Source organism: Cyphomyrmex costatus, unplaced genomic scaffold, assembly GCF_001594065.2.
Source record: "Cyphomyrmex costatus isolate MS0001 unplaced genomic scaffold, Ccosl1.0 scaffold43, whole genome shotgun sequence".
Lineage (NCBI taxonomy): Eukaryota > Metazoa > Arthropoda > Insecta > Hymenoptera > Formicidae > Cyphomyrmex > Cyphomyrmex costatus.
Genome location: NW_017278534.1, coordinates 154,344 through 226,432, shown reverse-complemented (window position 1 = coordinate 226,432; position 72,089 = coordinate 154,344). Strand labels below are relative to the sequence as shown.

The following is a 72,089-nucleotide window of genomic DNA, read 5'->3' as shown; positions in this document are numbered from 1 at the left end:
AACGACAATGTGAGGTCTACAATCCGCTGGGCATACGATAGAACAAAACATGGATCCAGATGTCGAGATATCGGACTCCTCGCGAGAAGCCGGGCCCAGCGGTGTACAAAATCGCGGCACCAGCCATAATTGTCCAGGTCCGCGTTGCGTTTGTCAGAGATACGAGAACGGCGAATTAGCCGCAGTTATAATGAATCAAGGTAGAAGTAATCAGGAGAGGGAGGATGGTTATCAAAACGTGGGTCATATCTCGCGTGCTTTTCAGAATCGTCCCAACAGCACACTACAAATACATCCAAATCTGAATCCAAATTATCAAAATCCGATTGATTTGATACGCAATTACAATCGTCGTTTACAACAACCACAGCAACAACAACAGCAGGAGCCAGAAGAAAACATTTACGAACGTTTGGATAATGATGATGATGAAGACGATGATGAAAGTGCGGAGATCCCTCAGAACGAATCTCTAGTTCAAAACGATCAGGGTAACATGGATAATCATATGTATGAAAGAATAGACGAGCGGATATCGTGTAGAGCGCATTGTCATTATTATAAGTATCATTTACCTACTCATAATTTTTTGAGCGACATGGAAAACAGCAGAAATGTGAATCCATACGATCAACCAAGACACATTTATATAGATTATTCTCGATTGAATAGTAACATTTACCAAAGTTCTCTAAATAGATTAGGTCGCAATTGTTTCTCCACAGAGAATATTGCATACGCATCTACGAAACGTTCTCATCCAATCGTACATAATTGTACCTGTCCATACTGTAGAAACATGGACGCAAGATACATATGCCATCATTGTTACTATCTGTACAACAGATTACGATATCAAGATACCGCTAATTCCAGGCATTATGTGTATCAAGTCTCAAGAAATTGCAGATGTCCCTTTTGTCGTGGCGAATACTCTTATACAAAGTTTTCCGCTCTTCGTGCTGCTGAACTATTGAAAATAGAATGTCATTGTAGAAATCCGACCAATTGCATCTGCCGTAGTAAAGCTTCGTCCGATTTTAATTCCACAATCTTCGGACGATATATGGATTGGATTAATCGGACCGGACAGTCTGTTAACAATCCTTTATATGCCATGGTTCATGTCGGTAGGATGGATCGTGCTTCCGTCTCAGGTCACGGAAATACATCTAATAGTAGAAATCCACCGAATGATCCCGGCCCGTCGACGTCCGGCAATGCAACATCTAGTGCAAGATTCAACGAATCGAGTTCATCTTCAGTTTTACGATCGGTATTTGCTCCCGGTGCTTCCACATCAAGTGCTCCTATCTGTTCCATAAGTCGCTATGTGGAACACCAGCATACCTGCGATGACTCTTGTATCCGTAGTCAAAGCGGAAGTCTGACTGGAATATGTCAGTTTCTTGGCAGATGTGAGAGAACGGAATGCAATCATGGGCGGCTTTCTGTACATTGGTGGTTTGTGAATAAATGGCTTCCTCTATGGAATTCTCACAATTTGGATAGAAACGTGGATGGTGCGCCAAGCGTGGATGAAGTATCACGGGAACAACGAGAGAGCGACAGCGATGATTCTTAAATTATTAAGAATTTATTTATCGTAAGAGTGCCTATTTTACGTATTTCAAATTTTTAATATACATTAATTAATTTTTATTATATGTTTATACGATTATAGTTTATTGACTCACTCGTAAGATGAGTAGCGAAACTAATTCAAAAGGTGAATTAGTTACGCTATTCATCTCAGTAATGACTTTAAGTATATGTCCCATGACAATAAATTCATATATCGCGATTTTAAAATATTTGAAGGATATTAGAAAAATTGTTTTTAAAGATTGATAGGATAAACCCTCTAATCAGAGATCTTAGTCATATTTCGCCAATTTTCGACGAAAGAGGCCTTGATGCAAATTGCTAGAAAATAAAAGATTAAAAATGGTACTCTGATGTCCAATTTTTGATTTAGTGAGCTCTATAATATATAGGAGCGAATTATTGACGAATGGTAATGTTTTAATCTCCAAATAAGGACACTTTAATGGAAAGTTAATATTGTTTGTTTTTTACTATAGTAAAAACTAGCGATGCTATAAATGCGCGAGACTTCGAGAAAGTGTGCAAAGTTTCTTTTAGAGAAAGGACGTGTCAGGATCTAAAAAATGGCGATGGACAACGTCTCTTGATTCAGTTAGATAACTTTGATACACAACTCGAAGGATTAAATCAGATTGAATTATTAGGGATTCGTTGTTTTAATATCATAAGTAGAAAAGTGTCAGAAAAATTAATATTTCTTACCTTCCTTTTTTCAATCGGACTGCAATTTCTGTAGTACAGTATAGGGAAGTCCAATATATTATAGAGCTTACTACTCTGATTAGAGAGTCTCCACACCAGAACAAAGTAGAATCCTAAAATACAGAAAGTGCATTCTGTTTATGCATAATATACATAATGCATCATTTATCCTTGTTTAACATTCGGTGAACAACATGATCAAGTGATGTATCATATGCATTATGTGTGGAACGGTCCAATGCATCCAGAGTCTGACCATTGTTAGACCTCTTTTGATTGGCATGCTTAACATTGGCATCACCAATCAAAATGTAACATACATTTATATCAAATACACATATTTTACATCTGTTTTTGTATGCATAGCTAGACTCTGTTTCTAGAGACTTTATGATAGGATAGAGATTTTCTAATGAGAATCTGGATGCAAGAAAAAACATATACTCACTCTTTCTTTCTCTTTCTTTTCCTGTTCTATTTTTCTCTTTTTCTTTTTCTAGTAATTTCATTAAACTGTGATCAATTAAAAATGATTTTGTGTCTAGGAAGGATCATGTATTTTGAAATAAGGTAAAAATTATAAAAGTGAACGAATTTACTAGAATATATATAATTTCATTGGTCAATATCTGATAAATTTGCTCATCTTTGTAATTTTTATCTTATTTCAAGATACGTAATCGACGCCTAGTTTCTTAAATTAAAAGATTTCTATGATAGTAGAGACTATGGAGACATTTCCGAAAACGAATTTTTATTCTACCAAATTACGACTACATATAAATATTTAAAAAATCGCAATACTTTTGCAATATATGTATTTTCCGAAATAATTTTTTTTTTAAAGATCAAAATAGAAATTTGTTTTAATATCTCACTCGATCTGTACTATAGCGTAGCTGAGGTAATCTTATTTAATATATCATAAATAATATTTTATTTTTGAGGATTAAATTTGTAAAATCTGTCTCTTTAGCAGCTTCATAAAATGTAACTAAAAAAAGTCTCGTAAAAAAGTCGTAAAAAAAATGGTAAAATATTGTTTCTATGAGACAAAATATAATTAAATAATTATATTTGCACCACAAGGGTAAATAATCTCATTTGTTTTAAGAGTAAAATTGCAAAATCCAGCTTTTTAACAACTTTTATATTTTCATATGATATAAGCAAAAATAATCTTATAAAAGATAAGAAATCTCTTCTACTGGACAAAATACATATGATAAAGTACAGATACATTCTGTGTAAAAAGTATCCGGAATTTATCATTTGAAAGACGTGCGTAAAAAATATCGCCACAATTTTTTTTCTGTAAGTTGGTACCACTGTACTGAGTTACCACGCGGAATTTAAGCGGAATTTAAAAAATGTTTTAGTATTTTAAACATTTTTTAAATGTTGCTTTAATAATCTTACACAGCACAGAAACATAAATTAATATTAAAGTCGTTCACCCAGAATTAGTAATCCGCTTTAGTGTAATGAACATAAACAGAGTAATATTTCTCACAGGTTAAAAATCATATAAGATAAAATTAAAGACATAGTATTACAAGTTTTTTTATTTGTAAAAATTTCCAATTACATTTCTATCATAACGACATACGTAAAATATGATTGCATAATTTTCTTCATGCATATGTTTATGCGGCTATGCATGTTGTGTGAATGTGCCCTAAGTAAAATGGCATTGAGAATGAAGGAAAAAGTGCTATTATATTACTGGTGTATACATGTATTTCAAATATATGTTTACATCTAAAGATAGGATTTATATCACAGTCAGTGTTATTACTTAATAAAAATATACACTTACTGTAGTCTGTTGTAGTCAATGTATACATTGACTAGTAAATATATAAGTACATTTACTAGACACTTGCAATGTGATATATACACATATCATAAACGTACAGTGTCGTATGAAAATTATTTGCATGAATGACCATGTAATGTACGTTATGTATATGTCTAACACTCATATATATGTATTACACATATATATTATACAGGCTGTTCAAAAAAGTGGAGACCGTGGATTTATAAGCTGCACATAAAGATGGTTATAATCAAGTCGTGGAATGCTAGTTGTAATCATATAATATATTGTACGCCAACATATTGTGCGTTGACTTATAACTATCACGTTCTATGACTCACAATCAATTACGGACATCTCTGTGTTAAGAAACAACCATTAATGACCTTGATCTTGATATGTAACATCGTGGACACGAACAAAAATGATTTTTAGCAAATATAAATACAAGACATTATATAATATTAAATTATATAATGTTATTAATTTTGACAGTATAGAATATTATAGCCCCTCCATCGCCCATTTCCGTGAAACGTAACTAAACATTTTCTTTCGTTTTTCCGTTTAGTCTATAACATAGCAAATTCCGTCTATGTAATTCTTTGAAATAATGTAACATTCAAAGAATTTTATTTTCTATGAAAAGACAAGAGTGTATTGCTTGGCTATGATAGAAACAAAGTGATGTCTCATTAATTCAACGTTTTTGGAATATTTCTCTTTACAAGGATTCCTATTAAAGGCTACATCCGGTTGCGAGGTTTGAACTTTTTTAAACCTTATATCTAGGTACTACTTATGGAAAACGAGCTCTAATATATTGTCTTTCTTTTAATGCTATTTTATCGTATATGCAGCCAGGTATGCTGTCATGTACATACGGTTTATTTCTATTATAAAAGATACAGCGTCAGTGATCAGTACAATTTCCTCCAATTATTTGGGTACTTTTGCGACAACTGGCTATTATTAATTCTGGAAATTCTATGTAGTGTACGCTTTGTATTTTGAAACAAAATGTTTTTACCACAACGCATAAGAAAATATCCAGCAAATTATCATTTAATTTATTATATTTAGACAAGACATTTTCTTTCATAAAAGAAAGAAGCATCTAACGACTGTTTAGAATTCTTGCGACTTGCCATTTCATCTACTATCGGAATAGGGTTAGAGTTACATGATTAACAATAATACAGTCATCTAGTTTTACCACAGTAGCAGAAATAGTAGTTTTTTCGATTGAAATATTACATTTCAATTATTTTTCGTTTTTTGTTTTCTTCTTCATCGACTGATTCTATCATTATACATATGTGGAGAGTACGCTGGATGCAGGAGGAATTCCTTCCTCCCATTCAAGTCGTAAAAGTGTTTACTTCACACTTTTCGCAACACGCGATCGAGCGTTATCATGCAACAAAAGCTGCGTTCGGTAATGCAAATCTGAGGCGTCGGAGTGCTCTTATATTATAGCATATGTCACGTGTACTGTAGAAAAAGAGCACTCCGACGCCTCAGATTTGCATTACCGAACGCAGCTGAAATGACTTTGCGTCGATTGTTGCTACAGATGATCTTTTTTGCACCAATTCATCACTCAATCGGCATAATAACTATTGGTAACGATCAACTGTAACGGTTTCATTTGGGCACAAGAGTTCGTAATACAGCACACCCTCTTGGTCCCACCAAAAATAATATATTCAATTGACCTTTTATTTGATAAAAGAACCGATGATTTCGGTTCATTACATTTGGATTTTTTTATTAAAAATAGTCGAGGCAACGTATGAATACCTTCCTCTGTTGTTAATTTTTCAGCAGAAAGAGGTTGCATATTTGATCTCCACTAGACCCTTCTCGAGAAGCCCATCAGGAGAAGCACCCAACCATGGATTGTTAGAATCAATAAACAATCCTCATGGCTTTATATATTTCTTTAATATTTCAGATAATTTTTATTTTACCATTTTTTCTCCGCGCGCACGACCATATTTTATGGCTGCGGTATTAATGAATGGAGGATATAAGATACTTTTTATATGGTTCTTGCACATGACATTGTTGGTCTCATGCGATATATTATTCCAAAATTTGATGCTGTTAACATTTTTCTTAGTGACAACCATAATTCGCTATCATTCTGCTGTCTTGTTTTATGTTCATTTCTTTTTTCCAATCATTGGCATTTTGCTTTCTTTCTTCAAATATTTCAGAGGATACATCTGATTTTTGGAATTGAGGTCCGTTTTCATGTTTCTTTTAAATTTTCTTGATTTTCCATCTACTTTGCGAGATTCTCTGGTTCGAGCTGATTTTATTATTTATCATTACTTTTTCAAGTTCTTGATAACACAAGGAATATTGTCATATATGTTTCTATGTAATTCTGTGAGAGTTTGTTGCATGTTGAACAGTTGCCGCGCAATTCTAGCATATTGTAAGAATCTCTCGCGTCATAAAACTCGCGCTTTCCATCAACTTCTGTGCAGACTATCAAGTGAAACGATTTTGCTAAATTGTCATTGAACAATCAACTTTCGACATAAGCATTTAGGTATGTAATTGCTTTTTGTATTTTTGGGTAAAGACCATACAATTTCAGATACGGAACATAATTTTAGTTATTTGTATTAACGATGTTCTTGCATATACGACCACATTTCTTGTATCGTTTCCTTAAAAATATGGCTAGGAACATTTATTATGTCTTCATGTAATTTCATATAGTATATAAAGTAAAAGCCTAACAAATAAATTCTAAACTTTCGCAACGCTTTTATAATCGCAAGTACTTCAAGCTCATAACTACTATATTTCGACTCCGCTAATGTCGTTTTTCCGCTCGCTTAGTACACGGGATGGAACCCATACCATTCTTATCATTACGCTGCAACAAAATAGCTTCATATCCGTGCATTGAGGCATCAGTGTGCAGTTCCGTTTCCGATGAAGCTTTATATAGTTGTAGCAATGGTTTAGTACTCAATATAAATTTCAGTTGATTAAACGCTAATCTTTCTTTCTCCTCAAACGCAAATTTTACGTTTAACTTCAGCAAGTTAGTTAAAGGTCGTGCAATCAAAGAATAGTTTGGAATAAATTTCCGAAAATAACCCGTCAGTCCTAAAAAACTTTGGATTTTCTTGACATTATCCGGCTCGGGAAATTTCATAACGGCTTCTGTTTTTTTCTCTGACAGTCGCACGTTTCCGTTTTCGATTATGCATCCGAGAAACTCAATTTTACTTTGCAAAAATGCACATTTCTCCTAATTAATTTTCAAACCGTACTCTTCTGCTACATTTAATACTCTCGCGAGATTCTTTACGTCACTTTCAAAATCTGCTGATGGTATAATCAAATCGTCCATATACGCTAGAATTATTTTTTCATTTATTAAATCGTTAAATATCGTGTTAACATATCTTTGGAAAATTGCAGGCGAATTGTATAACCCAAACGGAACGTAGCGAAATTCATACTGGCCATTCGGAACTATGAACGCGGTATAATGTTCTGCTACTCTCACCCATAGGCACATGGAAGAAACCATTCTTTAAATCTAGTGTAGTAAAAATAACGGCTCCCTGTAACGCATCTATCTGATCCTCAATGAGCGGCAATGGGTATCTATCTTTTATAATTTTCCTATTTAATTTTCTATAGTCTACGCAGAGTCTTGTTTTTCCATTTTTCTTTTGGACGAGAACTACTGGACTTGGAAACTCGGAAAGGGATGGTTGTATAATCCCCTTGCGCAACCATTCGTTAATTTGAATATCCACTTTCGCTTTATCTTTGAGCCCTTTGATAGACCGGTTCGTTATCGTTAAGGACTAAATTCATTTTAATGTCTATTTCTTGGCTTTTTATCGGATTATAATTATTAATCATTTTTTCGACGGTATCTCTAAGTTCGCGATGGGAAACATGAAATAAATCTATCTCGTTAGCTTCGTGTACGCAGTTTATGGCAAAAACTTCCGGCACGCTCTCTGCTTTATTTGCCTTTTGAGGCTGACGAATTGAAATGTTTTCATGACCTTCTATCAACACGCTCACGGAGTCTAAGAAATCAGTACCGATTATAATGCTGATAATTATCTAAAATAAAGAACTACCAAGGGTATCTGGCCATCTAGAATCAACAGGATTGAAAAGTAAGATTATTTTTTAAATTACACGTCAAAATTTTTTTAAACTTGACTTTTAGAATTTAATTCGTGATATTACTGCAATATTTTAGTAGAGTTGCGTTTCAAATCTGAAAAAATTTCGGCGCGCATTCATAGATTTACATATGTGGTATATATATGAATTCACACGCAATTATATAGAAACATCCGTAATCCAACTTAGACTGCTACTGCTTCACGTCAATGTATCCGACACTACGTGAAACGTTATATTATAATGATTACCATCGATCTCTACATCGCTACGATCGAATTCTCCTAGCGTTTTATTTTCGTCGGAGCCTACCCCGCAAAACTTTATTTCATTATACTTTAATTTAGGCGTTCCTAATTTTATGTATTGATCCGCGCGCATTAAAGAAAGATCGCTACCTGTGTCGATTAAAGCGATCGATGTCTGACCATCTACCTTAATTTTTTTATAACATTTATGAGTTGGAAAGTGACTCACATCGCAGCTGTCCTTTTTTTCAGAAGATTTTTTCGGTTACTGACTGGCGTAGTGTCCGTACTCACGACATTCAAAGCACTTGACGCCTTTACTCTTCGTCCGGGCAGCTCGCGAAAAGATGATCCGATGCGCCGCAACTGTGACACCTTCGACTTCCCGCGGTGACTTCGGTTTCCTTCTTCGCCTCGGTTTTCTTACCCTTAGCTGACGCCTTCTCCTTATCATTCCCTGCGTTTCCATGTGGCGACCCTTTCGTCTCTGGACCACTTCTCAAAGTTATCTTCTCGAATGCCTCCAGCAAAGCTGATTTATCCGCGAATCTTTGTATACGCGCCTGGTCACGCAGCACTGGATCTGGCACGCCGTCGATTATGTAATCGATTAATTCGTCTTCACTAACGGGTACCAGATTCGCTAGTATTATCTTCTCGTGTAGATATTCGTACTCTGGCCTTGAATTCCCTTCTCGATGCCACTTTGTTTAGCTTACGGAAAAACATGCCTCGTAACTCTGTAAATAATTCTTCCACGGGCATCACAATATTTTCGGGCCGCGAGTGAAACCATGCTAATGCCTTGCCCTTGAGTCTCATTCCTATCAAGATTCTACATGTATCCTCTTGTAGCTGGTACGTTTTTTGTAACATACGAACTTGCTTCTCCCATCGATCGAACGTGTTTGTGCTTCCATCGAAGTCGCTTAAAAGATCGGCAATCGCTGTTATGTTTGTCCTTGGCGTACTCGCCGACCCATTTGTCGATTCGATCGCTTGACTCGAATTCAACTGGGATATGTTTAATTGCTGCATTTGACGCAACAATTCTATCTCGCGTCGAGCTAACTGAAGCTCGCGTTCCGCCAACTCCTTTTCTTTGCGTATCCAGCTTATTTCCCTCAACGTGACTTCTGGTTCGTTCTCTATTGCGCCATAGCTTCTCGACGCACTCTCACTCTCCGCAAACGCATCTGCCACCGCTCCGTCCTCTCCTCGGCTTACGCATTCACCCGAAGGATCAATCTCTATAAGGGTGCAGTCACATGGAGTCAGAAATAACGGAAATAGAACAATCCTATCTCTTTTCTATCAATGTTCCGTTCTCATTCCGTTCCGCTATTTCTTTCTCCATCGGGACGCACCCTAAGTCTGGCGACCAACTCTGCTGTCGAGCCACTAGTTTGCCGATCGAACTCGCGCAGCAGCTCCTTCAACTGAGCTACCGTTAAGTACACGGAACTCATTTTTTCTTGCGAAGTCACAAGAACACTTCACCTTTATATTCTTCGCCACCACTCTCTCTCTCGTACTCGACTTCCCTCGCTGCTCAATCCCGGACGAGCCCCCAAATTTGTAGGATACGGGTCAGGGGTAATTCAGTCAACACAGAGATTTTATGAGAGTATATAGTATTATATATTAAATGAATAAGAACAGTATACTACAGTATGAGCTGTAATCACAGAGTGCTATCACGCACGAACCTCTCGCTACAATCTCGATAATTACTCGCTCGCTTCTCGATAGTTACTGCTCTCTCTAAATCAGCGCTTGCCGGCTCTACCCGAAAAATGTTACACGTGATCGAGTAATGTTTCGGGGCTGTGCGTCGAGCGATTGGTCCTTTTAATAACGCCACTAATATATGTATACTGCTGCGCCCGTGCACGAGCGACACAAAGGAGCGCGAATTTCTCTAGTCTCCACATATATAATAACGGTTTTTGTGCCGTAATGGCAAGCAACCCCAATGTCCGCCACCGAAATTACTGTGCAGTATTTGCAATCATTTATTCACAACAAATCTGTAGGAAAAAAAATGCACATTGGTATAATGATAATGAGCTACAAACGAACTTTGCTGCAGACATGTTGTATAAATACATACATATATAATAACATACTGAACATAATAAGTATTATGTTCAGTATGTTGTATAATTGTATATCACAAATATATTATGTTCAATTATTTTTAGTATGTAATTCAAATATTTTCACATGTTTTGTCGTGAATTTTGAGAAACAAATTTTCAAAATCTGAAAGGAAAATTGAAAAATAAATGTCTAATAAATATATATAAAATTATAGTATTGTGATCCCATTTCTCAAAAGCGTAGCGCTTCTCGGGGTAAACCGAGAAACACCAACTTGAATCGGCAAAATCGAGATTTACACCGAAAGCACACAAAAATCTATGTCAATAATACATGAAACGACCAAGGTTGGTAATAAACAAGCATTAATTTCCCGTACAACTCGGGCAAGTTTTTGTCATAATATTGGCCCTACCGCAACGATAACAATATACGCGGAAAATTCAGCCGCCACTGCCCCAGGAGTACGCAGATTCTTTTTAAGCGGTCGGTAAATTGGGAAATAGAGATCTTTCAGGGACCGGTGGAGCGCGATAGCACGTCGCGGCGTCATGGCTCACTTCAACGCGCAAAGCCATTCGTTCTAAGGAGACAAAATCATAAAATTCGTCGCGTCGAATAACGATCTGCAATCGCGGCAACATATTGCGATGATCAAGTCGTGAAATAATATTGTATACTATACTCGAATAATACTCTCGAATAACGTAGAGACACAGAGTGATTCCCACAACACGAAAATCACGTCGACAAGTGCGACCGAAATAATGCGACATCAGTAAAAAAAAAAAGCGTACTCAGCGTAGAACGACTCACACAATGTCACGAATATTCTCGAAAATAATTCTCATACATACCACACACTGAGATTTCTGGGTCCTTCCTTAAACTTTACTCACAACTTTGAATCCTCGATCAGAATTCTCTCTCAATCATAATCTTTAATCTCAATAGAAATCGCAAACTGAATAATATACTCTGCTGCGACGAAGTTGTGCCGACACTCACAAGTACGGTCACAATATATATAATTTTATACATAGTATATGTCTTCTTATGGCATTTATATTCACTTAAAAATACTATTAATTAATATTAACGAAAGTAAGTAAAGAGAAAATACATGTTTTTCGGTCATTTTATTTTTGTTTAATAGGATTATCCTGATTAAAAGTCGAAGTATATTATTATATAGATTTCATAATTCTTATATTTGACAGTTAATTTTTACAGTATGTACTGGATTATTCTGTAGCAAATTTATATCTTTATTCAAGATTTTTTCCTCTAGAGCTACCAAGAGACTGATGGATGTGTTCGTAATAATGTTCAAATATCACTAAACTAAAACATATATTGTAAACTAAAACATATGTACGTAATTTACAATTGTGCAATACTTAAAACTCTTCTTTTTGGTTTTTGGTCTATCATGTCATGCTTTTTTAAATCGTGATCCGGAGACACGGTAGTATTTCGGCGCTAAGACGCAGTGACACTACCGTGCTCCTTTACGCGAGACCGCGATTTGAGGAGGATTGAGGTTGTTGGAACTCAATTTGTTTACATGTTCACCATCGAGGAAGTAAGTGTCTAGGTGTTTGCTATTAAGAAAAGGGGTGTCTAAGTGTTTGCCATTGATGAAGTCGGTGTCTAGGTGTACGCTGTCGAGAAAATGGGTGTCTAGGTTTTTGTTATGAAGGAAATGGGTGTCTAGGTGTACGCTGTCGACAAAATATGTGTCTAGGTGTTTATTATCAAAGAAATGGGTGTCTAGGTGTTCGCTATCGAGGAAATAGGTGTCTAGGTGTTCGTCGTCGAGGAAATGGGTGTCTAGGTTAAAAATATATAAATAATAGTTAATATAAGGCTCCATAAGTATAAAACAATTCAAATAATAAGGGGCAAAGATAATATAATATTTACACGCGGAAATGTACTTTGTTTGGTAAGAGAAGATTTAGTGCGCACATCGAGCGTGAAAAACAGATGAGCCCGGAAGCGATTGAGACGAATCAATAGAGAGACGAAACGTCCAGCAGAGATGAAATGTCCGCTGTAAAAAACATCGTTACGGTAAATCACGATCGATAACCGTTGACGAACAGTGCTTTGTTCTTAATTAATTAACTTTATTAAAATTACAAGGTTAAAGAATTGCGATACATCCTACAGGAGAGTCGCAATAAGACTATAGTTTAATATGTATTTATTTTGATATTATTGTTCACAAGCAGTCGTTATTAATCAATCACCTAGAAATATTGGCTAAAATGTTGTATTAATCTTTATGAAATTTTATCTTATATGAATCAAGAAAAAGTGCAGAATTAAAGAAATTGTTTTAAAAAATGTTATTTTTACGAGACATTTTCTACTTCTTTAGGAAAAGAAATTGTTTAGTTACATTTAAAAAAAAATGTTTTTAGTTCATCGAGGATAGTAGCTAACTAAAAAGCTTTAGAAAAAGTGAATCGGTCAAATACTTGTTTTCATAGACGTTTTACAAACTTGAAAGACGTTTCGAGAAAAAAACGTGTATAAAGTTTTTGATACGAAAAAATTATAGTTATTGCAAACTTACAGTAATTAGATGCTAATCTGTCATGCCAGCCACATATACTAAGCCTTCTGATTTCTTCAGAAAACAGACCGTAGAAATACCAACTATCCTACTGCGCGACCGTATACCTGCGTTCCTGTTTTGTCAGCTGTACTTATTGAAACACTTCGAATTTCAGTTTGTTACTTCAGGAACTATATTTTTATAAGTTTTGCTATCGATTTATGAAAAAAAAATGGAAAATTTTGAGTTTATAAATAAAGTTTTCTCCTTAATGCTTGAGTGACAGCCGAACTTGATCGAGATTGATAAAATTGCTTTTTTACCATCCGCTTATGCCCTCTATCGGCGCTCATCCGCCGGCTGCTGCTATATAGCTTCTATTGCTCCTACTCATTCAGAATGAGTTGGAGTATGCGACGAAAGTAAATATTAAACAGAGAGACCTCTGCCTTGAGTATTATGATCGCGTTGAAACATATATACACTGTCATCAGTACTAAAAATCTCCAATATAATGTTTAGTACACATTTTTTAATAGATACTGACAGTATATATCGGAGAACGACTGTAGAACATTTTCCTTTTTATCCAATGCCATTTTAGATTAGGATATCTGTCAAAACATTATAGGTCTGTGGCTAAATTAATGTTTTTGAACTTGTGAGATATATATATGTGGTATATGTTTGATATTTGTTGAAAGCGAAAGAGTTCCGTTTAGTTCAGTTTAGTGCAGTCTAGTGCAGGAATAGAAAACAGACTAAATGTATCAATATACAAATGAATACACTGTACATACATATGTAGCCGCTCTATCTATTTTTACTATTTCTAATAAATTATAATGAAATATTTAGATGTTTCTGATATGTGTGTATTTATATATAATATAGTACATGTGTATATTATAATGTACATATATATACATATATATATATAAACACAACAGAAATAGAAGAATCGTGCTAAAACATGCATATATTATGTCTATAAGCAATATTGTATGTATTATACAATGTGTGTATGTGTATACACATGAATCCAATTCTAATAATACATATAAAAAGATATATTTGTGAATATGAATTTTAATTACATTTTATGTGTGATTGATGTGTGCACACACAGGTACATACACAATGTCATACATAAAATATGTCAATATTGCACATGTATTGCAGGTGTGTTGGTGATACACGCAATGCTATAACTATACTCTAAGACCCTGGTAATTAAAAATGCGTTTACAACGATGTTAGCGAGATAACATGCTATAGTTTACGTTATGTATACTACAGTATTTCAAAAATAAAAGCGCGTTTTTATCAATAAAAACGCGATCTGAATATGGACCTAAATATATTGTGTATATATATCATATATGTATAATTACGTATGAAATCATTCGTATATACATTACAATAAACGCTTCTGGCGTTTATTTTGCCATTATAGTCAGAATAGACGATTTTCATAATTGTTTTAATCAGTGTCGCCTGATTAGACATCTCTGATATTTATTCTACGTACCAGTGGGAGGGTCCCGTTAGCGCACGGTGCGATAGTGCACGTTCCGATAGCTTACGTGAAATTTAACTTAATTCCCGATAGCGTACGTCGCTGTCCGTTATTGAGAAAAAGCGCACGTTTTCCCGATAGCACACGTCCCAATAGCGCACAGCCAGATAGCACACGTCCCAATAGCGTACAGCCCGATAGCACACGTCCCGATAGCGCACGTCGCTGTCCGCTATTGAGAAAAAGCGCACATTTCCCCGATAACACGTCCCGATATCGCACAGCCCGATAGCACACGTCCCGATAGCGTACAGCCCGATAGCATACGTCCCGATAGCGCACGTCGCTGTCCGCTATTGAGAAAAAGCGCACGTTTTCCCGATAGCGCACGTCGCTGTCCGCTATTGAGAAAAAGTGCACATTTTCCCGGGTTGTGCGCTATCGGGACGTGTGCTATCGAGCTATGCGCTATCGGGACGTATGCTATCGGGCGTGTGCTATCAGGCTGTGCGCTATCGGGACGTGTGCTATCGGGCTGTGCGCTATCGGGAAAACGTGCGCTTTTTCTCAATAGCGGACAGCGACGTGCGCTATCGGGACATATGCTATCGGGCTGTACGCTATCGGGACGTGTGCTATCGGGCTGTGCGCTATCGGGACGTGTGCTATCGGGGAAATGTGCGCTTTTTCTCAATAGCGGACAGCGACGTACGCTATCGGGACGTGTGCTATCGAGCTGTACGCTATCGGGACGTGTGCTATCGGGCTGTACGCTATCGGGACGTGTGCTATCGGGCTGTACGCTATTGGGACGTGTGCTATCGGGGAAATGTGCGCTTTTTCTCAATAGCGGACAGCGACGTACGCTATCGGGCTGTATGCTATTGGGACGTGTGCTATCGGGCTGTACGCTATTGGGACGTGTGCTATCGGGCTGTACGCTATCGGGACGTGTGCTATTGGGGAAATGTGCGCTTTTTCTCAATAGCGGACAGTGACGTACGCTATCGGGACGTGTGCTATCGGGAAAACATGCGCTTTTTCTCAATAGCGGACAGCGACGTGCGCTATTGGGACGTATGCTATCGGGCTGTACGCTATCGGTACGTGTGCTATCGGGCTGTGCGCTATCGGGACGTGTGCTATCGGGGAAATGTGCGCTTTTTCTCAATAGCGGACAGCGACGTGCGCTATCGGGACGTGTGCTATCGGGCTGTACGCTATTGGGACGTGTGCTATCTGGCTGTGCGCTATTGGGACGTGTGCTATCGGGAAAACGTGCGCTTTTTCTCAATAATGGACAGCGACGTGCGCTATCGAGCTGTGCGCTATCGGACCGTGTGCTATCGGGCTGTGCGCTATCGGGACGTGTGCTATCGGACTGTGCGCTATCGGGACGTGTGCCTTCAGGAAAACGTGCGCTTTTTCTCAATAGCGGACAGCGACGTGCGTTATTGGGACGTGTGCTATCGGGAAAACGTGCGCTTTTTCTCAATAGCGGACAGCGACGTGCGCTATCGGGACGTGTGCTATTGGCCTGTGCGCTATCGGGGTGTGTGCTATCGAGACGTGTGCTATCGGGAAAACACGCGCTTTTTCTCGATAGCGAAAAGCAACGTGCGCTATCAGGACGTGTGCTATCGGGGAAACGTGCGCTTTTTCTCAATAGTGGACATCGACGTGCGCTATCGGGACGTGTGCTATCGGGCTGTGCGCTATCGGGACGTGCGCTATCGAGACGTGTACTATCGGGAAAACACGAGCCTTTTCTCGATAGCGAAAAATGATGTACGCTGTCGGGACGTGTGCTATCAGGTAAATAGGTGTTTTATGACGTGCGCTATCGAGATGTGTGCTATCGGGTAAATAGGTGTTTTATGACAACGCTATCGGGATGAAGCGCGTTTTACCTCGTGCGCTATCGGGAAAACACGCGCTTCTTCTCGATAGCAAACAGCGATGTGCGCTATCGGGACGTGTGCTATCGGATAAATAGGCGTTTTATGACGTGCGCTATCGGGATGAAGCGCGTTTTAATTCGTGCGCTATCGGGACGTGAGCTATCGGGAATTAAGTTAAATTTCACGTGTGCTATCGGGACGTGTGTTATCGCATCGTGCGCTAACGGAACCCTCTCGTACCAGTACCGTTAAAATAGACGCTTCTGATGTTTATTTTGCCATTATAGTCAGAATAGACGATTTTCATAATTTTTTAAATCTGTATCGTCTGATTAGACGTCTCTTATATTTATTGTATATACTAGTACCGTCAAAATAGACGCTTCTGACATTTATTTTGCCTTTATAGTTAGAATAGACGATTTTGATAATCGTTTTATTCAATATCACCTGATTAGACGTCTTTGATATTTATTCTATGTGCCAGTACCGTCAAAATAGACGCTTCTGCCATTTATAACAAACTACTTTTACACATGCATATAGTACTACAAATTAGTACCGTCAAAATAAACGCTTCTGGCGTTTATTTTGCCATTACAGTCAGAATCGACGCTTTTGGTAATTGTTTTTTGATCAGTATCATCTGATTAGATGTCTCTGATATTTATTCTATGTACCGATATCGTCAAAATAGACGTTTCGGACGTTTATTTTGCCATTACGATAAAAATAGACGCTTTTGATAATTGTTCAATTAGTATCATCCGATTGGACGTCTCTGATATTTATTCTCTTAGTTCCGTCAAAATAGACGCTTCTGGAATTTACAATAAACCGCTACATACATGCATATGGCAAATCAAACAAGTACCATCACAATAAACGCTTCTGGCGTTTATTTTGTCATTACAGTTAGAATGGACGCTTTTGATAATTGTTTTAATCAATATCATCTGATTAAAAGTCTCTAATATTTATTCTATATACCAATAGCGTCGAAATAAACACTTCTGTCATTTATGGTAAACTACTACATACATGTATATGGCAACACAAACAAGTACCATCACGATTCGACAACTAACCGACAACGATAATCAACAAGTAATCTAAATTTATATGCATGTCATACTAAGGTCTAATTTTTCATTATTTAGTTATGATTCAACTTAATCTCTGATAATAATGTAAAAACAATTATGATAGGTTTAGAGGTTAGACCGAAGAGAATAAATCTAAATTGAAATAAGAGAACCATATTTTTGGTCAAAGTGGATCTTAATGCTTAAATAACTGAAAGATTATTTGTATTTTTATAAGATGCTCATTAGCATCATATTATATTGTTATATTGCTTTATTTTTTAACTATGATTAATCACTAAAAACTAATGGTTTTATAATAAGTAACTTTCAAAGTTCCCATTAAAAAATCATCAGTTTAGTTATTAATCTTAGGTAAAAATTTACAAGATAATGAAAACTCAGGTCCATGTATAATATGTAATGTAAATATCTCGAATAAATATAATGATAGAAGATAGAAATATATAAACATCTTACTTCTGTATTCGAAAAAATTGATGACACTGCATCATGTCGTTGAGAAGAAAATCCATTTTTTCAAAGCATTCACTTTTAAAATGCTTTTGGCAAATATTTGCAGTCTTCGGTATATCAGTAATTATACTTGTTTATTTAATGTTAATATTGCCATCATTCATTATTTACGCTTTTTAGGGTTGGTTAGAAAGCTATAAATTACAGGGTTATCACAGTCAGAGAAATCAGGGAAATGTCAGGGAATTTGGAAAATGCGTCAGAGACGTCAGGAAAAGTCAGGGATTTAGCACACTTGTCAGGGAAATTCTAACACTTTTAGCTGTTGAATTATTCTGGGTCAAAAATCTCAAAATTCCGTTAATAAATCAGGGAAATGTCAGAGATTTTATGATTGCAAATTTGTGGCAACCCTGAATTAATACAAATGTAAAATACTTGAATTGTTTTTTTAAGCAAGTAGCATTTCTTTTTTATCTTGTTTAAACAACGAATTTGTAAAATTAAAAATTATTTATTCTATTAACGTCGTATTTTTATATCTTGAATTCTTCCCACAAAGACAAACCGTTAGTTAAAAGAAAAAGAATTATTGCCAATTTTCTAACAAAAGTCACAAGTATCATTCCTTACATCTCACAAATGCGATTACTTTCCAATTTGCTTGACGGTATTGTTAATAAAATTATTTATTTACGACAGCGCAGCGCGCGCGTGTTGCCGTGGATCTTCATGGTTTTCGTTTTCCTTTTTTTATACGTATATCTGAAATATTAGTCTATATATGCTACTGATTTCTAAGGTGTGATAATTTCCGATAAGCATCCGAAAGTTCTTACGTTCTTATTAAGTTTCGTTTGATGTTTATGACGGTCTTGCGTGCCGTGGTAAATCGAACAGTATTCGCTAGGCACGTGCGCGCGATGTATGTGTGTCGAGAATCTTTCTTTGAAGCGTTGTTGGATTGTAGCAATATCTTGATAGAAACGCTCGCCGTGTACGTCACTAAAATCGCCCATGTTGTCGGGAAAGAAATTCAAATTGTATAAATAGCAAATTTTCATATGTACTAATTCCTATTTTACGAAATGCAGCAATCGTTTCGGCAATAACTTCTTTATAATTTTTCGTTTTGTTCTTGCTTAAAAAAATTGATAATAATCGCGCCTATAACTTTTCGTGATTTATAAGCGTTGTAAGCCTAATTCGGATCATGGCTTTACATGCCTAACTTTAAAGAAAATGCGTTATGATCGTTTTTATACGAATATGTCGAAATTATTGAGTAATTTTCAATAAAAATACATATTTTCACTATTTTGATTTACTTCAATCGCTTTAATGTCAATATTTTCTCATTTAGAATAATTTTACATGAAAATATACGATTTTCAGACAATCGTAAAATTTTATTTCGTACTGTGGCCTATATAACCTCTTCAAATATAAATAAAACTTTAAATGTACGTGAAAAACACAAATAATTTAATATTGTGAAACAATACGTACGCTTGTATTACATTTTGTCTCTATTTTTGCCGACAATTTGAATTTTTGGAGCGAAAACAAAATTATCTTTGTTGCACACCGCAATAATAAAAATCGCACATGATTGAGATAATTATAAATAAAACAAAAGAAAATTGCTACGTTGGACATATTATATAGTCACGAAAAATAATTGTGATATGTCTATTTATGCCTTCGATTATATCCGAATTTATCCTAATATAAAATATCGGTAATTGCCTTATTAATCTTTATTAGCAGCAAATTGTTTGTCACAGCGTAGAATCAAGGTAATTTAAGCATTTTAGGTTCTGCAATCTCTTCTCGTGGAAAGAAATATCAATCATGTATTTATATAACGAACACATAAAGGGATGAGTAAATTTTTAATATCATAATAAATGAAAATAACTCGATACTACTATATAATTATAATTACACAGATTAATGATATTATTGAACTGAATGTCACGATAAGGTCGCAAGGTACAATTATATAGTAGTTTATATTTACTGAGTTCAAACAATAAATACTTCCATTCTCTGTCTTAGGATAGAATCCATAGACGTTGCTCAAGATTCGAGATGTTATTAATAAGCTAGTGTTTAAAATGTTTAACAGGCGTCTCCACATATTTAACTTGATAGCACTCATCGTCTTCGGTCGTATGCTGTGTTTCCAATAGCGATGCTACGATGTGCGGAAATCGTCAAAGGTTAATATAGGGTGCCTTCCAACAAGCGACACCGATGACACGGTGTGACACAATGTATCAGTATATTTATGTTGTTTGCCAATGTTAAACAAGGATGAGATGATCACTGTGTTGCACTGTGTCGGTTATTGGAAGGCACACATAAGTGTCTCTATAATTAAGCGGTCGACCGCGCGAACTATTTGAGCCTCACCACTTTTCCTTCCCCAAGCAGGCATCAACTGTCACCGAGTGACGCCGCGCTCGGTGGCAGTTGGTGCTTGCTTGGTAGGAGAAAAGTGATAGGGTTGATTTTCTGTGGCACTGGGAACCAAATGTGCGTCACTATGCTCAGGAGGCAGTCGGGGCAGTCCTGTCCCGTTCCTCGATCCTGCTCGATCCTATCAAGACCGCACCTCAGAACTGCTCTTCTGACTCGGGTGCTCTCGAGACCTTCGTGTGGTGAACGGGCATCTCCCGTTTACAGCTGGGCGCTCCCAGTGCACTAGCTCCACGACTGGTGCTCCTATCCATAGCCGGGTGCCCCCGATATACTAACCAACATCTGATCGTACCCGCTGCCTCCATGTCGGGTGCTCCCGACCCCGTCGCTGCCGCAACCGGATGGTCTGTCCCCGGTTCGACTCGCCTGTGCGACCGCGTTCCATATCTCTTGCTTGTTTGCGACCGCGCTTGTATATATTGTACGTCACCTGCGTGCGACCCGTGAACCCGCTTGTACATCTTGTGCACCGCTTGCTGCGACCGCGCTCGTATATTGAATGTCGTCTGCGTGCGATCCATGTACCTGCTTGTATTAAGGGATTGCATTAAAAGCCGCTGGTTTTTTTTTATTTGAACATTAATTTCAATAACAAAATATATAAATACCTCAAATCAAAATAGTGTAAAAGTACACATCGGAAAAACAACTTATCGCGTTTCATTTTAATTCAGTTATAGAAAACATGTGTAAATAAGAATGTAAATGGCGTCTGTTGACTGAATTTTAGTGGGAAATGTTCATACTTCAAAATAACATAAGTAACAGATGTCTTTAACCACAACATACGCAGCTAGAGTCATCTAAATGTGAACATCGGCTTTTAATGCAACCTCCTAATACAATCTTGCGCACCGCTTACTTGCGACCAAGCGTATCTGTTTGTACATATTGTGCACCGTTTGCTTCCAACCGCATGCCGACTTGTATATAGTTTGTAACAATTGCACCAGAACATAAATAGATCCTATATGTATTTGTTGTAATAAATCATATTTTTAAATGATTTGGTGTTACACGCTTTCTTGAATTTTGACTCCGGCGAGCGATTTCCAGCAAGAAAGGCGTATCATCACAAATATAACGTTTTAATATCAGATGATCATTACCCTTGGCGTGCTATAATTATGCAGCTTATATTATTTTGTATGTGATGGTAACAATATTAACAAAAAATGTTTTGCCAAATATATTGCGAAATATGTTATAACCATCGAAGTATATACATATAACTTTATTAATGTTTTTGAATAAAAATGGATATTACGTAATATATTATTTTATTAGTAATGATAATTTAAAAAAAAACATTTTTTAAATAGAACCGTCAGTTTTTTGTTATGAAAATAAAAATCAATAATAAAAAATAACTGCAGGTTTGTTTATTAATAAACAGTAAAAGTAATAAATATAATGTTATATTATTAATATATTTTAATTTTAACACTGCCATCGTTATTAACATGTTCTTTTAAAGGTATGTCTTGTCCAATATACAATAATGGATTACGATATCATTGTAATATTAATTACTATTTCTTTGGTATTTATTATTTTTTGGTACGTATTTGTTAGTCAAAATAAAACATTTTCTAATTTTTTGTACCATAAAGCTACTTAGCTTAATTCATATTAAAAATATCCGTTTATTAATTTCGATGCCAGCCATTTTTATGTGAAAAGACGTGGAATGTTTGCGAAAAACGTTAAATTCATTCTGTCAAAAAGACATTTTTCTGTAAAAAAGAAAAAATAAAGCTGAACTGGTTTTTGCACCGAGCCCCTTTAGTACCTCGAAGAAAAGTTTATATTTTTTTTATGATATATTATAATTTTTTTTCACAAGATTATAATTTTTTATCTTAAGACTTTTTTAAGATGTTTATGAGTATTAAATTGCTAATCAAATTGTTAATTATTTGTGATATTATGGTAGTTCTATCGGGATTATATATATATATATATACACACTTTTCTCAAAACAAAAAAATCAATTAGGCGCTTAGTTTGTATGATTGTATGGTACGTAAATTCACATCGAATTATTTAAATACTTAAGATCTAGCTTGATTGTTTGAAAGGCTTTTATTTCCTACTTATGTATTCACATTTACGATTCTAAATTCGTTATTATTGTAAAATATTTTCTCCTAAGAAAATTACAGCCACCTAGTGGGTATATATTGTAATTGGACATAGTCCTAAAGGCTGTATGACTACAAAAACTTTTAATAACTTTATTACAAACGATTTTTATCAATATTGTTAATGATGGCATTGAATTTCTAGTAATTTTATTACTTTATGCTCACAAATCTTATATAAACTTACAGTTACATGTTTTCTGTGTGACCAATCGCATCTTGTATATTACCTGTATTTAAATGCAATCATGTGATGTAGGAATATCTAGATCACTCAAAAATTGTTGGCAGGCACAAATTGCAGAACATGCTCAAATTTCAAACGCGTCAAAATAATTAAGGCAAATTTTGTAGCAATCTTTAATACTACATTTATTCAGGACATATATAATAATAAAGGCCATTGCTGTTTAATATGATACAGTCTTATAACATCAATTTAGCTAACGTTTTGTGAAGACCATTTACATCGGCAAGTGTATTATGATTTATGATATATATGGTAGATATCGAATTCCTTAATTTCAAACAATATTTTTACTATATTTCTCTCAAAGATAAAATTTTAAAAGAAATCATTATATCACTAAGGAAGAAAGGTTATATCCAAGGCGTATACGACGATGATCAATTAAAAATGACAAAGTAAGAACTGTATGCATATGATGAATGCATAGAGTCGGGACAGTCTGAAATTGAAATTGTCATAAAAGAAAAGAGTATAACGTTATTGTGAAATTTACAACAGGGATGCAAAATCCGACGTGTTTCTTTTTTATCGTATGGAAGTATTAATGGATAAAATACTGTCATTCATTGATGCAATTCACAGGGGAAGAGCACAAAGTTGTGCTCGCATACGCAATGATAATGATTTTGTTGCGACTGTTACGCATACATATTTACAGGTATGAATCATGAAATTGTCGCGTAAATTATACTCCGCGTTCCGTAAATATTGCGAAACCGTTATTATACAAATGTATGCATTACGTATACAGACCATTTTTTCTCTTTTCTCTAATCATGATTTTGTTCTAATTGGATTTGTTACTGCACAACCTTAAAAAAAAATAAAAGATGTCATATAATATATTATCTTTGTAATTAATGTGTATGTGTCCCTTTAATCCTTTACGTCCTAAATTATTCTTCATGAATGAGCGAGTATTGAGTGTTCCGTCCCTAATTTAATCTAATCAGTAGATTAAATACAATGATATGTATGTATATATTTGTTACGTGAAAGCAGTTTTAGATTGAAAACATTGTCTACAATTTTTTTACGGTAAAGTTACGAAGATCTTCTCCATTGGATCGTTTTATTAGATTTTAATCAATATTGAAATCTGTTTCGGATGATGAACCGATTACGTATATTTATCATCATTATACATATAGAAACAGAAAAGAGGTGGCGTGTACGTTGCACTCGATATCCCGCAGAGGCTTCCCTCAAGGGTAAGGAAAGGTGTTGTTTACCAACGTTTGCATATGATTCAGTGCTGCAGTTGCACAACAATGAACTTTAATGGATAAGCATACACGGGTCTGTGCACGCCAGGTATTTGATTCCCTTTCAAGTCCTTTCTTTTTTACCCTTACTAACATAAGCACGTGCCGTTTGAATCAATTTATGGCTTCTTATTTGTTCTCGTTCTTGCACGTGTCTTACGTACAAGTCTTTATAAAGCTGTACCAAATTATGATTACAATAAATAAAAATAATTAGTTGAGCATTAAAATTATTTCTAGTTATTGTTAAATTTCAAATTTGTATAATCTTTATTTTTTATTCAAAACACACGTACGCATGTTAATACTGATAATAGCGGTATCCGAATAATATAGAAGCGCAAATCTTTTAACGATGTCAAGATTACTATTACGTAATTGCATACATATTCTAGAGAGGCAAATAGAGATAAAAATGTTAATTACGCAATTTTAAATTAAATCTATCCTCTAAGAATAGTGTGAAATGACTACGTATCCAGTGCGATATGTCGGGTTCCACATCTTAAGTGGGGAAAAATGAAAAGTGCGCCTGGGTAAGAATAATTATTTTTCTATTTAAGATTTCCATTTGCATGTAATACACTGAGTGACGCATGCGGTGACGCCTTACTAAGAAAGATTAAATCGTGGACTTACCCCGGAAGAGCGAATGATTTGTATCGTATTTATATTTGAATCTTACGTTCACGTTTAATTGAGACGCATCACTCTGTTTGCTTGAGAGCTCTTAGAACAGGACATGGAAAACTATCGCGATCAACTGAATCAGATATTATATATCCTGTTTTGACTTTAATGAATATCATGTAAGATATTCAAAGAATATTGTAAATATATTATAATTTATACGCAAAATTTTTAACTTACGGATTAACTCTCACTTGCCCGTCTATTATTGTAATTATTTTAATTGTTTAATGTGTGAATATATTTCACATATACGTAAGAAGATAATTCCTTTCATTCCTTTTACAGCTCCCAAGCAACAATTCGACATTTTTGAACTTCCGAAATAAAAAATCTAAAAGTTCCATATATATGTCGCTGCATGACGTCTAAAATATATCATAGGACATTATTAGATAGAACATCCCCATATTAAAATTATTTACACAAACATTTTAGAAATGTTCCAGGTATGTATACGTTATCAATATATCCAATTTTAAACAGCACGTAATATTGCCTATAGGGATACAGCAAAGTTTCATTACTCGTATTTAAAAAAAACTTACATTGAATAAGGGTAAAAGACGCAATATGATGAGATTTTTTAATTAAAAAGTTTTTACACTTTTTGTTGATAAAATAATGATGAGATAATGCTTTGAAAAGGTGTGTCTTCATAATTGGGCTCCAAAATAAAAAAATTAACAAAAGTTTTTTGATGAAAAGTTTCTTGAATCTTGCTGACAATAACTGTTTGGTAGTGATGAAGGATATATGCTAGCAGTACCTATACTTCAAATCGATACATACCGTCCAGCAATCCACAACATGTAACTTAATTCAAAGCTGGGTATGTATTTAAAATAATTTTATTTAAAAAACAGTGTTTGTAAAACAATTATTGTATTTTGTATTATGCATTATGTATTTTTTTGTATTATCATTTTAACGGAACATATTCAAATATTCTGTATTTTGTATTTTATGGGAATAAATAAAAGTATTTTGTATTTTGTATTTCAAATAATACTAAGATTGATACTCAATAATATTATTTAAATTACGAAGTATAAAAAGCTCACTTTTTTTTTATTTTAAATACGTAATACTTTTGTGTACTCCGCTGAAATACAAAATATAAAATATAGGCACTTGTATTGCAAAAACTGTGTTTTAAATAAAAGTATTTCACATACATACCCAGCCTCATATATACATAGATGCTGTAGAAATATCAATATTTAAGATGGAAAATATCGATGTTGTTAATTGATACTGTATCGCTACTGCTCGATGTGGTTCTCTTTCTAAAAAAATTATATACTTGTATAACGAAAAAAGAATATTTTTAAAATTAATTCTTTGTACTATTGATGATTGGACGTACTAACGTCTACTTGACGGTCTTATTATGCGTATATATAAAAGATGTCTACTGAATATGTCTGTGAGGACATACTTGGTACGTTCATGTATGACAAACGCGACGTCATTTGAACGTTTATACGTATTTTTGCATGGATTGTACTTTCTGAAATGGTTTCTCTTGTATAGCGTTCTATCTCGCTGCTTTTATTCCTCACGAAGCAATCTAACTGTGTACTGCACTGAAACCTTTTCGGAATTTTTTAAATCATTTTTCCTGAATCTTTACATTCCTCTTTCATCAGTCCTTTCGCTGCAAATGTCATATATAGGGCGTGTATGTTGGGCTAACGTTAAGAGTTCTGTAGTGAAAGGAAACGAGATTTTAAGTGAATAATTAAGTAACTTTTATTGTTGCAATAGAAATTTTTTTGCATGCTTTTATTATAATGTTAAATTTTATTTCTTTATTTAGTATTTCCATGTACTTTCTTTATACATTTATATATAATTATAATATATTTATGTACTTTCTTAATACATTTTCTATATATATTATATAGAAATACATAAAACAAAACTTATTAGACTTAACACATATCGACTTTCCAATGATACTGATATTAATGAAAGGACGATTGCAAATAGCGATTTATAAGTACAATCGCGTAGTTATTAAAAAATTGGTCGATTCTTTTCATTCTTTTAATCAATGTTATGTATTAGTTCCTCAATAACCGAAAGACGTTGTGGAGCGTTCGATCATCTTTAAGATTTTTTATCGGGAATAACCCAGGTATACAATTTTAATTATATGCAGTAATTAAATCATAAATGATATTATAAGACGTCATCATAATGTTATAAGATATCATTACATATCACTTAAAAATAAATTTATATTATAGGTTATAGGTTATTAAATAAGATTATGTAATGTGATCTTTATAATATATAATTATGACTTCTGTGTCATATTCAGAATTTTTAATCTACATAAGATTAATATGTTATATAATGCATAAGATATGTATCTATATAAGAATTAAGAGCGCGCGGAAACGCGCTATGCAAGAATTCAATCGTAGTTGATGAAAAGTGAGGAAAAATCTTTAGTGAGCACTAAAAAAAAAAAAAACTTCTTAACACGAATGATAATAAGAATTGAAGGTAAAATTGAAGGTACGAAGGGCACATTTCAGGGGACAATCCCGAGAAGAAATATATACGCCTAACGTAAAAGATAATCGCCTACCATACTCGGCGCGTTTCTATTCATGCGATCGAGAGACACTTCTCGCTTTATTCTCGTTTCTTCTCTCGTGTGTGTATAGCTGATTTAAAAGACTTCTCCTTCTTCAGTTGCCGTTCGCCAACGCGATGGTATCATACCATCGTCGCGCCGCTCTGCGCCGCGATCGTTCCCCGTCTTCGCGTGCGCGCATGTGTGTCTTTCGTACCGTCGATTTTTCGTGATCACGGTGCTCCAGATCGCGGTTCTTTGTACGCGTGAGGTGAAAGTGAGAACGGGTCAGATGGATCCTTAATATATGCTGAATCGGTTTTGTCTACGCGCTTGTACTACGAGCAAGTATGACGGATTGAATCGACATGTACGATTAATGTTTGTTATACGTTCGCGCGTAAAGTGAATTTTACAAAGTTAATATCAGGTAAGATTAACATTTCGTTTACAGATGCGCGAGAATTACAGTTTATTCTATGTTTACTTTGTGTCTTCGCGTTCGTTTACGTACTCACTTACACATAGATTAAATAATTGTAACTACGGTGCTGTATATATGCAGAAAATGTCTTTCGTAATCGGCCGTGATTCTTGGGCGCAGCATAAAAAAACCATACTTGCGTATGGATGAAAAATGTCGTACTTATACTGAAGCACGTGGCACACTAAACCCGACTTTTTCAGATTAATTGATGGTTCGATATTTTACGAGATATATTGTGAAGACGGACAAGTCTCGATGACACGAGTTATTTATAGTTTACAAACCAATTACAGCTAATACTTTCTTTCCGCACTTTTTTCTCTTTTTCTCTTTTTCTCTTTTTATTCTGTTATGCATTTAAGTTGTTCAATATGAGAGAAATATTTATTATCGTAATCCTCCGTAATTTAATTTATATTAAGGAAGGAAAGAGATTGTTACAGAATTATTATAGAGATTATTTTCATTTTATGCAAGTCTTGAACATTTATTTCGCAAAAAATAGAGAGTGTTTCGCGACGAAATCGTAATACAGATAGGATGGTCCTGCTTTTACATTTAGTGAAAATTGTTTTGCATATTCGACTGGAAAGACAGTAATTCAGTAGGCGAAAGTGACGAACGACCCAAACTCGTTTGACTTTCCAATAAATTTCGTCGGTCCAGCATCGCATTACAATCGCTTTTTTTTTCCTTAGCTTTCAACGTTTTCTGCATTGTAATAGACATTCATTTACTCTCCTTTTAATATAAGGCAGTATAAGTCTGTTTACGTTGCTTGCACTTTTTGCACTCATATATAATATTCAGTTTCTCTCTTCCACACCCAAATATACATTTAAGTGCACTCGTTTAAGTGCAAAATTTTTTAAGGATTATTTAGCAACATGAACAAACTTAGTCTTATATATCGAGATAAAAAAGAGCAAAAATATAAATTACGTAGAAACTGAACTTAGTAGGTATATGATTGTAATTCTTACTTTTTTGTTTTATTCGTAAATCACATTATACGTTTTAATCGTCGGACAATTTTCGATCATTCAGATGATACGCACTAAATGATAACAATTCATCGCAGATTATTCAGCGACAGATTAGATGCGCTTTTTAGCTCACTTACTTTATATGCATTACGATTTCCATTTTGCGATAAATTTCGATAAGTTTCGATTTATGCAATCGCCTTTTATGTCTCAACGTTTGTGTATCTCACCACTTGATCCGGGACGTGGAGCACTTTCTAAGGACGCATGACTCAACGAATGATATAGTTCGTTATTCTCCCTTCGTACAGGCAGATATCGTACTCGAGAACGTGATCGTGATTCAAGTTAACGATTACCACGGATTTCTCCTTGAAACAATAAACGATGTAGACAATCAGTTGTGAAATAATTATATACTATAATTTTATTCACATTTTTTTAACAGTAATACCGACATTAGGATTAAGATTTTATTAGATTGACGCAATAATGAACTTGGTATAATGATACAATTTCATCGATGAAAGTAATCCTTTATTCGCGTGAATCTTCCTTTTACTGATTTGATACAATATTATACGACTTCTTCAATTTTCAGTTTAACTTCAATTGCACGTGTTCACGAGAAATGTAAAGGAACTAGTAGTCTTGATCAATCGACATCCAGATCCTTTCTTCGATTTATCATGCAACAGCATCTGAATTAATGACTGAAAAAGAGATAGGTCGGTCCCGCCCATATAAAGTGATTTAAACATAGTGAATGTACAACCGGCGCAACCAGGAAGCGGAAATGTTCAACATGATCGCGACGATGAGAGTGTCCTTATTCCGCTCAATTTTAATCCCCTCGTGATACACCAGTTCTTGGATCTTAGCGCTACCTTACAAAGTCATCAGTATTTCGATTATGATCTCTACAGTGAGGAAACGTGCCTGGTCCTATTCTAAATCGAGTTAACTGTCGCCTAAGGTGGCACCACGAGGTCATTCAAAAGAAGTTTAATCGCAAGCGAAAAACAAATTTGGATTTCAAAGTGTATTTGGGAGAATCCCTCCGAATGCAAAAAAAAAAATGGCGTTGGTGAATTTTAGTTTGCCCTATCAATCGGTTACGATGGCACCGTTTCTTTACGCGGGCTCAACCGGAGGCTACACGACCGCCAACAGTCTTCGTTTGAACACCGTGTTACCATCGGGATCTATGATCGGTTATGATGAACGGCAAAACTTTCGTAACGAGCCGATTCGTACTTCACCGATCAAGTACCATCAACGTAGTCAATCTGCGCAGCAGAGGAATCATGAGATTTATACGGAACACACGTCCTTTTCGACACAAAATACCCATTACTCTGAGTATAATCAAGACTTTAGAAGAACGCAACCGAGGCAGCAACAACAGCAACAGGTGAGACCGCCGCTTGCCTCATCATTTCAGTATCAGCAATCGCCTGAACACATCAAAACTCGGATAGAAGAGCAACAAAATTATCCAGAAAGACCTATCAGGTAAATGGAACATTTTTTTCCTTTTCTTTTTTTGTTCTTCTATTGTACCTCTCTTGATACAACTTTAACCAATAATAATATATCGTTTACGGTATCTTTTATTTAAATTGATGCCCAATTAAATATTCCTGAAATATTCATAAAATATTTTTAAATAATACTTCAAGAGTATTCCGGAATATCCCGAAATATTTTCAGAATATAAGTGCAATATTAAAATAATCATTAAATATTTCATTTTTATACATACATTGTTACATTTATACATACATTTAAATATACGAAGAAGGTTTCGTATATATTTTGCAAAATTATAATTTTCTCAGAAATTTTAAATCCGGGGAAGTCCTTGAATAAATTTTTTAATAAAATTATGTAATTATATTGTTAGAAACACGTTTCTCCTTTATTTTTTTATTAAAACCAAATTTTGGCTTTACTCGAACTTATTTTAAGCGAAATACGCTCTTCATCTTCTTTTCTATGTAATTTTTATTTACGAATTTATACATCTCCATCACGATCCTCTTTTAGTTAGTGGAGATTTTATTCGATTCGATTCAACCTTTCAACTTCTTGATTCGCACATCTCTACGAAAGAGTAAAACAGTGATATTATGTTTATGTATGAATTTCTCTTTTTCTCTCTTTTACGATGCAATGCGTGATGCGCTCAATGAAAATGAGGCTTTATTATTAATCAATAGTTCCAAAATGCAATATCTTGAAATTAATAAATATGTTTCAAGGACCCTTCAAAAAACTAATTTTCTTGAACCAAATAATTTTTTTTTTTTTTTCAAATAAATTTCTTTCTTAAATACACATACAGTAACTCTTTGTAAATGATTAAACGACACTGCTATTGATATCCTGTTTAATTCATCCAAAGTTACACAAGTGTCAATAGTGGAAGCTCCAGCGGTCCAGGTACTAAGACTTCGGTCCACGCCGTATTGGATTACGACGACGACTTCGATGATTACTATGATGACGAAGATCATGACATACCGATAAATACGCATGTCACGCCTATCCAGGGTCCAATCTTCCTGAAGAACAATTCCGTGCCTGTGGTACCTCTATATTCATATCCCCAACTGAACAACGGGACGTTTTTGCAAATACCGGTGAGTAACATTCAGCGAGAAATTAATTGCGATAGAGATAAATTAAAGGACTTGATATCAAATATACAGCAATAATTGCGTATTTTTTCTTTGTGGTATCTATTATCTTGCGATGTCATGTTTGAAATTAATAAATATATTGATTCGTATAGATATTATGGACTGCGCTTTCGGTAGTTTTGGGTGCTGAACTGAGAGGAGACTTGGTACGAGGCGCACCATGTATCAAGAAACATCATCAATTGTTCTGTCCGACCGCTGGAAACACATATCCAATGTGCGTACTAATAATTCTATTGTTATTTTATAATATACTTTTAGAGACAATGTTATATCTGACTACAGTTAAACAAAACTTATTAATTAATGTGGAGATAGTAAAAAAACTTAAGGGTAAATTGCAATTAATTAACATGTATTGTAATTTAATTAAATCGATTCTTGCAGAGAACGAATAGAACGTTTTATTGATGAAAATAAAGCGTTAATGAAAAGAATGTATGGCGATTTTGAAATGAATCCAGAATATAGATCGAATGAACGCGGACATCGTACTAAGACACAAAGAAAAAGTAGAGAAGCGCGGAAACACGATATTTTGGATGGGGGACCGAGAGATGACTCGCACATAGAGAGCCAGTTTAGCGATGAGTATTTTAGTAAGAGTAGAAATACTAGACAACCTTTCAGAAAAAATCGCAGCACAGAAAGTGGCAGGTTAGAGTCAAATACATCTTTTATTATTATCATTTTATTAAAACAAAAAGTATGAAATTGGTCTTTCAAAATAATAACAATAATAATTATTATTAAATGACGAGCAATTGAGAGCAAAAATCTGTTAATATCCCTGATCAAATCTGCTACCAATCTGTCGACATTCTATTAACATTTTGCTATCTGTTAATATGTACTTTGAAGGGATTTATGCTTTTTATTGTTTGTAATTTATTCTGTTTGTCTTTCTGAACAATCCAGTATTATAAATACTATATTAATTCAGTGATATATAATACATTTTATATAAAACTCATAACATTCCGTTTAAGAATGTTTTCACTTTGTTTAAGAATACTTTCCTTTTTCTTTTTTTTTAATATTATGGAATATGATTATAAATATAATAATTAATATTGCGGTAACGGTTGCAGAATTGACGCGTGCGAATCGAAAGTTGAAATAGTAACTCCTTATTGGGCAAGCAACAGTGCTGGAAAGATTCGCGCAATTGTGAATACTCAACATTTTGAGCAAGCGATACATCAGGAAGTGTGCTCGTAAGTAAAACGACTGTTTCCTGAGTTATCTTATTTCGATTGTTTTACGTGATTTTTCACTATACCGAAGTACATATACGGTTTCTTACAAAATAAATTCTAGGTAAATTATATTTTTTTTCTTTGAAGAAAAACACAAACAAATCGATGCAACAGAGACTGCGGATGCGAGCAAAAGTACAAATGGCACAGATTACTAGCATATGATCCAGACAACGACTGTAAGGGTATATTCATGGACTGGTTCCTATTCCCCTCTTGCTGCGTATGTAGATGCGATCCTGTCAACAATAGCAAGTTCTCATCATCTGGTGGTCGAAGTTGATCTAGAAATTAACATAGAGATTGACAAGCTACGAAATGTGCCATGTAAAATGTAAACTCTGATAACTAATTCAACGCATTTAAACAATAAGGACCGATGACATCCAGTAACTATAGTTATATATTATATATAAATAAAAAGTATGTAATAGGTAGGCACGATCATTTGCATATCGGCTAATTTGAGCGATCTACCTAAACAAATCTTGATTAAAAATTAGAGACATTTTTATAATATTAAAAAATGCATCATCCGACATTTTTTTTAATGAATTAATTAAATTACAAAACGAATTAATCGTAAGAAATATTAACTCGTTAATGTATCTTTCATTCTTTTTCTTAATTGTTTAACTTTTTGAGGGACGAGTTTTTTTTAAGGCCAGCAAAAATTATTCTATTTTTTTATGTTTTAAATATATTTATGTAAATTTAAAATATATGCTAAAACAAATTATATAAAATAAATAAAGTAGCAAAATAATAACGGATAAAAATAATGATAGTGAATTATAAAACGTTTGAGAAATATATCGTACTATAAATGTATGTGAGCATACCGTAAATAGTCAAACATTAGATAAAAATTACAATGTGCCATTATCCCTCAAGAGGTTAATTACGTGTCCTCTTCCACGTGTCTCACGATTCTTTATTTTTCTTTTTTATGTTATAATTAGTGTTGTAAGGGAGAGAAAAACTAAGAATATACCGAATATCTAGGAAGTATCTGATATCCAGAGTTTTATCAAGCTCATTTTAATTATTCAACCGCATAACTGGATATCGGGTACCCAGCAATATTTTCGGTTAAAATTTTATATTGAAAGTTCGCGTCATTGATGCAGAATGGTATTCTTTTTAGCTGAACTTCTTGGATAGTTCATCTCCTCTCTTTTTCTTTTTAAGTTAGGGAGATAAAAATTATTATTGTAATTTTAATCTTCGAGTAGGTATGTGTAATATTTGAACACTCCAGGCATAGTTTTTCTTAAATATTTCTTACTTTGAGATTGGCAACACAAAACTCATCGATTTAGTACCTTTCTATTATTATTTATTACTTGATTAAAGTGATAGTAGTTCATCGATATTGAAGTAGTAAACAATAATAAAGCGTCAAATATGCTAGGGGTACGTAAATGTTCCACCTATTTACTTGTGTTTTCTTTTATATTTATATTTTATCTTCGTTTGAGTTTTTATATAAAAACGTTATTTCTGAAAAGAAAAATAAAAAATATTTCCCAGAAATATATGTAAAAATTCTTATTTATATTATATTATTTTTACATGTCTCTATCTCATTAGGATGTAAACTATCTCATTAGTTAATGTAAACTTAATTATAAAAAATAAATAATCTTATTTTTCACATACAATTATACCAGAAGGTTTGCGGGTTATCGCCGTGTCTTTCTTCGTTATTGATGCCAACGTTCACTTCATCAGGGCAAGGGGTGCGCTGATACAGCGCTGTATGAAGTGAACGGCATGGTTGACGAAACGTTGGCATCAATAATGAAGAAAGACACGGCGATAACCCGCAAACCTTCTGGTATAATTGAAGAAAATAAAATAAATAAAGTGAAAGCCTTAAAAGCGTAATTTGATTTTTCTTTTATTTTTGATTTTTTGTTGTTGGTTTTCGATTCTAGGATGATTCGAGGATCAGAAAGAATCGCGATGTACATACTATGTCGAGCTATATATAGCGCTGAGGTGTATCATTTCTTGCTTATATGACATCATAATTCCAATATGGCCGCTGCGATTAGGAGCCTTAAAAATGTCACTATTATGAACTCCTTATATTTGGAATTTAAAAAATGTACTATACATATAATATCGACATCGATCAAGTTCGGTCGTCACTCTAGCATCCCCTTAATTATGTTTTCATTTCTTTTTCCTTTTCCTATTATTAAGAATCGATCAATAATGATAGCTGTTTAAAAATAATAACGTAGCTATTAAATAAGTTCATGGTGCACTTTCTTCGTCAAAGATAACTAAGAATTTTTCAAAAACACTTCGTTATTCTTTATTTAGGGAGTAAAAAACAATAAATATCGTCTTTGATTATAATAAAGCTCGTGTACGTTAAAGAAAAAAAAAGCTTTTTATATAACAAGGTTTCTTATTGTAACATAAAAGACCTTTTATATATTTATATGTATAGCAAAAATGCAAGGTTTCAAACAAATGTTGAAACAAATTCTTTTTTTAATACAAAAAAAAAGTAATTTGTATTTTTAATATATTTTTTATAGTAATATAAACAGTACAAAGTTTTCATCGATATAGTTTATTTATTTTAAATAAAATAAATAAAATACTTAAATTAAATTTTTATTATATACGCGATGTATATTAAGAATACAATGGAAACTAAGCATTTTGTCTATATTAACAAATTACTATATATATTTATAACTTGTGTTGGCTCTGAAATGCTTCTATAATTATTATTTATTGATTTATTCATTGAAGCCTAACTTGGCTTATTGTTTAATAAATTATATTGTTATTACATGAATATACATATGTATATGCACATATATTTGGTTTTACAGCGTTTTTTTACGCTCTGGCCTCTGGTTCCCAAATGCCAGTTTTAGTCTTTTGCTTTTCACATTTTTCTGAGTTGCAAGTCCATCACCTCAACCCTCATTCTTGAAGAACCAGGGTTTTAGTCGTTCTGTCTGAAGGTCCGAACGACTATGGCAAAGAGATACTCTCCGAGATTTGCCATTGCCTTCCGAGAGGTGGCGATCAAATAAAATTTTATATTGTGGATAAATTTGAACGCTGGATCTTTGGCACAGGGAGCAGTCACGCTACGCTTTACGACATGATCACCACATATTACATGAATAACTTTACATACATATATCGTTTTTTTTTCTTATTTACGAGAAACATTATATTATACGCATTAACTTCGATCTATATGCTATATAAAACATTTTATCGAAGATATCAGATTCAATTCAAGTCGATACGTTGTTAAAAGTGTATGATATGAATGTCTCTTAAAGATCTTAAAACGTTAGAATAGGCAAGGATAGTCGTTTATAGTTATTTATGCTGTAATAATACATACTTATATAAATAAAATTTCCATTTTAAAAGAAAAGGAAGCAATCTAATCTAGATTATCTGTATTTATTCTGTCGTTTATTATATTAAATACACGTATATACACTTTATCCTTCAACGTGAGCACCTTACAGTGTAATTCTAATAAAGTTTCTAGAACATCTGCGAAAACTATTTCTGAAATTTTTATAAAAAGTATTAAAACACGTTGTAACTTGTGCGGCAAGAATTTGTTCAAATTATTAGCCGACTTGTAAACTATGACGAAGACGCTACAGACAGCGCTGGCACCATTATTGACCATTGGCTCGTTCTGGAATTTAGGCTTATTCGAGTATCCTCTTGGACAACTTAGGCCGTATCTCTCTTACCTGTATACCTTGACAATATGGAACTTGTTCACGTATTTCGTTTACTATCCAACTTATATTCATCGTTGGCATAGAATATACGCTTGGATAAATATCATGATTTTGGTCAGCTCAATTTTATTGACACTTGTTAACTTGTTCCGCTTCAAGGTAAGTTTTAAAATGTACTTTCTCAATCCTTAATACTCTCTCTAGAGAGAGAGATAATTTTTTAAATTCCCCTTGACTTTTGTTGAAAGCATTATTAAAGAAATTTTGCTCTCACAATTATAGGCAAATACAAAATATAATGTTTTTGAACAGAATCATTTTTAATGTTTATATTACTACTTATTGTAAACGAAATGTGTTTGGTAAAATTAATATTTGTGTATAGTTATATATACTTTTTTAAACTAACTTTTAACATCATTTTTTTAAATGTTATATTTGAAATACTAATCAAATTTCAATAACTTTTTACCACTTATATTTTATATGTATATACATTGAAATAATTAACGATTTTTATTCGAGTATATATAAAATTGTAATAATTTCTTTTTATATTGCGCATAATTGATTTTTTAAAGGATTTTAAAGAGTGTTTGAATGAACTTTCCATAGTAGACGATACATTGGAAGCACTTGATGTGCCAAAAGAATACCAACGGTTGCATTACTGGATAATTCGAATAATAATCGGATTTATCGTATACATTTTTGCTGATTTAACAACAACTTTTTATATGCTTTATCTTTATGAGATTGACATAAATTTTACTATTATTTTTACAATATTTGTAAACTATTACCCTGTATACGTAACTATTTTAAGTGCTTTGATTTGGGGAACTATCTTTAGGTTAGTATGGTAAATATGTAAACATTTATTTCATAAGCAATTTTTGACAGATAGTATGTTTCAAAATGTTTACAGGCTAAAACACACACACACACACATACTTAAAGATTTTTTTTAATTATTTAAATACTTTATGATAGTTTATTATATTAGGCGTACAAATAAGTTTTAATGCGATTTTAATGAAATTTAATATTTATTCAAAATATCCCCGTCATTATCTATGACCTTTATACATCTTTCGGGCAGCTTGTGAATTCCAGATGCGAAGAAGGTTTTGTCTTTCGATGCAATAAAATTATCCCATTTTGAAAACACTTAACATTATTAAAAACACTTATATTAACTTTTCTTTTTCCCATATAAATGTGATTTTTTATATCTAAGGTCATCTGAAGGACAACGTATCTTATATGGTTGAATTTGTTTTTTTTATGAACTGCATTACTATAACATTAATGAAATATGCTATTCCATTTAAAAAAAATCGCAATGACCTCAAAATCTCAAAAACTATAACCTTGAGAAAAATTTTTCACTTGTCATAATATATGTGTCATCCCCTTCAATCGAACAACTTTTCCCTGTAGTATTTTTTCGTATCATCAAAACGACGGAGATATTTTAAATGGTCGAGTTAGAGGAAACACACCCTGTATAATATATTAAAATAGAAAAAGTAAAAAAAATTCAAATTTATTATAGTCTAACTTTGACTTATTAATGAAATTAAAATGTGCATGTTGTATATATATTTATTTATATGCATTAATTTTAATGATATATAACTAAATTTTCATTCAATTCAGATACATAAGCTCCAGATTTCATCGAATTAATGATGGCCTACATGTATTCTGTTCTAATCTGTCGAAAATTAATACAGATTACAGAAGACAAAACATATTCATCTTAGTGCGTCAGTTGGTAACAGAAGCTAAGGATTACAAGCAACATATGTGGATTATAATGTAATTTTTTAGAAGAACTACTGATGTGTGTATACATGTGCGCGCACATTTATACGGCAATCTCATTTTAACTTTCGTATCAAAATATCTTAAAAAGTATAAAAATTAAAAAAGATTTCAGATAAAATTGTAATAGCTTTAAAGGAAACGTATTTTGATGATATTTTTTTTAAGATAGAGACAACAAAAAGATATAATGGCCATCTTCGCATCTTATAACAGAATTTGTTTAAATATAGTACAATATGTGTCTCTAAATATTCTGTATAAATATAAAAGCATTAAAGTAGAGACGCGAAAACTCAATAAAATTGATGAGATATTATTTACTCTGGCATACATTGACATAAAATATTAAATATATCAAATAAATCATTAATTTTTTTTATTATCTTACCATAATAGTTAATAAGAAGAATAATAAACCTTATAATATATTATAATAAAATCAATTAAGACTTCTTACAATTCAAAAACAAATTGGAAAGAATAAAGGGCAATAGGAGTCGGGCGCAGAGACGTCGTGCAATTAAAAGCTCTTTTATTATAATAATAACACTATTTTTTAGTATTATTATTATAATAAAAGAGCGTTATTCGAATAAATGGTTTTTGTCACTTAATAGTGGTACTTTTAATTGCACGATGTCTTCTGCGCCCGACTTCTATTGCTTTTTATTCTCTCCAAGAAGAATAATGTAATAAATTAATTTGTGGGAAAAAACATGTAATTATTTATATTATTTAATAAAATTATCCATTTTGTCTTTATAAACAAAATAATTATTTATCAATTACTTATACCATTAATTAATATAAGTAATTGATAAATAATTATTTTGTTTATAAAGGTATTAAAATACGATTATCAACAGATTAACAGTTTATGATGTATTTAGTACTATATGTCAATGTGTATGCCGAAATAGAGTGTAAAATAATATATTCCGTAAACTATTTATCTCTTTATATCTCTGTTTTTAAATGTAGAATAATTAAAGTTAATGATACTATGTAAAAAAGATTATATAACTTCATTTATATACATATACATACACATACATATGTATAGTATATACATATTTATATATATGCATTTATAAGTGGAAATAATTTTCGTATCTTTTAATTAGATGCCTCCATCTAGAAAAAAACAATACTATGATCACAATACGCACTTCTTGATACTATTTCACTTTTATCAAAAACATTTTTCAAATCTTTTATACTTTTTAAGATATTGTAATGCAAATGTTAAAATGATATATCCTGTATGTGCATATGGTACATTATACAAGAGTAAGAATAATTAACTTGAATTTTGTAAAATAATCGTATACTGTAAACCAATCGCAAATTATAATTATAATTCAAATCGAATTCTACACTTTATACTATATAAAAATATTTTTACTTAGCATTTCTTCGAAAGTATCTTTATAGTTTGATTAATTATATAAGAATAATGATTTAATTACAGGCACGTACATTTACAGCTATGCTTTATATCACGCAAACTAAACAAAGTATTTAAAGTACAAATATCACTACATATGTTATGGTACTTTTTGCAAAGTATTTCAATATATATCGATATGTATCGGAAATATGAATTTCATATGAATAAGGCAATGTGGACATTTGAAATTATTATCAACACTTTATATAATTGTTCTAATTTTATTCTGTTTAGCATCTTTTTTATTACTTTAAATTGCATATGTCAAACTGTTTACAATAAGGTATAGTAGAATTACAACAAAAGTTTTTTATAATAGTAAGCTTAATTAGTTAAAAGTTATTTATAATAATAATTATATAGAATAATAAGCTCAAGCAACAATTTTACAATATTAAAATTACACGTTAAATTACATGTTAAAAATTTTATTAAAACATAATTTTACTCATTGGATATAAAATTTTCAATTTTATAACAAACTTTTATATTGTATTGAAAAACAATTTCAGATAAACGAAACAGTAACAATTCTTTATAAATTATCGAATTATAATTTCGATGAAGACTTACGTGAACAGGTAAATAATTACAACAAAATTTTAAATAGGATTTTAACTTTTTTATATATAACTTTACTAACGCTCAAAGAAGTTCGGACACCTGTATAAATTTTGTCGAATAATTATGCAAAAAACTGAAACATTATAAAATAGTATTAGGCGCTTATTTTAGAATACTTGTCATCACATACTAATACCATAGGAAAGAATATACATAGAGACTAGAAAAGGTTTATAAATTAATTTTTATTTTACTTGCTAAAAACGAAATTTTTAAATATATTGATTATATTATAAACAATAAAAAGGATAATTCAAAGAGCAATTCGAGAACCATCGATAAATAGAAATAAGACCTTATTACATATAAAAAATTAGAAATATAATTAAGACAAATTCAAACTGCATACATAACATACATGTAATAACGTCTTATTTCTATTTCGATGACTCTCGAATTGCCCTTTCAATTATCCTTTTTATTGTTTTAACATCGAGAGCTTTGTTTATTAGTATTTATTTTTATATTATAAACGTTTTACGAAATAAATTATGCATTTTGGAATATAAAATTCAAAATAATTTATATAAAAATTCTATAAAATTTTATAAAAATTCAGGAATTATTATTAAACTTTTTAATAATAAAATCAATTAAGATTCTTATAATTTAAAAACAAATTGAAAAGAATAAAGGGCAAGTCGGGCGGAATAGAAGTCGAGCGCAGAAGACGACGCGCAATTAAAAACATCATTAATAAGTGACAAAAACCATTTATTCGAATAACGCTCTTTTATTATAATAATAACGCTCTTAAAGCGTTTTTAACCGATTGCTATTGCCCTTTATTCTCTCAAATTTGTGTTTCTGAATTATTATTAATATACTACTCAACAAAAAATAGCGAACATTTTCGAGCACGTTCAAAATTGCACAATATTCAGATTACTGTAACTTAGTGAAAAATCATCGCAGACAAAAAATCAAAGAAACATTTAAAAGCTTGAAGTTTCTACTTTTGAAATTAGTAATTGATAATGAAAACTGCTTTTTTTGAACAATGTAAAATAATTGACGCCTAATAGTAATGAAATCTTTTACTCATTTGATAAAATTTATGCGAGTGTTCAAAATGTTATAAATGATATTGTATATATTTAACATTTATTAAATTATTTATTTTAATTAGATTTTACAATTTACATTGCAAATAAAACTAAGAGAGGTAAAATTTGGTATGGGACTTTACCACTTTGGATATGATTTTATTTGTCAGGTACATCCTACATTGATTAAAAGTATAAGCATATGTATATAATAGAATATGTATACATATACAATGCGCTCAAAAGTATTTTATATAAGTGATAGTTTTATTATATTATGGCTACAATTTAATTTTTGCCCTTTTTTTTACCAAATTTCGATGTAAAATTTTACATCGTTCTTTTATATAATTATATAATTATATAAAAGAACGAATATTAACCTAATCAAAGTAATACTCTTCACTTATTCCACACATTTTTGCCATCTTTCAGGTAACTGTTAAATTCCGCTTCTGAAAAAGGTAATTGTTTTAAGTCGATAAATTCTATGATACAAAAAATTGAAATTGTTTTCACGAAATCTTTAAAATCACTTTTTACATGTACTGTACGATACAGAGTTTTTACCTAAAATCATTTCTTGAGCTTCTACAGCATTTTTCTTAAACTGAAATGCAAAAAAGAAATAGTGTCTCAACTGCTGCTTTTCGAAAATAGTTTTTACTACTATTTTTTGAGATTAGATTCACTGCACCGAAACCTATTATACCTTATTTTAAAACTTAAGAATGACGCTTCAATACGACTGTATGGCGAGAAAAAGATTCAAATGAATAAATACTGTAGTCAATTAAATATAAGAGCCGAGAATTAAGTTGTAAATATATTAATCTAACTCAATATTAATCCTCAAAAAGTTATATATAATCCCAAGTAACACATGAAGCTTTGAAACGTCTGCGATAACGTTGTCTCAACTTAAATCGCAGCATTTTTATCTATGACAGTCACTGCCATAATATCATTATGAGATTGTGACAAAGTTGTAACAGCAAAAATGGGACAACATTTTTGGGCTTTGAAGACGATGCCGCAGTCATTTAGCTGCGCAACCATTTTACTCTAAAGAGGTTGTCATAGCCATATGTATTATAGTGTAGATTAAATGCCCCATCATCTATGCGACGTAACTATAAAATCAAAAGGTTTTGCTACAAAATATTAAATTTCTTATATTTATTTCATAGTTATTTCAACGTTTTTTCTATTGCAAACGTGATATTTGCTTTATTCTTTCAACTAAAATATTTTAATCCAGTATAGATATTTGTTAATAAATAAAGAATTGATCTTTCAATATACAATTTCAGTAGTACAAATTAATTGTTACGCTTACCCCTAACAACTCCACTTATACTTGTGTCGGATTAACGTTCGCAGATATATATTACAATACTTAATAAAAATGTCACTTATAAAATACTTTTAGTGTTACTATATATGTACATATAATAGACACAATTCTTCAATTTGCAAATTACATAAATATCTAAGTGGCAACATAATATTGAAATCATTTTTAATTAACTGCATTTGTACATTTTTCATTGATATTTCACAAAATTAAAAATCTTCTTTTAAATTAATTGTTTTCAGCTTAACACAATTATTTTCATTAAGTATAATAAATGCATATTTTTTTCAGCTGTACAACGCAGTTTTGTCCGTCGTGGTGATTATAATTCAGGTACATAACAGATCGTCTATTTACGCAGTAATGTTTGAGAAAAATCATTTAATTATGGTTTGACACATCAACAAGACATATGCATATATGAGGTCTATCCACAAAGTATCCAACCTCTGTATATATATTTTTGTCCTTGAACATCTTCTCTCTACATACTGTGAAAAATAGGTATTTAATATTTAAGAAGAACCTTGTGGAGTACCCCCACCAAGAGGTACAATTTAATTGTTGTTCAGTCGGCAATGTTTCGCTATTGTGTAAGTGTCGAAAATTCTAAGCGTCGTGCTTGACAATGACCGAACTGAATAAATCTGTAGAAAAATTAAAATATGCTCTTTTTTAAACGAATTTTATACCGTTTCTCGCATAACCAGATACGACTATTTCTTCTATATTAATATCTTCTATTAATACTTTTTATTAATAATAATCATATTTATTCTTTAATAATATTAAAAAATATATATAAATATGCATTATTTGCATAACATATGTTTTATATTTAATTTTGATTATTGCACAAAATAAAATTATAGACTTTTATAGTCTATGGGAGGGGGAAATATAAAATCAAATTTATTATAAATATTAAAAATTGCTTAATATTTAAATATTGTTTATTTACGTCGACTGAAAAAGACGTTGTTGTTACTTATTGTTAGACCGATTATTGCGAAGAGTATTACTAAGGCTCTCAGTAGTCTAATCGGTAGTAGGACGCTCGCACAGAATGTAAGAGATCTGGGTTCGACTCCCGGCCGAGGTAATATTTTTCGCAATATAAATTAATTATTTACTTTTTAATATGTCATTCATAGATTTTAATATGCCATTCAACATTATTAAGATTCAAGATGCTATGAACATCAAAATTGTTAAATTGCTATAGATAATTTAACTCATAATATTAATGCGATAATTTCGTAGAGTTTTGCACACATACGACTCGATCATTGAGCTCGGTTATTATGAAATGCGGCGCTTGGAGTTTTCGACTAAAAAGACTCACCAACTGCGTACCGTCGCGTTGTCGACTGAACAACAGTTAGATCATGTTTAATGGAGATATTCTTTACAAGGTTCTTCCTAAATAATGAACGCTTGTTTTTCACAATAGAGATATGCCCAAGGACAAAGACGTACGCAAAGGACGGATACTTTTAGGACAGGTCTCGTATAATTAAGTATATTTTGATGAAACTAAACAGAATTTATAATTCTTATAACAAATTCGAGATTTTACAACTAAAACACATTTGGTATTATAATAAGATTAATATTTTTCAGATGAAGATATTAGATGATCGTGTTTAGACATTACTAGAACTCTAATTAACTTCAACATACTCTAGCAATTTAATTATTGTGTTAGTCGACGCGCAGGTTGGGCAAACGTGCGGTATTGTTCTATGTCGTGTATACTCTATCCTAGCTGTAGTGGAACGAAAGCAAATTTTATCTTCTTCGTTATTTGGTGAAAATAAATATACATCATGTGTTTCATAATGGTCGCGTTCAGCAAACTCAACTGTTTTGCAATCGTTGATTCGTCTCGCTGATTGGATTATACTTTTAGATCTAAAGGAACAGTCCTATCAGCGAAGAATCATATAACAGTTATAAAACTGTTGAATCTACTGAACACGACCATTGCCTCCCTCAGACAAAGCGCGGTAATGCTCATACGCGAGAAATTGTCGCAAAAGCCAATCCATTTATCGCTTTTTCATAAAAATAAAAAAATAATTTTCTATTAATTTCAGCCGCGCGGCAAGCGTTATCGCGTGGGAGCCATAACTCGAAACGCACCCGTAGTAATATGTACCGTAGCTGACAATGTTTTCTCTTTTGATTCGTCAATATAATTTTATGTAGTATACAGTAAATATCAACGAAAAAAAATCCAGCTCAAATGACTTTGATTTTGACATATGTTGTTACTTATAAGTTACTTTTTTGGTTGCCTTATATGTTTGTTATAGAAATTGAGTACAAAAAGTAATACAAAATTGAAACAAATGATAAAATATAAGGTAAAAAATTCTTCAAAAAGAATATGTAGACAAAATGGATAACTTTTTAAATAAGCAACTGTGTGTTTTCTTTACATCAATATTTTCAATCAATACCCATTTTTACTGCTGCTGCTCCAGATTTAATGTTGAACCTAATTTCTTGTAACAAAAAAGGATGCACTGAATTATATATGTAGAAAAACAGGCTTAAAATACGCAATTTTTGAATACTACAGCGGAACAGCCTGTTTTTACTTTTTATCAATGGAAGACGATAATGAGAAGACTTATAGGCAAAGAATTTATGAATGCCAGCAACAATATCAGCGGATTAACACATTATGAAAGTAAGAATCACATTATAAATGATATTATTTATACTAATTTTTGTTTCAAATTTATACATTGTCACCTTTTTTATATTTTAGTATGAGGGGATTACATACGCAGTATATAAAATTCACACATAATTATAATAAGCATTGTGATCCAGCTTTGACCGTTATTGGCTTGCTTCGTGCTTCCTTCTTCTTGTTATTGTTTATCAGTTGTACGATAAAAAGATTCTAATATTTGTTATATTTTAGTGTTTTTAAGGGGGGGGGGTAAGGTTAATTCGATGAAAAAAGAGCATATATTCATGAATTTTTTTATAAGCTATGGTTAGTTCCAGTGTATTTGGGTAATTTTATTTTAATAATACAATGTTTGAAGAATATTTTGTGAAAATTTGAACGAAAAATATGGAGAAACAACACATTGGCACGCAATTTTCGGAGGCGCCTCGAAAAAAAGGTGTCTTGCGGTGCACACGATAACTCGTTACTGGATCATCTGATATCAAAAAACCAAAATTTTTTAGTTAGTTAATAAGTTTCTCAAGGTAACGCTGTCGAGTTTTTTTTTAATCGATTTTTAAATTTTTGATAACACTTGGAAGTAAAGAATCGATTTTTGCTATAAAAAATCGGTAAATTTGTTATTGTAAAATAAATAATAATTACTAAAAAAATAAAAACTCGACAGGGTTACCTTGTGATTTATGTGTAGAAAAAGTGTACCAAATTTTAAAACGATCGGTGCAGTAGATTTTGAGTTAGTGTGCACCGACTTGGAAAATGCTAAGTGTGACAAAAACGCTTTAAAGTTTTGTACAGTAGAAATGACCGAGTGTTTTGTCTATACTTACACAGAGTCATCGATGTATCTTGTATATTATTTGCTCTGCACATTGCTTCTTTCTCTTCGTTTACAGCAGAAGAAAAAAAGTTATTCGCACACGAAACAGCTGCTAGGCAACCGCTTCGCCCAGCTACTGGGCAGGTATACGAAATCGAGTCGGAGCAACGGACACTTAAAATTCTATATCTCCGTTAATTTTGCTCCGATCGGCTTCAAATTTTCGCACAATAATCTTGAGACATTGTACATTCAGATAAAAAAAATTTAAAAAAAATGATCAAACAAAAGTTAAAATACCTTACCCCCCCCTTAACTCCAACTGAAGAACTAAATGTTTAAAAAATAAAAATATGGTTTTGTTATCCATCATTTTTACCAATAATCATTTTACAATAAATTTTATATAATAGTTATTTTTTATCATTTCTTAGCATACGATTAAACACGACTTGATTAAACACAAGCCACCCATAGCGCTTGAGATTAGAAAGCCTCTAGGCATCCGTCCGCTATGAATGGTGATCGTCGATTTTAAAAAAGTAACAAAAAGTTATTTTTTCAAGTAACTTTTTATTCCCTGATTCTTACAATAATGAAAAATTCCCGAGTAAAACACAAAAGTCATAATTATTATAAAGTATACACATCATCATGACTTTACTTATTTATACGAATTTATTTTTAAATATCAAATGAGATGTGTTATGATGTCATATCCTATGATATCATTATAACTTAATTATGTGAACTACATGTTCTACCTAGGTATATTCAACAAAATCGACCGCGAACTGTATACCTGTTTAATAAAAAAGAATCTGATAAGAAATGAAATGTTATGTATATTAGATAGCATTTTTCCGTAACTGGGTATTGTGCTTGTTATTTTTTATTTAGTGAATATTACATACGGTTGTTCATTCACGGTTATAAAACGCGAATGCGTGAACATGAGCTAAAAAGAATTCCAAAAATAATTTTTTCTTAAACCTTATGTCGTAGGACAGACAACTTTTTTAAAAATACTTTTACACATTGTGTTATGTAAAAGTGATTACGATAAGAATATAATTTTCTATATGAAAAGAATTAAGATAAATAATGAAAACAAAAGAAGGGTTGCGAGCCTAATAAATTCGTTTAATTTAACAAAAATAAATACAAAACAAACATTGCGACTCCGATCGAATCATTATATCAATTTTAAAATATATCGGTTATGAGATACATATATATAATTACTAGTATGTTTAAAAATTCTCTGTACTTTTGTGTCTTTGATCGACTACTTGTAATATAGATTTCATTTTCTTGATGATAAATATAAAATTCTTAATTGGAAAAAGAATATAATTCAATATGACATTTTTTATTCGTTATCGCATTGATATTTTATAGTCTTGGCAAACGTTCAGAGTAAAAATATGAATTCTTAATTGAAGATGAAAAAATAATTTATAATTAAATCCAGATTAATTTAGACAATTGTTGGAGCAAATATGCGATGAAGAAAACTTAATGTACATACATACGTTCTGTATCAAGAGATTTTAAAATGAGTTAGAATTAAGATACATGTAAAATATATGAATCTAAATAAGAGTAAATGAAATAAAATTATTGTATGAAAAGATACAATACGTGTAAAATACATATGTATATATTGTACAATGCATATATACAAGCGTACGCGCGCGTGTGTGTGTGTGTGTGTGTGTGTGTGTGTTTATGTGTGCCTAGTTCAGGATTGGTGAAAAATATGTTTAAAATATATTTAATCAATGTTTCAAAAATGTTTTAAGCATGTTGCGTTTCAATTCTATATAATTACAAGTAAGCGTAATTGTAAGTTGTTGCAGTTGTAAAAATTAACCAATCACAGTTGAATATTCTCCTCAAAATCGAGTTTAGTTGATCAATTCTTACAACTACAACCATTTATTACAATTACACTTATGCTTTTGAGAATGGGCTTTATATTATTTAAAAAAACACGTTCAAAACATTAAAAATACATTTTAGAAAGTACAAGGTTATATTTAAAAATTAACCATTTTCTTTTACTGACTTTAATGTGTTGGCACCGCTAATTCTTCGAAAACGCATTTATTCATTTCTAATTGCTACACTGGACGGATACCTGATAAGCTTTCTCTACTCATTCATTTTTAATTAACTATTTTAATTACTCTTATGATAAAAAGAGGAAAAGATGTAAAAAAATAACAAGAAGGGAACGCCGAAAATAATACCTACTTAAAACGAAATAAAGTAAAATTAATGATGAAAACGAGGCACAATGATAGTGGGTCCGACTCGTTCTATATGACATAATTATTATATTACATGCAACGATTTGTTGAGTACACAAAAATGGTATATAAGATTGAGTTGTGTCAATCATTCATTAAACAACTCAAATTTATAGCTCGTTAATTTTAAATATAAATACTCTGAAAGAAAAATAGGGTCTACACATGATTATGTTAGATCTTTTATTTTGTACTTACAGCAATTCGATTGAGAATTAATATTAATTATAAAGATTGTGTGCTTTCTTGTTCGTAATTTTCGTTTCCCATATTGGATTTTTGGTCACATCTTTTATACATTTTTTGAATCACCATCGAATCGGAAAACAACATTCGTTTCACACAGTGAAAATTTGTTAGTCGTAGATTTACAACATTAAGCAGGTCTGTCCAATTTGAGCTCCAAAGCCAAAATTTAGAATCATCTACGCAAAACATTCAATGTATGTAAGATTTCGAGAACTATGTAAAATGTTGATACGCACCTGAGTGACGCTTATCAATACTTTACAGCTCCTGAAATCTTATCCACGTTAAACTTTTTTGCGTCGATGGTTTCGTATTTTGACTCCGGAGCTCAAATTGGACGGGCCTGATACGTATTTGTCGCATGAAATATAATATTACTGGAGCGATCTTTAACGCTAGTTTTGCAATCCAACGAAGAGCGTTTCAAATGATAATCTTTATTCTTTTCTACCCTCTATACTTAACTATGACTGCGCGTGTGCAATACTGTCTACAGCACGTGCGCAATTATAGCTACATATACAAGTTAGACAATGATAAAGACACCTTGAAACATTCTCTCTCAGATCACTCTTAACAAAGGTAACATATAGATCTGCGTTCGTTCCAGTAGTATTTATATTTCAATAGTATTCGTAGATATTGTTCAAATTACTCTTCTTTCTTTTATCTCTCTTTTATTAACTATAGATTATTATAAAGTTAAAGAAAATATTTCGACTGATAGAAAGTACAGGCAAGAAACATTATTACGGCGATGTAAAGCAATCTCATGGTGGAGATGGACGTTGCGGAATTGCACAAATCGTTACTACAGATGTGGCAAGATTCGATTACATCACGTCCTGGTTGTGTCATGGAATTGCCGCATTGACCGTCAGTGACGTCAATTTCGTCATGATATGGAGTAGAACATTGGCGTATGATAATCCGATCGCCGTATTCTGTAAACATAGATTAATTGTTTAATAAGAAAATCAGAGATTTCACGTAAACACTTTGTATGTAGGATAGAATTTTCTAGCTTATAAATCGAAAAGTACTAAATGGAAAAGAATTTTATTATAGTGTTTTAAGAAACTCTCGAAATAAGCTACAAGAATATGTAATGAAAAATGGGGAGTTGCATTTAAAAGTTCAACGTGACCTTGCTTTGACCTTGACAACGCCATCTAAGATCTAATGATACTATAAGACCAATATATGATACTATATTATGTTCCCCGTGAAGTCGACAAACTTTTGTCTGAAACATTTTTCAAGAAAATATTGGGTTGTCCGGAAAATCTGCGCGGAATTCTCAAGCAAAATTCTATTTAAATTCCGCACGGACTTTCCGGACGACCCAATATATATTTTTCAAAAAATTAGCTTGATACGATTGCTCTGTTACATCCCTATGCAGAATGTGTGCGGGATCCACTTGTACTGTTCATCTTTCGCGGATAGATAGAGCTATAAATAGAAAAGTTTTTTCCTTTTTCTTTTATTTTTTTATTTTGCAAATTTCTTTTTCAAAAATGAAAAATTGAATTAATAAGGATTTATAAATAAGTATGCATCGATCTCTCTCTCCACGCAATTCAGTCAGTGACAAAATATCAGATATAGATATGTATTATACATATATTGTTATTAGGCACGCTTCTTTCGCTATGTCTATACATATATAGTAATCGCAATTATCTCATGACGCTGAATTGTATTTTTATTAATTAGTTTTCTATTGAAAAACTTATAAAACGCGTGCGCGCAGTAAAAGACTTTACTGCTCACAATCATTCTACTTATCTACGAGGAGTAGCATAATAATTAATATATACTCTATATATATTGTTTTATATTTTAGGTCACTTAAAGTTGATCTTTAGATTTATAATTATAAGAAATCGTATATTATAAGAATCGTGATTTACGATTAATAAAATATCTTTGTAATATATTCTTTTTATGTATTTTTTTGTATTTTATTCTTTACAGAAAACAACAAAAGTAGACGGAAACTTCTCGGAAAATCCTTCAATAGTGCGCAATTGGGTCATCTTTTCTTATGCACTTACAAGCGCAAATCCAGCGTTGATTTAACAGCGTGATTATTATTGTCGCTTACGTAACTTTTGCATTTACGTGGCGGCCGTGCTCGCTATTTCACGCACGCTGCCTCGTCATGCTAGAATTCCGTCGAATTGACGGAATTCAACGTGCGGTTAGTACGTTCGATTTACCATGAAACATGCAATGACAGATTCAACAACGCGATGATAACGCGCGTAAAACAGAGATAAAAGAAAACGTGTATTACCCTGGCACCAAAATTAATCGTAATCTCATTGCGGTATAGTGACAATTTTTTCTTGTAGGTGTGGCACCGGCCTTGTTTTAATGTCCAATTATCATCGTTATTTCTATGCGCGCCGGCATGACTCAATCGCGACGCGTATTACCGTGTGCGTCGTCACAGTCTTGAAGGAAAAGGATACAACGCATTAAAAAGATGCCACTTTACAATGCGTCATCCTCCTAACAAACGAGCATGTTCGTATGTATCTTGTGCTCGCAGAGCAGAATTTTTTGCCATCACGATCACGCGGTAGATTTTTTCCGCGCTATAGAACACGTAAACGATTGAAAAACGGCGGATATTGGAATGCGAAGAAACGTGCGTTACTTTGAAGTGTTTAAATATTATTGATGTCCACGTTTCATAAACTTAAGACATATTATGTTGTATAATTAAAAAGTATTGAAATCGCCATGTTTAAACAGTAAAAGAAGACAATCCAAAAAATAATTTCAAAAATCCTCAAATTATAAAAAGTATTTAAAACACAATAAACAAAAAATTTAAATATTATCCTGAACTTTTAATATTAATATCTATAGAAACACCCAAAATATATCCAGCTTTCATTGGTTTTAATAATATATAAAACTGAAGTGAATAAGGCTAGAGTTATTTATTGAGAGAGTTATTTACTGCAGTAATTATTTTGCGCTTATACTTTTTTACTATATATGTATTTTCTATTAGTATATAAACACATTCGTCTTCTCAAAACTTATAATTCAGAATAAACGTTCCAGCCATAATTTTTAGTCATCTTTAACGTTTACAGTTAAAATTGTTTGCTATATGTTCCCTTGGTGAAATTTAATTCATTTTTATGTATTATGAACATCTCTGCTTGACTGTTGATCGGCTGTTAAGATCAAAAGTCTAGGGAAATATTATACGTTACGTATATTATAGTATATTTTCCTAATTTTTCGTATATGTTTCTTTTCAAGAATAGAACTTCAGTTCAACGTCAGCGGTCAAATGGAGATATTCATAATATACAAAAATAAATTTAAGTTTCACCATGGGTATAATATACATAAATATAGCAAACAATTTTAAATGTAAACATTGAAGACAGTCAAAAATTATAATCGTAACGTTTGTTCTAAATTATTGTGAGTTTCGAGAAAATGTACTAATAGAATATCGTATACGTGTGTAAGCAAAAAATTACACAAATAATTATTGTAGTAAATCTCTCATTAGCCCTATCTACTTCATTTTTATATTCTATATACTATTATATATAGTATATTACTTATATATCATTTTTATGTAAAAAATATTCTTCTTCCATTTCTGGTTCAAAATCATTCAAAAGTTCTAAAGATTTCATTTTTATGTCATCAATTCTCAGTTCTTTTTCAGAAACAAGAAACCTTTTCATAATAAACTATCAGAAATTCCTAATAAAATTAAAATACAACAGCTTTTAGACAGATTTTATTCTACCAAATATAAATAACAAACAATTGCTCTCAAAAATATTAGACTTCTAAATTAATTTTTACATAGAAGTAAACGAAATCACATGTTAAAATACATCTCATTTAGAAAATATAGTTCATATATACGTATACTTGTATTATTTTTCTATACTGAACTGAAAGTGTACATCAGAATGATTGGTCTTTCCAACTTCATGAAAACCGCCTTTTGTTTTAAAAAAGTTATATTAGAATGTCAGTAAAAAAAATGTCATAATGCTACACTTCTTTTGAATTCATAACAATCTGTGCTGAATAAATATATTGGAATATTTTTATAAGAAAATTTACATGTTCACTATATTTACAGTGTTATTCTGGACAAAAATGAGCAGGTAACTTTACCTCGTTTGACGATTTTGCGACAGATGGGTTTTGAAGAGCCGTAGGGACCTGGATCACAAGTCCTTATGTGAAACGCAGCCTGATGATCTGTAGTATTCATTGGATCATTACACATGACATTTACATTAGATGAACACACCCAACATCGTAAAGCGGAACCTGTTAAGACACACAATGAAAAAATCATAAAACATGATTTTACGATTTAAGTGTCAAAATAATATAAACGCACTTAAACATAAAAAAAATAATATATTATTTAATAATATATATTTTCTTCACGTTTTCACATAGAGTTATTCATATATAGTTATAAAAATAAATTTGGAATACATCTTTATCATATTGTATGTAGTACTCGATTATAATAACAATATAGGTATTCTTTTTTAAAGAATGAACTTTTGTAAAAAAAAAAAAAAGTAAGCTCTTGGATATAATTATTTTTTTCAAAAATGTTACTAATGGTGAATAAACAGAAATAATTTTATCATAAACTTTTATATATATATATCATTCTAAAATTATATCAATATAATACACAGCCAACGCAGTCTTCTGCTGTTCACAGATGATATTTGTGATAAGATGTAATTGCCCACCAGGCAATGTCGACACCGCCTACTTGTGGACTTTGTCTGTAATACGTATATATAAATATACAAGAAGTGTTCATACAATATTTCAAATATTTTATTAATATTTGAACATTCTGTGAAAATTCTTTTGCTGTTCTGGAATACTCGGCACGTTGGAAATACGAATGAAATTATTCCATGGATAATTAGGACGTTAATTGAATAATGTTAATTGAATAAGTCAATAATATTATCACTTCAAAATTCCTTTAAAGTAATTTACTAATAACACTAAAAATTGCTTGATTCCTCTACATATTTATCCAAAGTTCTATTAAAATCTAAATTTTTAGATTCGTAAGATTTTCTTCATTCTTTTTTTAATAATTTCTCTTAGATAAAATATAAGAATAAAAAAAACAGATAAAACACACTATAAATTAAATATTAAGTCAATTTTTATAAAATTGTAGTCCAATTAAAGATGTATTTAAAGTTTGCACTTGAGACATCAGCAAAATATAAATTACGGAAAAATTCACAGAAATAAATCTAAATTGAAATCATAAAGAAGATACCTGCGTAATTTTATAAAGGAAAACAGATGCGAGTATGATTAAGAAGTGATGTAATGCTGAATAACTATAATGGATATTAATGGCGCACGCCAGTTTTGTACACAATCTAGCTGTAGCCATTGTAAAAATGCATTGAAGCACGACAAAGTTTATAACTTCAAAGAAAATGTCAGAAAATAAAAAAATCATATATATATATACATATATATATATATATATGCAATATATGTTTTTAAAATTAGGATAAGAGATTTTATGTAACATGTAATTGTTAAATAACAATGACAAATTATCTTGTTTTTTGTTTTATATTTTTCTAAACATAATATACTATTTTGACGTTATATTCAGCGCAAAATAATCTTCAAAATATATTCGAAGAGAATTTAGTGTTGAATTGTTTTGCAATTGTGATATACTTATAAGGGTGAATTTAAATGTTAAAATTTCGGGAATGTGTAGGGGATCGATAAAGTAAAAAAAGAAGTCCTTTAGAGATATGCACATTTTTACTTCATTTTGGAAATTGCAAAGAAAATTTTTTGGTATTAATAATTATAATTACATACTTATAGTCATTATAAGTATAGCCATAAAATGATTAAAATTATATCATAATGATTCAAATAACTCGTAAAGATATAATAATTTTGGGGGAACAATCATAGTAGTCATAATTATAATTATAGTAATATGTAATTATAGTTACAATTGTTATAAATAACAAAAAATGTTCTTTTCGTTTAGTTTTTTTGTTCTCACGCTGTTTCTAAAGTATCATTATCACTAAAGTCGTGTACAATAATGTTTCGTTTTTTGATAAAAATTTTGGTTATATTTCTGCTTTCCTTTTATAAATTTGTCAGTTATTCATTAAAAGTCACGAATGAATTGCGCCTGTTACAATATGCCGTGTACGTAATTCTAATGTTGAATATGATATAAATTTTTATGTACGCAGTGCCAAGACAAGGGTGTGGCGAGCAAGGCATTTGCCTTATATAAAACATTTAAAGAGATACAAAAATGGCAATATAATTTTAAAGGCCTACATATTTTAATTCATTACTAATGATGGTTTTAGTTTACGATCTACTTGATGCTACAAATATAGAATCAACTTTCATTTGCATTTTAGATCTTTTAAAACTAATGATTATTTTTTATTAATCAAACTTTGTGTGAAAGAAATTTTAATAAATTAAAGTTAATGCAAAATTATTTGAGATTACCACTATAAGTCAAGAAAATTATCAAATATACGAATTCTTCTAATTAAAAACGAAATATATGTAAAAGGATATAGATTTTGATATAGTATTTCATAATTTCGTAAATGAAAAGTATTATTGTGATTTTAGTAACTTTATTTTAAAAATTATAAAATAACTTTATTTTGTTGCTAACATATACATATATTTAAATCTATATGCTTATAATGACCAACTCCTTTTCTAACGTACAAGTAATTACGTTAAATTAATATTAATGTATTACTTATTATTAATGTATTAAAGAAATATTATTTATCAAGGGATTTTTTCTTTTTCCTCAAATACCAAAATGTTTGATTCTGGCTCTGCGTATATGGTGTAACTGTAATGTTACAGAAGCGATGCGAGAATATGCGCGCCAATTTCCAAACAGAAGAGAGATCGGCGCGTCACATTACCAGAGTAATGTGAGTTGATCAGATCAGTAACTACAATACAAGCTATCCGTACTAGATGCTTGCATTGTTGCACAAGGTCAAAATTTTAACAGTAAATTATAATGAATAAATAAGCGTGAATAAAAAAGTAACAAATAAGTATAAAGCTGAAAATTACATTTTGTCTTTTTTCGCTGTTTTTTCCAAAACAAAGCAAAAACAAGCATATTTTTAAAGGACTTTTTTCCTTAATTTATTAACCCTCTATACGCTCCCAAAGTTTGCTATTTAAATTCGGGACATTCTGTGTGCGTGTGTGCGTTATATACACACATACATATATACATATATATAATTTTTTACATAATACAATTTCACATAAGCATATGCATATAAAATTCACTGAATAAGAAAGGGAAAAAATATTTAAAATACATTTTCTTTTAATATATCTATACAAACAAGACAGAAACTACGATGTTAGTGACTTCATCTATGACTTACGACTGTCTAAAATAATTACGAATACTATCACTTTTCTATGTCTACATCCATTTTGTTTTATAAGAAGATTTTTTTAAAATAATGTTTTGTGCATCAGATTAGCGCAATCTCACCTGAAGTTATGAAAAGGGCTAACCCAAAGATGATTATCGCAATACGTTCGGTGGAAATCATTTTTGATATCGATCAATTCACCGAAACCGCAAATTCTCGACTCTGCTACGTAGAAGGCTTCGTGAAGAAAATCCTTTCTCGATTAAAACGTTTTAAAAAGCGATTTGTAGTGTCGAACAATCTGGACGGTAAGTATTGCCGATGCCAAACGTGTCCAGTACGATACTGAGGAACCAACACCCTCTTTGCCAAGAGCACTCCTCTCTCTCTCTTCTCTCTCTCTCTCTCTTTTTTTCTCTCTCTCTCTATCTCCCTCTTACATCTCCCTCTTCCCTACTATTTGTTCGCCGATTGCTATAAAGTTTCTCTTTTTTTGCCTAATATGCGATTCCTTTTGCGAGTCAAATAAAATTCATGTATATCCAATATAAATATATGAAGTGTAATGTTTAGTACTTTTTCTCTACGTATACTCTTGAATTTATTTGTAATAGTCTTTGATAAAAATACGATGCACATGACGAAACTAAAAAAAGTATAAATGAATATTTTATTAGAATAAATTCTCTTTTCATTCATCCTTTTTTCTATATTTCTTTAAACAATTTCTGAAATATTTAAATTAACATGACAAAGTGTGTCTTACCGACTTATTAAGAGAGGTCAAGGAAGCTTTTAACCCTGCTGAGCGTTACCAACTTGACTCTGGTATTTGACCTGGACCTCCTGATAATTGTTTCCGCACCGTTCATTCATGTTCCTAATGAACGTACTAGTATATGTGCGTTAAACAAGAAATGATAAGTATATTAAACTAATAATAAAGAGAGACAAGGGTTTACGAGCAAACACACATTCGTAAAAATATTTAATTTTATTCTTATATATTGCGAAGAATATCATGTAATTTTGGCGTTTCGTCCTGGCTTCCACTACACTAGACTCATCAATAAGGTATTGTAGTGGAAACCTACTTTATACGCCTGAGAGAGTTATTAATCGAGAGATTCTATATAAAGATAAGTTTATTATTAGTGTTACTGCAAGAGGAAAATATTGCATACTTTAAAGATCTGTAGCTCATTTATTAACATTAAATTTCAATAACAAGCTATTTTATTATCAAAATATTATCGACCTTAGAACGAATAAAAAAAAAATGTATAATTTGCCTTTAACCTTTAACACACACACACACACACACACACACACACACACACACACACACACTTGATATTATTTATACATCATATATGACTAATCTAACAAGCTATAAGTATATAATTATATAAGTAACCAATATTAATTTCTAATTATTTCAGATGAGAATTAGTTTTTATTTCTGAAAATGTCATTGTTAATAAACAAAATAAAATAATTTTTAATAACTTAAACTAGACATTATAAAAATTTATACACAATATATTTATTAGGTATCAAAACTCTTGTTGAAATGGTCCTCTTTATCTATGTTGAAAATAATTTTTATTTTGTGTAAATCGATTTTTTTACATATTATATTGCGTTTCGTAATTTACTGCAAGTGCTGAAAATCTACAATTTTTTTACATAATATACGTGTGAATTATAGATTTTTAATACTCACAGCTTGGTAAATAAATATATATATTTATACATATAATTATTATTTATTAATATTATTATTTAATATACACATATATATACATGTGTGTAACTATTACTTATCAATAATTCTATAATTCTGATTAAATTATAAAGAATTCCTATTTTCAGTTTAAATGCTTTAATTATTTAGTGTGAATTTACATACATTTCTGATTCTAGAAATTGCGTAACGAATTGTCTTTCTACTTGAAACGCATTCAGGCACAGAATTATTACCAGAAATAATATCACATAAATATTAAATTATACAAGAAATGACAATTATGTAATACGAGGACTGATAAGAGTCAAATTAGTACAAATAATTTATTAAAAAATTTAAAACAATGGTGAAAAACTTGAATAAGGACGTTTTTATCTTGTCCAGAATGTCTATCACATCATTTATCTTCAAAATAATGTTTTATAATATATAACATCGTTGCGGTTTGAAATATTTTTAATTGTTAAACACACATCTAAGGAGAGTTGAATCACACAGCCAAAACGTGTAATGTAATTTATGCGTAGCTAGCTTTTTAGTCAGATGTAAATCAAGTTTTTAACCATTTTTTTTAATTTTTAATAAATTATTTGTACTAATTTGACTCTTATCAGTCCTTGTATTACACAATTGTCATTTTTTATATTAAGAGTCCTGTTATTGAATTATTATTTTTAAATTGTATAAGCAATTTAATAATTTTTAATATTTAAAAGCATTTATTAAGAATATACGTTATGTGATGTTAATAATTATTATTTGAAAAACTATTAATAATATTTTATTGAGAAAAATATTACCTCGGTCGGGAATCGAACCCGGATGTTACTCATTCCGTGAGCGTCCTTACAATTAGACTACTGAGACGTAATATTCTTCGTAATGACAAGTGGACTATTGATGGAAACATTGTGTTTCAAGTATAATAATTTGTTAAGTATAAATTTTGATACATAAGTAATTACAACGACAGCTATGATTAAGATGATAATAAATTTTTGTTACAGTTTTTAGAAACTTTGTTAGAAAAAGAATTGTCCCTTCAATAAAAATAAAGATATTGTTAGGAATTGAATAACACAAATAAATTTAACTGTTTCTTGTGATAATATAACTCTAAACAACATGGATTTAAATTATTTATATTATTTAGGAAGTTATATAATCTTTAGGATTAAACAAAGTTGATTTATGATATTTGTATAAATGCTACAGGAAGTATTAATTTTATTACATTTTCGTATGCTGAACTAACACGAGCAAGATATTTTAACGAAATAATAATTAATAAGGCTTTATATGTATTATATAAAATAATGTAAATATAAAAAAGGCAAAGAGCCAAGTAAATTAACGAACTATTTAATTCAAACAATCATACATAATACAAACGTTTCAACAGTCAACTCCGATCAGGTCATTTTCAATGTAACAAAAAATTAAAAAATATTTTAAATTAAAATAACAATTGTAAATATTCTTCGTTAAGTATAATAATTTCAATTCGATAAGATTCAGTCAATTTTGGTGTCGTATGCATAATTAATCCTAATTTGAAAAATACATATAAATAAAATTCTAAAACATAAAGTATTAATATAAAAGTTTAATTTACCTTGTCGAAAATAAAAGAAAAAGAAGTAACAAGTACATAAATAATCTCTTTGGTCATTATATTAAAACAGTATTAATAAAAATTGAGAAAGATAATTTGCAGTTACCAAAACTAGTACTGATCATTGTGATTACAAATAAGATAATGTCGATGGTCTAGAAATCAAAAGGAGGAATTATACCGTGTGTCTGTTTTTTAATATGAACCATCTCAGATATTAATCTTTTATTATAAGGTTCTATATCTAAGATTTCCATATTGTTCCGTTTAAAATTATAATTCAATTTCAATCTATGGTTAGTTATTACCGATCAAGGAGATATTTTTTAATTTTGTTACATTGAAAATGACCCGATCGGAATTGAAATGTTTGTATTATGTATGATATTGTTTGAATTAAATAGTTCGTTAATTTACTTGGTTCTTTGCCCTCTCTTTATATTTACATTATTTTAACGAACTCTTTGATGTTTATAAGCAGTCACTATTTTTTTAGAAACAAGTCAACATTTAAATATTTTTATTGTAAACATAAAAAAGATTTTCCATGCATATTTTACATATGTTTATTTAAAATCTATAAATTTAAATAATTTTTTTTTCAATGTGTAATGTAATCAATTTTATCATTCCAAGTTGTCACAAATTAAAAAAAATTATAAAACGTTTTATTATTTTTAAATTTAAAAAAATGTCTATAATATTACATGCGATTCGATAAAAATTCCATGTTTGCAATAAGCAAAAGTGCCACTATATGTATACTAAGATAAAATAAGTTTATTGGTTTTTTAGTTTATAAATTTTTATCGAACTAATTATTGAATAAAGAAGATATTATACTGCAATTAAAATAAAATAATTTAATTTGTTTTTTGAATTTTATGAAGTTTATATTGAGTTAATTATTGTATTATATAAAGATAAATATTATTTTTGTTTAAATTATAATTTTATTTTTTATAATTTTTTTTGTTTTAATTATAATATGATTAATATAATATTATTGTATTAATTATACATCCAGACAGCACACATAGAACATCCATTAGACATTAAGTCTTGGTTTCAATCTGGTTCAAACATCCATATGGACTTAGTATGAATGTTTTAAAAATTTACGTCATTCGGCGGCCGCTAACGTTCTCAACTGTGATTGATCAATTCGCTTAAGCCCATGGCACATACAAAAACGTAAAGTCCATGGCACATACAAAACGTAAGGCCGTAAAACGTAATCAGTAAGCGAATTGGCCAATCACAGTAGAGACCGAAAGGCCGGTAGCGAATCCAATGTTACGATTTCCTTACTGATACGTCTTACGGCCTTACGTTTTTCTATGTGTTTCTGGCTTAAGGCCGTAAAACGTAATCAGTAAGCGAATTTTGGCCAATCACAGTAGAGACCGTAAGGCCGGAATCAGACTACGCATTGAAAATTGAGATTGAAGATTAAAAATTGAAATTTAACCAATGAGAATAAAAAAATTTTTGCTTTTATTATTTTGATTGGCCAAATTTTAATCTTTCAATCTTTAATCTCACTGTTCAATGCGTAGTCTGATTCCGGCCTAAGGCCGGTAGCGAATCCAATGTAAAGGTTGATTTATACTGGCCGTAAACTGTTAACTTATGCCGTAATCTGTAAAAATTGACCAATTATAATCGATTATTCCCCTCTCATTCGACTGTGATTGGTCAATTTTTACAGATTACGGCATAAGTTAACAGATTACGGCCAGTATAAATCAACCTTTACGATTTCCTTACGGCCTTACGTTTTTCTACGTGTTACTGGCTTAAAGTCCATGGCACATAGAAAAACATAAGGCCGTAAACGTAATCAGTAACCGAATTAACCAATCACAGTTGAAAACGTAAGCGGCCGCTTAGCAAAATCCTGTTTTCTGATTGGTTGCAAAGTTGTCGTACGACGAAAATCGGATGCAGTGTGAATTCAGTTTAAATTCTAGTTAGTACCTAGACTGCGTTCAGCAACAGTTTTGCAACCGTTTTATGATTCGTCTCACTGATTGGATTATACTTTTAGATCTAAAGGAATAGTCCTATCTTAGCAAAGAATCATAAAACAGTGTAAAATTGTTGAGTCTGCTGAACGCAACCTATATTAAGTGCACGATGTAAACTAGGCCAGAGAGCTTAGTATTCGTTGGTATTCCTATCAAGTGCACGATGTAAACTATGCCTATAGCTACCTATAGCGCAATCTGAAAAAATTCTTTTAAGACATGTCAAATGGAAGTGATGGAAGTTGTATCTGTGTGTGAACGATAAAACGTGTCTATGGTGTACGATAATTCCGATTGCAATTATATTTCTCCTAGTAGAGAGAGAGTAGAGTACACCTCGAACAACACACAGATCGAATGTCGTGAGCAGTTACCGTATCTATTACAATTTTTGCCAAATTGTTAATTGTAAGTGTATCGCAGTATAAACTGTTCTTGAAGTTTTTTCTAAGGCCGTATGATGTTCAGTTTTAATATATGAAGCGTAAGAGAGCTCTGTTTATTGATTATCTAAAATTTATTTAATATCATTTAATTTCATTTTTAGGAAATATTACTTGAATATATCTTAAAAAGAATAAGAACATATATTTCTCATATAGAACATATATTTCGTGTATTTTGTTTTCAATGAGTCTTATTTATGAAAAGATTTCGAACATTTCATGAGAAGGTTTATATTTGAGCATGAAGGCAATGGTGTTTATGTAAATGCTTAATTTATAACAGGAATGTCTCATATTACGACTACATCAAGTGGGATGGAGCGTAGTATTCACGAAATGTTGAAAGATGCACCCTCTCTAAATGAGAGTGATAGTGCTGTACATACTGGAACTCCTCCGCCTCATGTACCAAACAACTGCAGCAATGATGGTCATCCGAGACCAGCCACCATAAATTTGAGCCTAGGAAGCCCTACTACTCCGATTTGTAAGTATCAAATACTCTCTTGCATGTATTTACTGTCGAATGGGATGATACAGCATTAAAATTGAAATAAAAGACATCTGTATGCCTACAGCAGTAGCAGTTTCACCGAGTACACCTGTTCAGAATGGTGATACACAAACCATGCGTACCACCCAGAGTAAAATTGAGAGTTTGAAAAATTGGAGTATTTCCACATACAAGTGTACCAAACAATTAATGTATGAAAGATTAGGAAAAACGTCACGTACGGTGGACTTTGGTGAGTTCTTGCCTAAAAGATTTATGGCAATATTTTTTAGGCTTTCATAGATGTTTTCTTTAGAAGTGCCAAAAAGTTTGCAAGTTATTATTGTGTCGTGATTGCTAATATAACATTTCATGAATCTTTGCTATTTACTTCATCAGAATGAGAAATATACTAATATAATACTTAGTATGCTCTTCATCCTGATAGACAGTAATCATATTCTTTGGCACTTCTGAATATTTCTCAGTCAATTTTTATTGTTTTCAAATATAATGAATACTAATTAAATGATAAAAAAAACTCTTTGTATAAAAGTAAATAATAAACCAAGGACAATATAAGAGTCAAACAATCAAATTAATGTAACGTTTAATTCATAAATATAAATATAAATAAATATAATTGATTATAAATATAAATAAAAAACATAACTATGTATTTAAAAAATATAAAAAAATACTTTTAAAAAAATATTACAAGTTTCGACTTCTGGATTGAGTCCTCTTTAGACATTGGTTTTTCACAGTAGTCTGTGTACAAATAAAATATTGAAAAAACACATAGGTGTGTTACAATATAAGCCCCGTGAGTCTCCATGTGGAAAAACGATATAAACGATTGGAAGGTCATATGTGTTCAAAAAATATCTTTGTAAGATCTAATCAAAACTTGATAAGAATCTTTTCTCATGAAAAAACGAATTTAAATTATAACAACATGTCAAAAATTCCAAAAACAAACAACAAGGCCACATGTAAAATAAAAATAGTAGAATCGATTCATCAACATAAGTATTATAATTATGGTCCAAATAAATATAGTGTAGCAATGCAAGTTAAAAATTAAACCACATATAAAATGTACTTTTAATGATCGGCGAATTTGAACAAAGAACATTGCGTATTAGTTACATAAAACTAAATGTGTTACTGCGGACGATCAATATAAATTGAGAGAGGTGATAAACTGAGAGATGATAAACTACTCAGTATCGAAAAGTTAAACTTTATTTACAATGGGTACAAGTCTTGTGGAGACTTTCAGTGTCAATTTGTAAGTTAAAATTATTTTCCTGTTTTTTAATATTGAGTATCTCAGAAATTAAGCGCTTTCTATAACAGGGCTCCTCATCTAGAATTTTTATGTTGTTCCATTGGAAATTATGATCATACTGCAGTCTATGTTCGATTATAACAGGCCAGGCAGACGTATTGTGTCTAATGTGATTACGGTACTTGGTGATTCTAGTTTTCAATTATCTGCCCGTTTATCCATAAAACGTTTCACAGTTATTACATAAGATCTTATATATTATGTTATTCTTAGATATATGAGGACGAGTCCTTTTGCACTTTGATATATTTAACCATCTTGTTACAACTGTGGAAATATATCCTGATATCGTTATTAAACCACTTAAATTTCTCTGTATGGAAAGGAATAAATGGTACCGTAAGCCAAGATGCAGATTCATTGTCAATGACATTGTTTTTCAAATCTTCGTATACTGTATATTTGTTTTTTAGCAGATGTTTTATTTATTGGTTAACAGTGTCAAAAATAAACGATAACCGTTATCTAATAAAGTATTAATAATTAGAGTTATATAAATTTTGCGAGCAATGTCATTTTTCCACATGGAGACTCACGGGGATTATACTGTAACGAACTTACGTGTTTTTTTAATATCTTATTTGTACACCAACTACTGCGAGAAACTGATGTCTGAAGAGGGAATCCAGGAACCGAAACTTGTAATATGTCTTTTTAAGTATTTCTTTGTATTTTTTAAGTAATTATGTTTTTTACATTTATATTTATGAACTAAATGTTACATTAATTTGATTGTTTGATTCTTACATTGCCCTTGGTTTATTATATATATTATTTATAATAAATACCTATTTGTTTCTATTTTTTAGAACTTGAAACACAGATTGAGTTACTCAGAGATACTCAGAGAAAATATTGCAATGTTTTGCGATTATCGCGAGCTTTGGCATCACACTTTCATCATGTTGTTCAGACGCAACACGCTCTTGGAGAAGCGTTTTCTGAATTAGCACAAAAATCGCCTGAACTTCAAGAGGAATTTTTGTATAATTCGGAAACGCAAAGAAATTTAACTAAAAATGGCGAAACACTTCTAGGGGCCTTAAATTTCTTCGTTTCCTCAGTGAATACCTTGTGTAATAAAACGATTGAGGACACGTTGCTCACAGTGAGACAATACGAAACTGCAAGGTATGTGATTTTTATTTTAGATTTGTTTTTCCATTTCATGTCGAATTTTAGTCATGCTATTATAACATAATAACTATATAGGATAGAGTATGATGCATATAGAACAGATCTAGAAGCTCTTGTGCAAGCTACAAAATCAGATAGTAATAATGTGGCAAGATTAGAAGAAGCACAGGCTAGTTATGAAGGACACAAGCAGAATTTTGAAAAATTGCGCTCTGATGTTTCCATTAAGTTGAAATTCTTGGATGAAAACAGGGTATTCTTTCTTTACAAATTACTAATTAACAATTGACTAACAAATATATTCTAATATGTATGTTACTGTTTTAGATTAAAGTAATGCATAAGCAACTGCTGTTGTTCCATAACGCTGTATCTGCTTATTTTTCGGGAAATCAAACCGCTTTGGAAGCAACTCTCAAACAATTCAACATCAAGGTGAAATCACCAAACTCCACTTTACCGTCGTGGCTGGAACAGTAGTTGATTTAAATTGAATATTTCATCCTACACTGTAAAGGATATACAAGTGCGTTCGTTTACCGAATTAGCCCGAGTTGTAAAACGCAGAAAGTAAAGGTAACAGTTATCAAAAAAGTTTGACGTACATAAAAATTGCCAGTACATATTGTGAGCTGCCGTTGAGTTTAACAACTTAATAAAGAGTGAAAAATTGATTCACAATGTAGAAACAGACTGAATTCAAGGTATAATATTGATTATTAATATTATTATATTTTATATGTATATATATTAAACATATATATACATATATAAAAATATATATATGCATTGTGATATTACGCGCGCGCAACACGTATATCATGACATTGATTGATAAAAGAATTATACAAATCAGTAGAATCTCTAAATAATTTAAGCAATGTTTCGATAATTTCTAATACTTAACGTTTGAAGGCAATAGGAGAGGGAGATATTTAATTTTTCTATTTCTCTCACAGAAGTTTTAAAATGTAAATACATAATATGATGTAACACAAATAGATCCTTTTATTTTACAGTATATTATGGATAAATAAATTACTTATTATTATATTATCACACATAGATAGTAAACGTACAGCTTAATAACGATGAGTATGCCCTGTTTTAAAAGACTTATTTTTAATTATTCAAATTACACATCGTATTATATTTCAAAGTTTTAAAACTATAATATGTGGCAGAGGATTTTGCACACACTTGATATGAAATTGCCTTTATAAAAAATTCATTCAAACTTTAAATCGACGACCACAAAAAATGCTTGTTTTTCGGTTCTCGATTTTAGAACTGAATTTTATGTCAAATGATAGCGTATGTTGCGACATTAATTACAAAAAAGTTTTACGTTGAGCATACGATTAGTTTCAGAAATATAGAGCATCAAAGGGGTCATCAACTATTAAGTAAGAAAATGTAACACTATTAACTACGCTTGATAGCATAAAATTTTGTTGAATTTTTTTGAAAGTCAGTATCTATGGATTCTTTAAATTACTGATAAATCTGTGTTTGATGTCTCATCATGTGTGAATTCTTAGTTGACATAAAATTCGATTCTAAATTCGAGAACCGAAAAGTAGGCAAAAAACATCTTTTTTGCGGTCGTTCTTTTATAATAAATTATACGTTAATCAGAAGTATCAATGAACACAAGGAACTTGTCTCTAAAAAGCATAATAAATAATAATTTTTATTGAAAAATTAAAATAAATAATAGATAAAGGTCTACATGCCAAGCGGGATGTTTGTTGCTAAATACTAAATAATAAATCTTTAAATAAAAGCACAAACGTTTTGATACCTCTATCGGGCCGTTCTCAGTGTCAATACAATTACGTTTAAAAAAGCTAGTACATAATGTTTTAAAAAAATTGATAATTAAATTTGTAAAATCAAACATGCGACAAAATGTAAAATCGCTCTTATAAATTTTGTTTTGCAATTTTTATTGGTAGTGAATGATCGTACAGCTATAATGTAACTGCAAATTGTAAATTTGTCAATACGTCAAGTCAAAAATATTAAATTTGTAGACAATAGTAAAAGACATCCTCGTTCAAGATTAGGCTGCGGTCTGATGTATGCCCATAGCATGCGTGCTCACAGTTCTCACGATATTAATGATCGATCTGATTCGTGTTAATGACGATTTTGTTTCGGATTTGATTCGCCTGTGGATACAACCACGAAGCCCATAATCTGTATGCCATACTTGTCAATAATGAATATTCAGCATAAAGCTACGTTATTACAATTGATAGAAATTGTACTCGAGGATTCAGAAAATGACGATGAAAACTTAAATCTTATAAATCATTCATCTTCAAAGAGTGATAATGAAAATAAAGAAGAAGCTTTGAATTTATATGCAGCTTTGACTTTAAGCAAAAGAGAAAGAAAATAGGCAAAAAACCACGTGTTGAAGGCTTTGTAGAAAGAATTATCCTAAAATATACGGCAAAACAATTTAAAACATATTTTTAGTATCTTATATTTATTTCTATATTGCTGTTATTATCCTAATAATAATTTTACCAAGTTTATAACTCTTCTGTTAATTTTTGGAAGATTACTGCCAACAACCTTCGACTTTATTTAATAAGCAGTTACACTACCTGAATGCATCTATTTCACATTCACAATTCAGTCCTCTTTTTCCATGTAAATATAGTGAATGTTCACGTCGACCCATCTCCATGGTCGTCGTGAACATGCGAATTCAAAAATCCCTGACATCACTTTGCATGTAAAACGTTCAGAGAATGAAACGGACCGATCGTGAGTACACTGATAGCATGAATCGGACCACGGCCTTATTATGGATGATTGATGACCAGCACCAAAAACACGTCATAAATGATTTGTGGAATATTAAAATCGTATGTCATTAATAAAACATGTAAATCCCGAGGAAAAATCATTATGTTGATGGAACTCGTCTTATTAAATACAATATAAGAAAATCCGCAAAGAAATATTTGACATTATTAATACTTGTAATAAATAAGATCTTTTAAACTGGAGCGCAAAGCAAAGTAACGATAATGCAATATAAATTAAAATCTTGCATTATACGAACTTGCATTATACATGAATTTCAATAAGTTAAGCACTTTAACTTATCATATAAAAATGTCTACAATTAGAATCTCCCCAAACTCGAATTGTAGAGATTTCTATAATATATGAATCTTCTCAGATGCTTCACTTGTTGAAACTCATGGCAGAAAGTAATAAATTTCACATTAAAATTTAAAAAATTAGCAACATTTAATATTCTTTAGAGACTACACTCTAGTTCCTGGAAAATTTTATCTATTAAGACTTTCACAATCTTGTGCACTAAAATTTAAGATTACAAAATTTGAATGAATTCCATTAGGAGACAATTTTCTATAAGGTGTACCTCCAAACTTATTTCCTATTTATAATGTTGAAAAATTATTATTTAAGTTGTATGTTATAAATTAATTTGTTGAAAGTAAGAAAATGATTGAAGAAACTGGAAATTACAGTAGGGATCAAACGTAATAAAAATGTACCTCCATTAATTGAAAAGCTTGCTGCAACAGTAGAATAATCTATATCTATATATATATATTACATATATATATGTAAAAACGAAAAATAAATATATATTTATTCTATTATTTTAATTTTAGAGCTTATTTTCTGTTTTTATAAAATGTGAATTAGCTCACTATTGCAGTAAGTCAATTGTATTAAAGAGAAAGGAAGAAATATACAATTTAATTTCATACTTTTTCTATCACATCATATATCATTTCCTATAATCATTATATTTTGTTTAAATAATAAATAACAAATAGATTAAATGTAATAAAGTAGTATATTTAAAGGTTAAATACAAAATAGTAAACCGGAGCATGAAAACCGAGTCTGATCTAATGTATTTAATAATAATTATTAATAGTAAAAATAACAAATATTTCAACTTTAGTTAGGTCTTCTTCAGTATCATAATAACGTTATAATATAAATATAAAATAGTGTTAAAAATTAAAACAATTCTGTAATAAAGCGTTATGTGAAAACATTCGAATAAATATCAGAGTTGGTTGGTAAAACAAAAAACATGTTTTAAACATGTTTTAAATACTCTAAAACATGCTTAATCGATGTTTTTAATATATTTTAAATATGTTTTTTTATAATATGGTTTAAAGCGTATTTGAAGCATTAAAAACATGTTTAAAAAAACATTAGTCTTTGTCAACCCTGATAAATATAGAAACCTCTGATTGAAAATGTCGCAATTGTTATAACACTCGGCAACGAATTTTCATGATAAAGTATTTATGATTGTATTTATATCATAAATTTATGCTGTTTAACATTCATTGTTAGTTACAAATGTACACGTTGTTTTCTAAGAGTGATATCACATTCATTCTAAAATATGGCTATACACGGTTATTTGTAACAATTAAATGTCTTATGACTAGAAAAATCATGATTATACATATTGAAGAGAGGTTTCGTTATCAAATATTATATTAAATTTTTTAGTAAGAAGTTTTTATGTTTATTCATATATTTCCGTACAACGCTTTTTATGAGAATTTTTTAATTTTTCAATACTTACATTTATTAAAGAATGTAACAGATCTAGGTTCAACTCCCGACCAAGATAATATTTTTCACAGTAAAGTTTTTATAACATCAAATTTTGATTATTAATATTTTAAATGGATTGCATTGAAAGTATGGTAGTAACGGTACGCAATTATAACTTTGAAATAAATTCATTTAAAGAATATATATATGTATTAGTTCAACATTTAACTTCAACCATAATGGCGCTTTTTGGATTTAGGTGATATACATATAAATGGTTTTATTTCCAATCTTATTATTACTTATATTTATGTTATAACATTATCATAACACTGAAGATGATCTAATTAACATTGAAACTTTTGTTATTTTTACTACTGTCAATCATCAACATTTAGATTCGGTTCGGCTTTCATGTTCCCGTTTACTCTTTTGTATATTTTGTTTACATTATCAGAAACCGTGAACAAATACCGTAAAAACATAGATAAATATTATGTCAATAATATTTATTTATTGTTGTATATTTATTGTAATTTATTTATCGAAGAAATTAATTTGATTTATGTAATAAATAATTGTAAAGGAAATTTTAGATTGTGCATTTTTTGAAAATTTTCGTATATAGTTTCCATTTAATTTATATTTATAAATTTTTAAACAAAACATCTCTAGTAAAAAAAGTTGATAGAGAACGATTAAGAATGATAGCATTTCTATCAATTTGTATTGTTTTATCATTTAGTTTATATCATTTTCTATCGTCGACTTCGCGAGCATTACGATTGATTGGTTATGAATTATTATCGTATTTTATCAAGTTCTATAAAATTTGTACAAGATTCCTATAAGAGAGATGTAATTTAAATTAGTGAATTTACGAACCAAATTCTATATTCAAAATGATAAGATTTTTCTGTCGTTCTCTATCAACTTTTTTTATCAGGGATTGTGAAAAGAAGCTAGTCATTTTCTTGTATATTTATTTAAAAATTATTTATAAAAAAATAAAAATAATATAACAATTAAATAAACAAGTTTAATTGCTTATGCTTGCATTGTTAATGAAAACATAATACACAAATTTATCAACGCATTAAATACGTACACGCAACATACATATAATTTACAATTTCCTGATTTTGAAAACTTTTAAGTACGTTTTATGACATAATTATAATAAGAATTTTTAAGACATTTTTAAACAGGATCATTCTTTTCTTGCCATGATAGTGATCATCATTAAAATTAATTATGATTAAAAAATAAAAAACTAGTAAAAAGCATAGGTCTTAAATAAGATCTATAAAAAGATACGTATTATTATGTTACATTACAAAATGCGAAGATGATTCTTCCAATATGTAAATGTAAATAATATTTAATAAACATTTCATGTGTGTGTGGTGAATGTATACAAAATAAATGTACGATATCTCAGTCTAGAAAATCACTATATTTTATTTCGTTTGCATTTGTTCTCTAAAAAATAGTAGCTTTAAGAAATAATCGCGTAGATATTTGATAACTCTGGCCTGTGTAATATGTAATGTAATGCTGCTATATTCGTATATCTGTATATATTTTTTGCACTAATATGATATGTAAAGACATTGTGAATATGTATTCTCGCTTTAGTTTATATATAATTTTGTTATGTAATCAAGTTGCATTCCAGTACACATTGGAAAGAAAAGTTAAAACTTCAGCTACCATAATCTTTTTTAACAGTATGTGATAAAAATGACATTGTTTTCTATTGAATTGTGTAATTAAAACACTTTATTATTTATAAAATAAGTAATTGTGCTGAAATTGTGTTCCTACCTATGATGTTATCATGTGTGTATATTACGTGTATACAAAAATTCTCTTAACAATAAATGACTTATATACTTATATGAAAAAAAAAACATTTCAACTTACAGCTAGTAAATAAATCAAATTTTGTTGTATTTTGGTAGTACGTTTCCTCTGATTAA

General features: G+C 31.1%; 4 protein-coding genes across 4 annotated transcripts in view; 3 read left to right on the top strand and 1 right to left on the bottom strand.

Annotated features, from left to right (window-relative positions):
• The window catches only part of kel (kelch protein), a 6,980-nt gene extending 6,967 nt beyond the window's left edge, over positions 1-13 (top strand). Inside the window, exon 9 of the mRNA XM_018544224.1 lies at positions 1-13. This exon is cut by the window's left edge and continues 178 nt beyond it. Within this exon, the coding sequence (XP_018399726.1) occupies positions 1-13 (13 nt within the window).
• A 30,174-nt stretch (positions 14-30,187) lies between these two features.
• spz3 (Spaetzle domain-containing protein 3) lies at positions 30,188-33,572 on the top strand. Its single transcript, XM_018544238.1, has 6 exons — positions 30,188-30,624; positions 31,517-31,754; positions 31,907-32,031; positions 32,202-32,471; positions 32,906-33,031; positions 33,161-33,572. The coding sequence occupies exons 1-6, from the start codon at positions 30,188-30,190 to the stop codon at positions 33,354-33,356; spliced, it is 1,392 nt and encodes a 463-aa protein (XP_018399740.1). The 3' UTR covers positions 33,357-33,572.
• A 15,539-nt stretch (positions 33,573-49,111) lies between these two features.
• Positions 49,112-57,025, bottom strand: LOC108777374 (uncharacterized). The gene is made up of 3 exons (XM_018544240.1): positions 56,821-57,025; positions 53,397-53,555; positions 49,112-50,167 (listed from the first exon to the last, which is right to left on the bottom strand). Exons 1-3 carry the CDS (start codon positions 56,879-56,881, stop codon positions 49,926-49,928), a joined length of 462 nt encoding a protein of 153 aa, XP_018399742.1. The 5' UTR covers positions 56,882-57,025; the 3' UTR covers positions 49,112-49,925.
• Positions 57,026-62,438: 5,413 nt separating this feature from the next.
• Arfip (ADP ribosylation factor interacting protein arfaptin) lies at positions 62,439-66,123 on the top strand. Its single transcript, XM_018544282.1, has 6 exons — positions 62,439-62,504; positions 62,826-63,029; positions 63,121-63,288; positions 65,199-65,520; positions 65,602-65,779; positions 65,854-66,123. Exons 2-6 carry the CDS (start codon positions 62,828-62,830, stop codon positions 66,004-66,006), a joined length of 1,023 nt encoding a protein of 340 aa, XP_018399784.1. The 5' UTR covers positions 62,439-62,504; positions 62,826-62,827; the 3' UTR covers positions 66,007-66,123.
• Positions 66,124-72,089: the final 5,966 nt, after the last annotated feature.

Excerpts from the sequence above, each read along its gene's own strand:
- spz3 (XM_018544238.1), top strand. The coding sequence starts at position 30,188 with ATGGCGTTGGTGAATTTTAGTTTGCCCTATCAATCGGTTACGATGGCA. Across the intron at positions 31,755-31,906 it reads GGACGTTTTTGCAAATACCG|ATATTATGGACTGCGCTTTC; the intron begins GTGAGTAACATT and ends TGATTCGTATAG. Across the intron at positions 32,032-32,201 it reads GCTGGAAACACATATCCAAT|AGAACGAATAGAACGTTTTA; the intron begins GTGCGTACTAAT and ends CGATTCTTGCAG.
- LOC108777374 (XM_018544240.1), bottom strand. The coding sequence starts at position 56,881 with ATGATTTCCACCGAACGTATTGCGATAATCATCTTTGGGTTAGCCCTT. Across the intron at positions 53,556-56,820 it reads AGCCCTTTTCATAACTTCAG|GTTCCGCTTTACGATGTTGG; the intron begins GTGAGATTGCGC and ends GTGTCTTAACAG. Across the intron at positions 50,168-53,396 it reads TCGCAAAATCGTCAAACGAG|AATACGGCGATCGGATTATC; the intron begins GTAAAGTTACCT and ends CTATGTTTACAG.
- Arfip (XM_018544282.1), top strand. The coding sequence starts at position 62,828 with ATGTCTCATATTACGACTACATCAAGTGGGATGGAGCGTAGTATTCAC. Across the intron at positions 63,030-63,120 it reads AAGCCCTACTACTCCGATTT|CAGTAGCAGTTTCACCGAGT; the intron begins GTAAGTATCAAA and ends GTATGCCTACAG. Across the intron at positions 63,289-65,198 it reads GTCACGTACGGTGGACTTTG|AACTTGAAACACAGATTGAG; the intron begins GTGAGTTCTTGC and ends TCTATTTTTTAG.